Source organism: Mobula birostris, unplaced genomic scaffold (genome assembly GCF_030028105.1).
Source record: "Mobula birostris isolate sMobBir1 unplaced genomic scaffold, sMobBir1.hap1 scaffold_2300, whole genome shotgun sequence".
Lineage (NCBI taxonomy): Eukaryota > Metazoa > Chordata > Chondrichthyes > Myliobatiformes > Myliobatidae > Mobula > Mobula birostris.
The window spans coordinates 1-61,029 of record NW_027275348.1 but is presented as its reverse complement, the minus strand read 5'-3'; the positions used below and the strand labels follow the sequence as shown (position 1 = coordinate 61,029).

The following is a 61,029-nucleotide window of genomic DNA, read 5'->3' as shown; positions in this document are numbered from 1 at the left end:
ATCCCCCCACCACCACACACCAACACATTCCACATCACCCCACACACAACCGCCAGTCTGTTCCCCAAACACATCTATCCCCCACCACCACACACCAACACATTCCACACTCACCCCACACACCACCGCCAGTCTGTTCCCCAAACACATCTATCCCCCACCACCACACACCAACACATTCCACATCACCCCACACACACCGCCAGTCTGTTCCCCAAACACATCTATCCCCCACCACCACACACCAACACATTCCACATCCACCCCCACACACACCGCCAGTCTGTTCCCCAAACACATCTATCCCCCACCACCACACACCAACACATTCCACACCACCCCCACACACACCGCCAGTCTGTTCCCCAAACACATCTATCCCCCACCACCACACACCAACACATTCCACATCACCCCACACACACCGCCAGTCTGTTCCCCAAACACATCTATCCCCCACCACCACACACCAACACATTCCACATCACCCCACACACACCGCCAGTCTGTTCCCCAAACACATCTATCCCCCACCACCACACACCAACACATTCCACATCACCCCACACACACCGCCAGTCTGTTCCCCAAACACATCTATCCCCCACCACCACACACCAACACATTCCACATCACCCCACACACACCGCCAGTCTGTTCCCCAAACACATCTATCCCCCACCACCACACACCAACACATTCCACATCACCCCACACACACCGCCAGTCTGTTCCCCAAACACATCTATCCCCCACCACCACACACCAACACATTCCACACCACCCCACACACACCGCCAGTCTGTTCCCCAAACACATCTATCCCCCACCACCACACACCAACACATTCCACATCACCCCACACACACCGCCAGTCTGTTCCCCAAACACATCTATCCCCCACCACCACACACCAACACATTCCACATCACCCCACACACACCGCCAGTCTGTTCCCCAAACACATCTATCCCCCACCACCACACACCAACACATTCCACATCACCCCACACACACCGCCAGTCTGTTCCCCAAACACATCTATCCCCCACCACCACACACCAACACATTCCACATCACCCCACACACACCGCCAGTCTGTTCCCCAAACACATCTATCCCCCACCACCACACACCAACACATTCCACATCACCCCACACACACCGCCAGTCTGTTCCCCAAACACATCTATCCCCCACCACCACACACCAACACATTCCACACCACCCCACACACACCGCCAGTCTGTTCCCCAAACACATCTATCCCCCACCACCACACACCAACACATTCCATCACCACCCCACACACACCGCCAGTCTGTTCCCCAAACACATCTATCCCCCACCACCACACACCAACACATTCCACATCACCCCACACACACCGCCAGTCTGTTCCCCAAACACATCTATCCCCCACCACCACACACCAACACATTCCACATCACCCCACACACACCGCCAGTCTGTTCCCCAAACACATCTATCCCCCACCACCACACACCAACACATTCCACATCACCCCACACACACCGCCAGTCTGTTCCCCAAACACATCTATCCCCCACCACCACACACCAACACATTCCACATCACCCCACACACACCGCCAGTCTGTTCCCCAAACACATCTATCCCCCACCACCACACACCAACACATTCCACATCACCCCACACACACCGCCAGTCTGTTCCCCAAACACATCTATCCCCCACCACCACACACCAACACATTCCACATCACCCCACACACACCGCCAGTCTGTTCCCCAAACACATCTATCCCCCACCACCACACACCAACACATTCCACATCACCCCACACACACCGCCAGTCTGTTCCCCAAACACATCTATCCCCCACCACCACACACCAACACATTCCACATCACCCCACACACACCGCCAGTCTGTTCCCCAAACACATCTATCCCCCACCACCACACACCAACACATTCCACATCACCCCACACACACCGCCAGTCTGTTCCCCAAACACATCTATCCCCCACCACCACACACCAACACATTCCACATCACCCCCACACACACCGCCAGTCTGTTCCCCAAACACATCTATCCCCCACCACCACACACCAACACATTCCACATCACCCCACACACACCGCCAGTCTGTTCCCCCAAACACATCTATCCCCCCACCACCACACACCAACACATTCCACATCACCCCACACACACCGCCAGTCTGTTCCCCAAACACATCTATCCCCCACCACCACACACCAACACATTCCACATCACCCCACACACACCGCCAGTCTGTTCCCCAAACACATCTATCCCCCACCACCACACACCAACACATTCCACATCACCCCACACACACCGCCAGTCTGTTCCCCAAACACATCTATCCCCCACCACCACACACCAACACATTCCACATCACCCCACACACACCGCCAGTCTGTTCCCCAAACACATCTATCCCCCACCACCACACACCAACACATTCCACATCACCCCACACACACCGCCAGTCTGTTCCCCAAACACATCTATCCCCCACCACCCACACACCAACACATTCCACATCACCCCACACACAGCCAGTCTGTTCCCCAAACACATCTATCCCCCACCACCACACACCAACACATTCCACATCACCCCACACACACCGCCAGTCTGTTCCCCAAACACATCTATCCCCCACCACCACACACCAACACATTCCACATCACCCCACACACACCGCCAGTCTGTTCCCCAAACACATCTATCCCCCACCACCACACACCAACACATTCCACATCACCCCACACACACCGCCAGTCTGTTCCCCAAACACATCTATCCCCCACCACCACACACCAACACATTCCACATCACCCCACACACACCGCCAGTCTGTTCCCCAAACACATCTATCCCCCACCACCACACACCAACACATTCCACATCACCCCACACACACCGCCAGTCTGTTCCCCAAACACATCTATCCCCCACCACCACACACCAACACATTCCACATCACCCCACATCCACCACACACCAACACATTCCACATCACCCCACACACACCGCCAGTCTGTTCCCCAAACACATCTATCCCCCGCCACCACACACCAACACATTCCACACCACCCCACACACACCGCCAGTCTGTTCCCCAAACACATCTATCCCCCACCACCACACACCAACACATTCCACACCACCCCACACACACCGCCAGTCTGTTCCCCAAACACATCTATCCCCCACCACCACACACCAACACATTCCACATCACCCCACACACACCGCCAGTCTGTTCCCCAAACACATCTATCCCCCACCACCACACACCAACACATTCCACATCACCCCACACACACCGCCAGTCTGTTCCCCAAACACATCTATCCCCCACCACCACACACCAACACATTCCACATCACCCCACACACACCGCCAGTCTGTTCCCCAAACACATCTATCCCCCACCACCACACACCAACACATTCCACATCACCCCACACACACCGCCAGTCTGTTCCCCAAACACATCTATCCCCCACCACCACACACCAACACATTCCACATCACCCCACACACACCGCCAGTCTGTTCCCCAAACACATCTATCCCCCACCACCACACACCAACACATTCCACATCACCCCACACACACCGCCAGTCTGTTCCCCAAACACATCTATCCCCCACCACCACACACCAACACATTCCACATCACCCCACACACACCGCCAGTCTGTTCCCCAAACACATCTATCCCCCACCACCACACACCAACACATTCCACATCACCCCACACACACCGCCAGTCTGTTCCCCAAACACATCTATCCCCCACCACCACACACCAACACATTCCACACCACCCCACATACACTGCCAGTCTGTTCCCCAAACACATCTATCCCCCGCCACCACACACCAACACATTCCACACCACCCCACACACACCGCCAGTCTGTTCCCCAAACACATCTATCCCCCACCACCACACACCAACACATTCCACATCACCCCACACACACCGCCAGTCTGTTCCCCAAACACATCTATCCCCCACCACCACACACCAACACATTCCACATCACCCCACACACACCGCCAGTCTGTTCCCCAAACACATCTATCCCCCACCACCACACACCAACACATTCCACATCACCCCACACACACCGCCAGTCTGTTCCCCAAACACATCTATCCCCCACCACCACACACCAACACATTCCACATCACCCCACACACACCGCCAGTCTGTTCCCCAAACACATCTATCCCCCACCACCACACACCAACACATTCCACACCACCCCACATACACTGCCAGTCTGTTCCCCAAACACATCTATCCCCCGCCACCACACACCAACACATTCCACACCACCCCACACACACCGCCAGTCTGTTCCCCAAACACATCTATCCCCCACCACCACACACCAACACATTCCACATCACCCCACACACACCGCCAGTCTGTTCCCCAAACACATCTATCCCCCACCACCACACACCAACACATTCCACATCACCCCACACACACCGCCAGTCTGTTCCCCAAACACATCTATCCCCCACCACCACACACCAACACATTCCACATCACCCCACACACACCGCCAGTCTGTTCCCCAAACACATCTATCCCCCACCACCACACACCAACACATTCCACATCACCCCACACACACCGCCAGTCTGCTCCCCAAACACATCTATCCCCCGCCACCACACACCAACACATTCCACATCACCCCACACACACCGCCAGTCTGTTCCCCAAACACATCTATCCCCCACCACCACACACCAACACATTCCACATCACCCCACACACACCGCCAGTCTGTTCCCCAAACACATCTATCCCCCACCACCACACACCAACACATTCCACACCACCCCACACACACCGCCAGTCTGTTCCCCAAACACATCTATCCCCCGCCACCACACACCAACACATTCCACATCACCCCACACACACCGCCAGTCTGTTCCCCAAACACATCTATCCCCCACCACCACACACCAACACATTCCACATCACCCCACACACACCGCCAGTCTGTTCCCCAAACACATCTATCCCCCGCCACCACACACCAACACATTCCACATCACCCCACACACACCGCCAGTCTGTTCCCCAAACACATCTATCCCCCACCACCACACACCAACACATTCCACACCACCCCACACACACCGCCAGTCTGTTCCCCAAACACATCTATCCCCCACCACCACACACCAACACATTCCACATCACCCCACACACACCGCCAGTCTGTTCCCCAAACACATCTATCCCCCACCACCACACACCAACACATTCCACATCACCCCACACACACCGCCAGTCTGTTCCCCAAACACATCTATCCCCCACCACCACACACCAACACATTCCACATCACCCCACACACACCGCCAGTCTGTTCCCCAAACACATCTATCCCCCACCACCACACACCAACACATTCCACATCACCCCACACACACCGCCAGTCTGTTCCCCAAACACATCTATCCCCCGCCACCACACACCAACACATTCCACACCACCCCACACACACCGCCAGTCTGTTCCCCAAACACATCTATCCCCCACCACCACACACCAACACATTCCACACCACCCCACACACACCGCCAGTCTGTTCCCCAAACACATCTATCCCCCACCACCACACACCAACACATTCCACATCACCCCACACACACCGCCAGTCTGTTCCCCAAACACATCTATCCCCCACCACCACACACCAACACATTCCACACCACCCCACACACACCGCCAGTCTGTTCCCCAAACACATCTATCCCCCACCACCACACACCAACACATTCCACACCACCCCACACACACCGCCAGTCTGTTCCCCAAACACATCTATCCCCCACCACCACACACCAACACATTCCACATCACCCCACACACACCGCCAGTCTGTTCCCCAAACACATCTATCCCCCACCACCACACACCAACACCTTCCATACCACCCCACACACACCGCCAGTCTGTTCCCCAAACACATCTATCCCCCGCCACCACACACCAACACCTTCCATACCACCCCACACACACCGCCAGTCTGTTCCCCAAACACATCTATCCCCCGCCACCACACACCAACACATTCCACATCACCCCACACACACCGCCAGTCTGTTCCCCAAACACATCTGTCCCCCACCACCACACACCAACACATTCCATACCACCCCACACACACCGCCAGTCTGTTCCCCAAACACATCTATCCCCCGCCACCACACACCAACACATTCCACATCACCCCACACACACCGCCAGTCTGTTCCCCAAACACATCTATCCCCCACCACCACACACCAACACATTCCACATCACCCCACACACACCGCCAGTCTGTTCCCCAAACACATCTATCCCCCACCACCACACACCAACACATTCCACATCACCCCACACACACCGCCAGTCTGTTCCCCAAACACATCTATCCCCCACCACCACACACCAACACATTCCACACCACCCCACATACACCGCCAGTCTGTTCCCCAAACACATCTATCCCCCGCCACCACACACCAACACATTCCACACCACCCCACATACACTGCCAGTCTGTTCCCCAAACACATCTATCCCCCGCCACCACACACCAACACATTCCACACCACCCCCACACACACCGCCAGTCTGTTCCCCAAACACATCTATCCCCCCACCACCACACACCAACACATTCCACATCACCCCACACACACCGCCAGTCTGTTCCCCAAACACATCTATCCCCCGCCACCACACACCAACACATTCCACATCACCCCACACACACCGCCAGTCTGTTCCCCAAACACATCTATCCCCCGCCACCACACACCAACACATTCCACATCACCCCACACACACCGCCAGTCTGTTCCCCAAACACATCTATCCCCCACCACCACACACCAACACATTCCACATCACCCCACACACACCGCCAGTCTGTTCCCCAAACACATCTATCCCCCACCACCACACACCAACACATTCCACACCACCCCACACACACCGCCAGTCTGTTCCCCAAACACATCTATCCCCCGCCACCACACACCAACACATTCCACACCACCCCACACACACCGCCAGTCTGTTCCCCAAACACATCTATCCCCCGCCACCACACACCAACACATTCCACATCACCCCACATACACTGCCAGTCTGTTCCCCAAACACATCTATCCCCCACCACCACACACCAACACATTCCACACCACCCCACACACACCGCCAGTCTGTTCCCCAAACACATCTATCCCCCACCACCACACACCAACACATTCCACATCACCCCACATACACTGCCAGTCTGTTCCCCAAACACATCTATCCCCCGCCACCACACACCAACACATTCCACACCACCCCACACACACCGCCAGTCTGTTCCCCAAACACATCTATCCCCCACCACCACACACCAACACATTCCACATCACCCCACACACACCGCCAGTCTGTTCCCCAAACACATCTATCCCCCACCACCACACACCAACACATTCCACACCACCCCACACACACCGCCAGTCTGTTCCCCAAACACATCTATCCCCCACCACCACACACCAACACATTCCACACCACCCCACACACACCGCCAGTCTGTTCCCCAAACACATCTATCCCCCACCACCACACACCAACACATTCCATACCACCCCACACACACCGCCAGTCTGTTCCCCAAACACATCTATCCCCCACCACCACACACCAACACATTCCACATCACCCCACACACACCGCCAGTCTGTTCCCCAAACACATCTATCCCCCACCACCACACACCAACACATTCCACACCACCCCACACACACCGCCAGTCTGTTCCCCAAACACATCTATCCCCCACCACCACACACCAACACATTCCATACCACCCCACACACACCGCCAGTCTGTTCCCCAAACACATCTATCCCCCACCACCACACACCAACACATTCCACATCACCCCACACACACCGCCAGTCTGTTCCCCAAACACATCTATCCCCCGCCACCACACACCAACACATTCCACATCACCCCACACACACCGCCAGTCTGTTCCCCAAACACATCTATCCCCCGCCACCACACACCAACACATTCCACATCACCCCACACACACCGCCAGTCTGTTCCCCAAACACATCTATCCCCCGCCACCACACACCAACACATTCCACATCACCCCACACACACCGCCAGTCTGTTCCCCAAACACATCTATCCCCCGCCACCACACACCAACACATTCCACATCACCCCACACACACCGCCAGTCTGTTCCCCAAACACATCTATCCCCCGCCACCACACACCAACACATTCCACACCACCCCACACACACCGCCAGTCTGTTCCCCAAACACATCTATCCCCCGCCACCACACACCAACACATTCCACATCACCCCACACACACCGCCAGTCTGTTCCCCAAACACATCTATCCCCCACCACCACACACCAACACATTCCACATCACCCCACACACACCGCCAGTCTGCTCCCCAAACACAGTCACCAGTTTGGGGAACTTTTAAAGTCAGACAGAGTGGTGAAGAAGTCTTCATCAGTCAGGGCACTAAGTGTAAGAGTTGGGACATCATGTTAGATGGAGTGGATGTGGAGAGGATGCTTCCTACACTGGGGGGTCCAGAACCAGAGGGCACAGCCTCAGGACAGAAGGACTGAGATGATGATGAACTTTGTTAGTCAGACAGCGGTGAGTCTGTGGAATTCATTGCTACAGACGGCTGTGGAGGCCAAGTCATTGGGTATATTTAAAGTGGAGGTTGACAGGTCCTTGATTAGTGGGGGCTTCAGGGTTACAGGGAGAAGCAGGAGAATGGGGTTGAGATGGAAAATAAATCAGCCATGATGGAATGGCGGAGCAGACTTGATGGGCTGAATGGCCAACTCTGCAGAGAGAGGCCCACTGATCAAAAATCCACCTTTCCCAAGATTCTTTTGGAATACGTTTTATTAGTTGCGGTGATATCACTTTCTGTGTTGTGTGCGCGTCAGTTACAAGTGCCGCGTTGTGCGCTTCGCGTCAGTTACATGCGCCGCGTTGCGCGCTTCGCGACAGTTACATGCGCCGCGTTGTGCGCTTCGCGACAGTTACATGTGCCGTGTTGTGTGCGCGTGTTACATGTGCCACGTTGTGCGCGTGTTACATGTGCCGCGTTGCCGTGTTTTGTGTGTGTGTGTGAGAGAGAGAGAGAGTTGCACGCGCCCTGTTGTGCGTGCACCAATTATATCTGAACCCCACTACTTGGAGGCCTATATACAATTCCCACAATGGCTTTTTCACCCTCACAGTTTCTTAACTCCACCCACAAACATTCTACATTCTCTGAACCTATGTCACCTCTTTCTAAAGATGTAATTCTATCTCTTACCAATAAAGCCACACCACCGCCTATGCCTTCCTGCCTGTCCTTTTGATAGAAAGCATATCCTTCGATATTAAGCTCCCAACAATGGCCTTCTTTCAACCACAGCTCAGTGATACCCACAACGTCATTACCGACCAATTTCTAATTGAGTTCATCCACCTTAGTCCGAATGCTACGTACGTTTAAATACAGCACCTTCAGTCCTGCGTTCTACACCCTGTTGAATTTTGTCTCTGTGGTACAATTTGACTCTTTGCTCTGTCTGCATTTGTACTCAATCATTGGCTTGTCCTTCCTTACATTCATGTTACACCCATCATCTACTTGTAGACCTGCTGGCTCACCCTCAGCTCGATCATCCGGGCTCCCATCCCTGCCACATTAGTTTAAACCATTCCCAACAGCTCTGGTAAACCTGCCCGCAAGAATATTGGCCCCCCCTCGGATTCAAGTGCAACCCATTCCTTTTGTAACAGGCCATTGAAAGCTAACCCGTTAAATCATCTGCTCTTCCCACCCCTTTGGGAAAAGTTTCACAAATGTTGGAGTGAGGGAGGGTGGCACAATAGTGTAGCAGTTAGCGTGATGCTACCCCACGCCTGTAACACAGGTTCAATTTCTGTCACTGTCTGTAAAGGGATTACAGATTCTCCCTGGGTTTCCTCTGGGTGCTCTGGTTCCCTCCCTCGTACCAAAGATGTGCCGTTTAGTAAACTGTAGACATGCTATGTTGGCGCTGGAAGCTGTCCCCAGAACACCCTCAGACTTTCTTGGTTGTTGAGGTAAAACACTGAATTTCGTTGTGTGTTTCGATGATGTAGATGTCACAAAAAATGATAAATGATACCTTTATCCCCAGTGTTGGACCCACACCCACAAAATCCTGCACCGGGGATGGTCCGGCACCTACGTCACACCTAGAAACACCCTGCTGCAGGGCGCTGTCCCATCACCACCCGAACACTGGATCCCACCCATAGGAACACGGGAGCAGGACGAGGTAGAGGGTGGGAAGAGGGCCGAGGAAGGGAAGAGAGTTTAGACAACAAGGTGGTGATGAAGGGGGAGGAGACAAATGTAGGAAGGCTGAGAAAGTGGGGGGAGGGGTTGAAAGGGGAGACTGGTGAGGGGAGAGGTCAGAGGCTGGGGGAGACGAGATGGGAAGGGGAGAGTAGCGAGGGGAGAGGTCAGAGGCTGGGGGAGATGATGTTGTCCATCAGCACCCTCAGTATCCGTACCCGAGTGTAGGAGGGCTGAAGAGGTGGGGGGTTGGGGAAGGGGAGACTGGTGAGGGGAGAGGTGAGAGGCTGGGGGAGACGAGCTAGTCCATCAGCACCCTCAGTATCCGTACCTGAGTGTTGAGCATCATCATCTCCGTCTGGACCTTCTCCAGCTTCTGCCTCAGCTCCTCCTTCTCCTCACTCATCCGCTCTCGGTCACTCCGCTCCCTCAGGAAATCCTCCTCGAAGATCTTCACCTGGGAGGGGGTGAACAGTAAACAGACACTGAACACTGGTGACCAAGGCTGTCACTGTGGTCACTGGGAAATGGGCCAAGCTACACCCGTCACTTGGAGAGGCGCCAGAGAAAGCTGGTGGGACACCGCGGAACACCGTTTGGACCACTGGCATACTAGCTCTTTCAAAGCAAACTGGACAGCTCCATCCCACACCTCTGAGGAAATCCACTCCACACTCCTATCCTCTCTGAGAAACCTTTTTCTCTTCTCTCGGTTGTCCCTAACCAAGGAACCACAACCCCTTGCATTCATCACAACGACAGGCTGTCACCCGTCCATCCAGCACCTTCTTTGACTTTCTACCATCAGGCAGGAGACTCCGATGCATAAAGACAAGAACGGTCAGGATGGGAAACAGCTTCTTCCCTCAGGTCTTTGGGCTTCTGAGCTCCCTGATGCATCACATTCGAAGTGTCACCAGATAATCTGTTCTGTACCTTTAACTTATGCACTTTAGTTTATTGTCTTATGCGTAATTCATAATAATAAATACTTTATTGATCTCGAGTGGGAAATTCTTTCATCAGAGCAGCAACATTTAAAAACACATTTAGCAGTGTGCAGACTTGACTATTAATCAAGTACAGAATAATAATATACACAATAATAACGTACCTATGTGCAATAATAATGTACAAAATCATAAAACAGAGACTGTGTGTTCTGTCCCGCAGAGATGAACTGTTGTATATGCTTACTGTACTTGGTAGGACAGCTGTAAGTTTCATCGTCACTTTCCTAAGTTATTGTGTGTTATGTGTACTATACAGTGTTTTACACCCTGGTCTGGAGATACGTTGTTTCGTTTGACAGTATACACATATACAGTTAAATGACAATAAATTTGACTTGACTGGGTATCGAACATCATAGAGTTGAGGAGCATGGAAACAGGCCCATTGGCCCATCTCATCCATGCTAGCCCCATTTGCTTGCCTTTGGCGCACATACATCTCAACCTTTCCTATCCACGTACCTTTTAAGCATCGTAATTGTTCCCACACCTACCACTTCCTCTGGCAGCTCATTCCACACACTTACCACTCTCTCTACTAATACCTTGCACTTCAGGTGACCTTTGAAACTTTAGCCTCACACCTTAACCCTGTGGCCTGACCTCTAACTTCAGGCAAATTCCACCCTGGGGAAAATTAAAGAGTCCATTCAACTTAGTTACGTCCCTCTAGCCAAAGGTTCTAACCTGGGTCCATGGATCGCCCAGTTAAAGACACAAAAAAATAGTTTGGGAACCCCTGCTCTATAACATCACCTCTCAGCCTCCTACACCCCAGGAAAGAACATCTAGAGTAACACGCACAAAATTTCTTGGAGAACTCAGCATCTATGGAGGGGAATAAACAGTCGACATTTCAGGCTGCGACTCTTCATCAATCCTGACCTGTCCAATCTCTCCCTGTAACCCAGGCCCTCACATCCAGTCAATACTCTTGTGCAAATGCAAGGCTTCAAATCAAAACATCGACAGTTCTTTTCCTCCCACAGCTGCTATCGACCCACTGAGCTCTTCCAGCAGATTATTTGTTGCTTCAGATTCCAGCTTGAGCAGACTCTCGCATCAGCATTCTTATAAATCTTCCTTTCTGTGCCTTCTCTATCTTAATCACATCCTTCTATAACAGGGCGAGCAGAACTGCTCACAATATTTTACCTAGAGGTACAGCATGGAACGAGCGTGTTCGGCCCAATAAGCTCCAGCGCCCCACAACCCACCCATTTAACCCTAGCCTAATCACAGGACAATTTACAATGAACAATTAATCTTCTAACTGGTACGTCTTTGGACTGTAGGAGGAAACCAGAGCACCCGGAGGAAACCCATGCGGTCACGGGGAGAGGGTACAAACTCCTTACAGACGATGCTGGAACTGAACTGTGAACAGAACCCTGAGCTGCAATAGAACACACTAACCGCTGCTCCACGGCGGCTTCCCAGGAACCCCTGCAATGCTCTTGAACCACCACAGCAAGCACATTTCTGTTCTGTCACGGCACTCAAAACCGTTCGCCTTTAACCTGAACAGCTCACAGTTGACAAAGCGGTTGCTATTGTTGACCAACGCACACAAAGTGGTGGAGAACACTGTGAGTATTGTGTTCAATCCTGGTCACCTCATTACAGGAAGAATGCAGGAGCTTTCGAGAGGGCACAGAGGTTGACCAGGACGCTGCCTGGATTGGAGAGCATGCCTGCCGAGGATAGGCTGAGCGAGCTCAGGCCTTTCTCTTTGGAGTGAAGGAGGGTGAGAGGACAATGAGAGGAAGATGACAAGAGGCAAATAAAGAGTGGACAACCTTTTTTTTCCCCCAGGGCAACAATAGTCAATATGAGAGGGCATCCTTTTAAGGTGAGTGGAGCAAAGTTTAGGGGGCGATGTCAGAGGTAAGTTTTATTTTTATATACAGAGTGTGGTGGGTACCTAGAACACACTGCCAGGGGTGGTGGTAGAGGCAGACACATTAGGGACATTTTAGAAACTCTCAGGTAGGCACATGGATGAAAGAAAAATAGAGAGTTATGGGCTGTGTTGGAGGGAAGGGTTAGATTGACCTTGGAGTAGGTTTAGACAATAAGAAACAGGAGCAGAATTAGGCCATTCAGCCCATCGAGTCTCCTCCACCAGTTGATTTACTATCCCTCTCAAACCCATTCTCTTGTCTTCTCGTCTTAATTTTTGACACTGACTAATCAAGAACCTATCAACCTACACTTTAAACATACCCAATAACTTCACCACAGATTCATCACTCTTTGGCGAAAGAAATTCCTCCTCAACTCTGTTCTAAAGATCATTCTTCTATTCTGAGGTTGCGTTCTCTGGTCCTACACTCTCTGACTATAGAAGATATCCACTCCGTCTAGGTCTTTCAATATTTGAGAGGCTTCAATGAGATCCCCCCTCATTCGTCTAAACTGCAGTGAGTACAGGCCCAGCATCATCAAATGTTTCTCTTATGTTAACCCTTTCATTTTTGGGTTAATTCTCATGAACCTCCTCTGAACCCTCCCCAACACCAGCTCTCCTTTTCTTAGATAAAGAGGCCCAAAGCTGTTCACAATACTCCAATTACGGTCTGGCAGATTCCTTATAAAACCTCAGCAATACATCCTTGCTTTTATATTCTAGTCCTCTAGAAATAAATGCTAACATTACATTTGCCTTCCTTACCACTGGTTCAACCTGGAAATGAACCTTTGGGGAATCCTGCACAAGGACAGACAAGTCCTGCACCTCTGAGTTTTGAATTTTCTCCCCTTTTAGTAATTAGTCCACACCTTTATTCCTTCGACCAAAGTGCATGACCATACACTTCCCTACTCTGTATTCCATCTGCCACACCTTTGCCCATTCTCCTTACCTGTCTAAGTCCTTTTACAAACTCCCTGCTTCCTCAACACTACCTGCTCCTCTACTGTGTTTTATATGTCGGTACAATATTGTGGGCCGAAAGGCCTGTGCTGTTCTATGTCCGAATGCAGCAGGTCCGGCAGAACCTCCTGGCCCTGGCTGTCCACCCTACCCGTGCTTCTCATAACCGTATTGCAGTACGTCACCATAACCAACTAATTTCAAATACCCTAACCTCCCTCTTCCCACCACCAGCCCGCCAGGCCTTGGTCACTCCTCGCTCGATCCAGAACTGCACTGTGCACTCAGCGTCTGTCCGGTACGGCCACCGCACCTGGGAGAGCTCGGGCTGGGCACGTCTCCTCACCTGCTGTTTGAGGACCTCGATCTGCGTCAGCTGCTCATTGCGCCTGGTGTTGATGCAAGCGTCTCCAGTGCCAGTGAACATGGGTGCTGCTGACTGCAGTGACAGCACCTCCTCCAAAGCCTGTGGAGAGAACTTCCATCACTAAAGAGGCCGCGAGTATCAGAATGATTACCGACAAAGTTCTAGTTGAGAGGATTAGTAAAGGGGCTGGCCCACGCAGGCCAACTCTCTCAACAGGGCTGCTCTCCAGTGTTCGCTCCCTGGAAGACAAAGTGTGGAGTGGATCTGCCTTCATCTGTGACTCACCCTGAGTGAGATAAGGAACTGCTGCGTGCTTGTTCTTGCAGAAATGTGGCTACAGGACAACATTCCATGCACCATCAATTTACATGCCATGACACCCAGGGCCTATATATATCTTTTAAAAGAGATACAGGCCGTTCTGGCCCAACGAGCTACCCAGCATCCCACCAATTTAACCCTGGCCTGATCACAGGACAATTTACAATGACCAATTAACCTACAAACTGGTAAGTCTTTGGACTGTGGGAGAAAACTAGAGCACCGAAAGGAAACTCCTCACAGACAACAGCGGGAATTGAACTCCCAACTCTGATGCCCCAGTTGCAATAGTGTCACACTAAATGCTATGCAACCATGGCACCCGTAATATTATATTGTGACTGTGTGTGCTATTGTACCTACAGTATTTGTGCTGTGTGTGCTGTTGTACCTACAGTATATGTACTGTGTGTGACTGTGTGCTATTGTACCTACAGTATATGTGCTGTGTGACTGTGTGCTATTGTACCTACAGTATATGTGCTGTGTGTGACTGTGTGCTATTGTACCTACAGTATATGTGCTGTCTGACTGTGTACTATTGTACCTACAGTATATGTGCTGTGTGTGACTGTGTGCTTTTGTACCTACAGTATATGTGCTGTGTGTGACTGTGTGCTATTGTACCAACAGTATATGTGCTGTCTGACTGTGTACGCTATTGTACCTACAGTATATGTGCTGTGTGTGACTGTATGCTTTTGTACCTACAGTATATGTGCTGTGTGTGACTGTGTGCTATTGTACCTACAGTATATGTGCTGTGCCTGTGTGCTATTGTACCTACAGTATATGTGCTGTGTGTGCTATTGTACCTACAGTATTAGTGCTGTGTGTGCTATTGTACCTACAGTATTTGTGCTGTGTGACTGTGTGTGCTATTGTACCTACAGTATATGTGCTGTGTGTGCTATTGTACCTACAGTATTAGTGCTGTGTGTGCTATTGTACCTACAGTATTAGTGCTGTGTGTGCTATTGTACCTACAGTATTTGTGCTGTGTGTGCTATTGTACCTACAGTATTTGTGCTGTGTGACTGTGTGTGCTATTGTACCTACAGTATATGTGCTGTGTGTGCTATTGTACCTACAGTATATGAGCTGTGTGTGACTGTGTGTGCTGTGTTTAGCACCCTGGCTTCAGACCAGGTGTTCCCAACCTTTTTTATGCCACGGACCCCTGTCATTAACGGGTTCACGGACCCCGGGTTGGGAACCCCTGGTCTAGAGGAATGCTGTTTCGTTTACCCGTATGCCTGTACGGTTGAATGACAATTGAACGTGACCTTGATTTGGTGCAGATGGGTACTCGATGGCCAGCACAGCCATGACGGGCGGAAGGGTCTGATTGGTGTTCTGACTGTTCTGAGCATCACAGGCAGACTACACTGGCAATGGAATTTGCAGCAACACTTGCAGGCTGTCCCGCACACCCTTGGGAGTCCCTGCATGTAGATGACGATGCCTTCTCCCCAGCACGAGTGAGATGGGGAGGGAAGAGAGATCAGAGGCGAAGGGGGTCCTGAGACGGAGAGGTACGGATGGACAGGGTCCTGAAATGGGCTGGGGCAAAGGTGGAGCCCCTGACTCATGAGAGGGGCCGAGGTGGCCCCAGGTCAGTGGAGGGGGCTCAGAGAAGCCCCAAGGTGAGGAGAAGCACAGGAGGCCCGAGATGGAGAGATGTGGAGAAGAGACGCAGTTCAGGACATCCTATTGTAAAGCAGGGAAGCCGAGGCCACCTACCTTGTTGAGACGCTGGATCTCCTTCTCCTGACACTCCCGCTGCTTGGTCAGGGGGATCAGCTGCTCCCTCAGACACTGGTTCTCCTGCTTTAGCGTTTTAATCTCCGCTAAATACTTTTCCTTTTCAGTCTGAGGAGGTAAGACAGAGAGAGAGAGAGAGAGAAGGTGAAGGAGGTGAAACATTTTCTGTCTGTACAAGGTCCTGCTCCTGCTGCAGGCAAATCACACTCTTCACAGTGCCCCAAGAACAGGAGGGGATTAAAGGGATTAGTTTAATTTGTCACATCAAGACATATACAGGAAGTGTGTTGTTTGCATCAAATCAAATCAGTGTGGATTCTCCTAGGGCAGCCCACAACTGTCACCATGCTTCCAGTGCCAACGCAGCATACCCACAACTTACTAAAGCTAACCCACACAGCTTTGGACTGTGGGAGGAAACCAGAGGAAACTCCACAGTCACTGGGCGAACGTACGAACTCCGTACAGACAACGGCCGGATTTGAAACCTGGATCATTGGCCACAGTAAAGAGCTACGCTTCTGTGCTGCCCACTTCCTCAGAAGCCTTACGGAGATTTAGTACATCACCGAACACTCTTGACTGGTGTGGTAACACCTTACAGTGCCAGCTGTAGGATCAGGGGTTCAATTCCCACTGCTGTCTGTAAGGACTTTGTACGTTCTCCCAGTGACTGCATGGGTTTCCTCCGGGTGATCCGGTTTCCTCCCACATTCCAAAGGATGTATGGGTTAGGGTTAGTTAGTGTGGATATGCTATGTTCGAGAGGCAATGTTAGTCATTGTCTGCTTCTATCAGTTACTGTCACCAAGACCAGTATAATTAAGGCATAATAGCAATTTACATCAACAGAGTATGGCCATTATGAGAACATACCTCAGTCAATGACAACATATTGAAATATCAAAGTTTTACAGCCATATTTACTTAGAACAAAGAAGGTAGAACAGTACACACAGGAAAAGGCCCTTCGGCCCACAATGCTGTGCTGAACCAATTAGATTATTAATCAAATGGCCAACTAAATCCCTTCTGCCTACACAATGTCCATAGCCTTCCATTTCCCCCACATTCATGCACCTATCTAAACATCTCTTAAAGTGCCCATCTACCTCTGCCACCACCCCTGGCAGCGCATTCCAGCACCCACCACTCTCTCTCTCTCTCCGTTAAAAAGCTTTCCCCTCACACCTCCTTCACAAATTACCCCTCTCACTTTAATTACATGCCCTCTGGTATTAGACATTCCGACCCTGGGAAAAAGATACTGCCTGTCTGCTCTATCTACGCTTCTCTTAATCATATTGAATATATACACTTAATCAGATACTTGGAAGGAGAAGGGAAGGTTTCAAGACACAAACAACATATTTCACTGTATGTTTTGATGCATTTGTGACAAATAAAACTAATCTATCTTAAAACCTTATGGCAGTCCCAACACATGGAAACATCAGAGGCTGCCGAGAGAGGTGGGCACAGCCCGGTCCATCACAGGCACATCCCGCTCCACCTATCAAAGATCCCCACCATACGGACTATATCTTTTTCACACAGCTCCCTTTGGGAGGAGGGTACAGAAACATGAAATTCCACACCACCGGGTTCAGGAATGACTACCTCCCTTCAACTATTCAGTTGAACACTTTGAGAAACTTCTATAGGTATGTGGTGGAGAGTATGTTGACCGGACACATCACAGCCTGCTGTGGAAACACCAATGCCCTTGAATGGACAATCCTACAAGTAGTGGTGGATACAGGCCAGTCCATCACGGGTAAAGACTTCACCACCAGTGAGCACAACTACTGAAATGGTGCCGTAGGAAAGTAACATCCATCATCAGGGACCCCCACCACCCAGGACATGGCTCTCTTCTCGCTGCTGCCATTAGGCAGAGGTGAAGGAGTCTCAGGACTCACGGCACCAAGATCAGGGTGCAAAGTGCACAACTTCATTTCACTTCACTTGTGCTGACAACCTTCCTTTTCACCGCTGCTGTGAGCGGCCTATCGCCGTGGGGCTCACTGCGGCAGGCGAGTTGGCCTCTGTGCTCGCAGTGTCGCTCTCTTTCATTGGAGGAGCAGGATGGTACTGTGGTTCTGATTGGACTATTGTGTTCATGGACTGTGCACTTTGTCAGACTCATGGTTTTTATATTCTGTGTTCTTCACCGGTTCCTCTTCCATTTTGTTGTGAGGAAGTGGGATGGGGGGGTCAATGTTCTTGTGTTTTGTGAGGAAGTGGGATTGGGGATCGATGTTCTTGTGCTTTGTGTGAGGAAGGGGGGATTGGGGATCGATGTTCTTGTGTGTTTTGTGAGGAAGTGGGATGGGGGGGTCGATGTTCTTGTGTTTTGTGAGGAAGTGGGATGGGGGGGTCGATGTTCTTGTGTTTTGTGTGGGGAAAGGGGATTGGGGATCGATGTTCTTGTGTTTTGTGTGGGGAAAGGGGGATTGGGGGTTGATGTTCTTGTGTTTTTTGTGGGGAAGGGGGGATTGGGGGTTGATGTTCTTTTTTTTTGTGAGGAAGGGGGATTAGGGGTCGATGTTCTTGTGTTTTTTGTGGGGAAGGGGATTGGGGGTTGATGTTCTTGTGTGTTTTTTGTGGGGAAGGGAGATTATGGGTCGATGTTCTTGTGTTTTTTGTGGGGAAGGGAGATTGGGAGTTGATGTTCCTGTTGTTTTTTGTGAGGAAGGGGGATTGGGGTTGCTGTTCTTGTGTTTTTTGTGGAGAAGGGGGGGATTGGGGGTTGATATTCTTGTTTTTTTGTGAGGAAGAGGGATTGGGGGTCGATGTTCTTGTGTTTTTTGTGAGGAAGGGAATTGGGGTCGATGTTTGTGTTTTGTGAGGAAGGGGGATTGGGGGGTCAATGTTCTTGTGTTTTTTGTGGGGAAGGGGAATTGGGGGTCGATGTTGTGTTTTTTGTGGGGAAGGGGAATTGGGGGTCGATGTGTTGTGTGCAGGGGAGGGAGGTTTGGGGGGCTGATGTTCTTGTTGCATTTTGTGTGGGGAGAGGCCTTTGGGGTCAATGTTCTTGTGGTTTGTGTGTGGAAGGGGATTGGAGGTCAATGTTCTTGTTGCGTTGTGTGTGTGTGGGGGGGGGCAATGTTCCTGTTCAGTGTTGTGCAGGGTGAGGGGGTCTGTGTGCTGATGATTGGGATGCCATCCTTTTGTGTGTCGGCAGGGGTCTGATGTTTCTCTGCATGTGACTTTCATGTTCTTACTTTATTTCATGGCTATCTGGAGAAGATGAATCTCAGAGTTGTATATCGATACATACTCTGATAATAAATGAACCATTGAACTGTTCCCATCACTGAACTGTTCTCACAACCTACGGACTCTTCATATCATGTTCTCAATATTTATTGCTGATTTATTAATTATTTTTCTTTCTTCTTTTTGTATTTGCACAGTTTGTTGTCTTCTGCACTCTGGTTGAACACCCTAGTTGGTGTTTCTTTCACTGATTCTGTTATGATTTCACTCAGACCCCCATAGCACTGATTTGTTACAATGCAGTTATTCAATTCTTTATTGAAATCTTTGAAATTGACAAAAATTTATTGTAAATGGTTAGAACTTCTCAGGACTATTCCAGTAAATATTCAATCAGCCAATGAGAGCCCTTTACATCCGGCCTGAGCCACTCATAGACAATCAGGTATCAGTTCACGTCTGCCTGGGTGTGTGTGTGTGTGTGTACGTACTTGCTCCCTTGCTAATTTATTCCACTTTTTTCACCCACAATGCCCGGAAAACTGCCTGCAACCTGCAGCAAGGGTAACAGATCTAAGATATTTAGTGAGACTGCAAGTGGTTACGACGTCTGGAAGCTGGTGAGCGTCAGGTTGAAGTTGGTGCCTCTTTGAAATCTGCAGTGTTCACTGATAACGACCCTGACTGGGAGTGAAGAACTCAGGCAAAGAGAGGTGATCTCAACATGACTTCCTGCTACCGAGAACTGCTTCATGAGAAGAAACAAGAACAGGCAGTCAAATCTCGATCAACACACATAAAAGTTGCTGGTGAACGCAACAGGCCAGGCAGCATCCCTAGGAAGAGAGAGGTACAGTCGACGTTTCGGGCTGAGACCCTTCGTCAGGACTAACTGAAGGAAGAGATAGTAAGAGATTTGAAAGGGGGAGGGGGAGATCCGAAATGATCGGAGAAGACAGGAGGGGGAGGGATGGAGCCAAGAGCTGGACAGGTGATTGGCAAAAGGGATATGAGAGGATCATGGGACGGAGGCCCAGGGAGAAGGAAAAGGGGGGGAAGCCCAGAGGATGGGCAAGGGGTAGAGTTAGAGGGACAGAGGCAGAAAAAGGAGAGAGAGAGAGAGAGAGAGAAAAAGAACATATATATTAAATAAATAAATAAATAAATAAATAACGGCTGGGGTATGAGGGGGGAGGTGGGGCATTAACGGAAGTTAGAGATGTCAAATCTCGACACCTACTGGAAGAAGCAGCCAAAGTTAGAGGACCCACAGGCTGGTCCCTCCTCTGAGATGCAACCACTACCGGGTTCCCTCCGCTGCTGTTCTGCCCTGTGTTGCTGCCCCACGGATGTACAGGATAGGCCTCTTTGTGTGTCTGTTACTCCATGAGATATTGTACATACATAAAATAATATCCTGCATCTCCGGTTTGATTATTTTTTCAGGCACGCATGTTATAATGACCTGGCATAGCGCTGAGTTACACAGTGCTCCACCTGCGAGGAACGCATCCTCAGTGTTAATCAGGGTCTGAGTGTATTATTCTATAGGTTTATTGAGTATGCCCACAAGAAAATGAATCTCAGGGTTGGATATGGTGACATAAATGCACTTTGATAATAAATTTCCTTTGAACTTTTGAACCCACCTGCTCAACCCTAACCCTACCTCAGCAAAGGAACACTTCGATCGTGGGATTTTTTGCAGACGCCCTGTTGTGTAGTCTTTTTCTTCACCGGACAGCCCACGGAGATGCCATGTTCTGTGTGGTGTCTGTACCGACGTACCTGTGATGCTGTAAGTAAGTTTGTTGCTGAACCTGTACCTCACCTTAACTGCGCACACGGCAAAAAACCCGACCTGACTGCGATACCAACTCTATCGGCCGATAAGGAGTCGCGTGTAATCTTCACGATGCAAAACGCAGAGGGTGAGGGTGGGAAACAGGGTGGGAGGGTAAGGGGGGGTGAAAAGATTAGAGGGTTAGAGGGCTTTGGGCGGGGGAAGACTAGAGGGTGTGGAATGTGGGAGAGACCAGAGGTGAGTGGGGAGGGGGGGAGAGACCCAAGGGTTGGGGAGGGGAGGGAAGAACAAAGGGTGGGGGAGGTGGCACATGCCACGACCGCACCTCTCCGTTGTCGAGCTTGGATTTAGCCAACAGCAGCTTCCTGTCGAAGTCCCGCTGCTTCTCGTCACAGGCACTCTCCCTCTCGCTCAGCTCCCTCTGCGCCGAGGCCAGTCGCTGCCTCAGGTTCACGATCTGCGGGAAGACCAGAGTCAAACTGGATGGCCAGCCCCATAACACCACCCTGCGCCCCGCACCACGACTCTCGAAGCGACGCCTCAGCCCACCCAACAGAACCTAACCGATGCTCAGTTTAGAGCAGTGGGAAGTGGCTCGCTTGGAAGGGCAGAACACAGGCTCAATGGCAGATTCTTTCCAGTGTGGAGGAACAGACGGTAGGTCATGTTTGACCAATCTGTTGGAATTTTTCGAGGAGGTTACCAGGAAAGTGGATGAAGGGAAGGCAGTGGATATTGTCTACATGGACTTCAGTAGGGCCTTTGACAAAGTCCCGCATGGGAGGTTAGTTAGGAAAATTCAGTCGCTAGGTATACATGGAGAGTTGGTAAATTGGATTAGACATTGGCTCGATGGAAGAAGCCAGAGAGTGATGGTAGAGAATTGCTTCTCTGAGTGGAGGCCTGTGACTAGTGGTGTGCCACAGGGATCAGTGCTGGGTTCATTGTTATTTGTCATCTATATCAATGATCTGGATGATAATGTGGTAAATTGGATCAGCAAGTTTGCTGATGATACAAAGATTGGAGGTGTAGTAGACAGTGAGGAAGGTTTTCAGAGCCTGCAGAGGGACTTGGACCGGCTGGAAAAATGGGGCTGAAAAATGGCAGATGGAGTTTAATACTGACAAGTGTGAGGTATTGCACGTTGGAAGGACAAACCAACGTAGAACATACAGGGTTAATGGTAAGGCACTGAGGAGTGCAGTAGAACAGAGGGATCTGGGAATACAGATACAAAATTCCCTAAAAGTGGCGTCACAGGTAGATAGCATCGTAAAGAGAGCTTTTGGTACATTGGCCTTTATTAATCGAAGTATTGAGTATAAGAGCTGGAATGTTATGATGAGGTTGTATAAGGCATTGGTGAGGCCGAATCTGGAGTATTGTGTTCAGTTTTGGTCACCAAATTACAGGACGGATATAAATAAAGTTGAAAGAGTGCAGAGAAGGTTTACATGGATGTTGCCGGGACTTGAGAAACTCAGTTACAGAGAAAGGGTGAATAGGTTAGGACTTTATTCCCTGGAGCGTAGAAGAATGAGGGGAGATTTGATAGAGGTATATAAAATTATGATGGGTATAGATAGAGTGAATGCAAGCAGGCTTTTTCCACTGAGGCAAGGGGAGAAAAAAACCAGAGGACATGGGTTAAGGGTGAGGGGGGAAAAGTTTAAAGGGAACATTAGGGAGGGCTTCTTCACACAGAGAGTGGTGGGAGTATGGAATGAGCTGCCAGACGAGGTGGTAAATGTGGGTTCTTTTTTAACATTTAAGAATAAATTGGACAGATACATGGATGGGAGGTGTATGGAGGGATATGGTCCATGTGCAGGTCAGTGGGACTAGGCAGAAAATGGTTCAGCACAGCCAAGAAGGGCCAAAAGGCCTGTTTCTGTGCTGTAGTTTCTATGGTTCTAAGGTTCTAGGGGACCTGGGGGTCATGTTCATGGACTCTTCACAGTTGCCACACGAGTTGATAGGGTTGTTAAGAAAGTGTACAGTGTTTGACGTTCATTAGTCGGGCATTGAGTTCAAGAGCCATGAGGTAGTGTTGCAGCTCTATAAAACCCTGGCAGGACCACACTTGGAGTATTGTGTTCAGTTCTGGTCACCTCATTGCAGGAAGGATGTGGAAGCTTTCAAGAGGATGCAGAGGAGATTGACCAGGATGCTGCCTGGATTAGAGAGCATGTCTTATGAGAACAGGTTGAGTGAACTCGGGCTTTTCTCTTTGGAGAGAAGAAGAATGATAGGTGACTTGATAGAGGTGGACAAGATGACAGGAGGCCTAGATTGAGTGGACAGCCAGAGACTTTTTCCCAGGGTGGAAATGACTAATACAAGTGAGCATTATGTTAAGGTGACTGGAGGAAAGTATGGCGGGGGGGGGGGGGGGCGGGGAGTCAGAGGTGGGTTTTTACACAGCGTGGTGGGTGTGTGGAACACTCTGCCAGGGGTGGTGGTAGAGGCAGACGGATGATAGAAAAATGGAGGGTAACGTAGGAGGGAAGGGTTAGATTGATCTTGGAGCAGGTTAAAGGGTAGGCACAACATTGTGGGCCGAATGGCCTGTACTGTGCTGTCATCACCTTTTCCTATATTCTATCATCACCTTGTTTGGTGATATAGTCATAGTCACACTTTATTGATCCTGGGGGAAATTGGTTTTTGTTACAGTTGCACCATGAATAATTAAATAGTAATAAAACCATAAATAATTAAATAGTAATATGTAAATTATGCCAGGAAATAAATCCAGGATAATATGCTCAGTCTTCCAAGTGTCTCCAGTTTCACAGAAGAGTACAGGATCCTTAAGGTCGCCATAGCCGGGGGAGGTAGTGGGGACAAGCTCCCAATACCTATTAAATGCCCCCAATGGCGTGCATCTCAAATAGCCTCTGACAACCAAGTCCAGCTCCTGGCCTTCACATGTACTTTAGCTACTAAGCCCGGCAGAACCGTTTCTACTGACAGGAGAAGGGGCAAAAGTGGGTTACTGGCGCCTTAAAGCCAGTCATTTCAGGCAGGTGGGGCTCGTCAGCCGTGGTTGGCAGCTCAACTAGCAGAAGGAAAAGTCTGATCTCAAACCTCCGCAGCTTTGTGGCTATACCCACTCATGGGGAAGGCTTCAGGAGTAAACCCTGAGGGAAAAATCCGGAGCTGGCAGCCTTACATTGAGCTCAACGCTAAGTGGCATTACTGCTGTTAGAGTGACTTTTGGGTTCAGGTCATTTACATTTAGTAAATGTTTTTGGCTACCAGTCTCCTGTTCCTTAAAAATGTATTGTGGATTTAATTTGGAACAATGCATTCATAAAAAAGCTGTGAATCCCAGTCCAGACAATGCTGGCGTCAGAATCAGGTGTGAAGTTTGTATCTAGTTTCAAAAGAAAACATTGTACATACTTCCCAACCTCGCACTGCTATGGGCGGAAGTTCCCACTTGCTTCAAAAAGGCAACAATTATCCCAGTGCCTAAAAAGAATAATGTGGGCGGCCTTAATGACTATCGCCCGGTAGCACTCACATCGACAGTGATGAAATGCTTTGAGGGGTTGGTCATGACCAGACTGAATTCCTGCCTGAAGACCACAGTCTGTGCGGATTGGTGATAACATCTCCTCCTCGCTGACGATCAACACTGGTGCACCTCAGGGGTGTGTGCTCAGCCCACTGCTCTACTCTCTGTATACACATGCCTGTGTGGCTAGGCATAGCTTAAATACCATCTATAAATTTGCTGACAATACAACCATCGTTGGTAGAATCTCAGGTGGTGATGGGAGGGCGTACAGGAGTGAGATATGCCAACTAGTGGAGTGGTGCCACAGCAACAACCTGGCACTCAACGTCAGTAAGATGAAAGAGCTGATTGTGGACTTCAGGAAGGGTAAGACGAAGGAACACATACCAACCCTCATAGAGGGATCAGAAGTGGAGAGAGTGAACAGCTTCAAGTTCCTGGGAGTCAAGATCTCTGAGGATCTAACCTGGTCCCAACATATCGACGTAGTCATAAAGAAGGCAAGACAGCAACTATACTTTATTAGGAATTTGAAGAGATTTGGCATGTCAACAAATATACTTGAAAACTTCTATAGTTGTACAGTGGAGAGCATTCTGACAGGCTGCATCACTGTCTGGTATGGAGGGGCTACTGCACAGGACCGAAAGAAGCTGCAGAAGGTCGTAAATCTAGTCAGCTCCATCTTGGGCACTAGCCTACAAAGTACCCAGAACATCTTTAGGGAGCGGTGTTTCAGAAAGGCAGCATCCATTATTAAGGACCTCCAACACCCAGGGCATGCCCTTTTCTCACTGTTACCATCAGGGAGAAGATACAGAAGCCTGAAGGCACACACTCAGCGATTCAGGAACAGCTTCTTCCCCTCTGCCATCCGATTCCTAAATGGACATTGAAGCTTTGGACACTACCTCACTTTTTTTTAATATATAGTATTCCTGTTTTTGCACATTTTAAAAAATCTACTCAATATACGTAATTGATTTAGCTGTTTATTCATGATCATGTTTTATCTTATTTATTATTTTTTTCTCGCTCTGCTAGATTATGTATTGCATTGAGCTGCTGCTGCTAAGCTAACAAATTTCACGTCACATGCTGGTGATAATAAACCTGATTCTGATTCCTTTGATAAATATCGAGCTCCATGTGAGCCAGCAGACCTTTCCACCAAAAGTGTCTCCATATGATGCCTGCAGTATTTTGTTTTGTTGAATAAGGAAGTTGCTTTGTATCTACCAGTAATTTTCTCCGGCGATTTCATTCACGCAACAACACTTGCCATACCGCTGGTGCTGAACTATATTGGTCTCTGTTGTTCCTTTGGATTCATCAGCAGCGTGGAGAGGGGGAGCTTGCCACGTGGGAAACAGCTTGTTCTCTGTATCATACTGTCCAGAGTTGTATATCAGGTAGACAGTTGGGACGCAACATCCTGATCAACGGAGAGCCTCAAAGAACATTACAGCACAGTACAGGGTTTTCATTATGCCAATCTGTTAACCTACTCTACGATCAATCTAACCCTTCTCTCCAATGTCACCCTCCATTTTTCTACCATCCATGTGCGCAATCCCCTGACTAGTAAAGGCCAACACAACATTCGGCATCTTAACCACCCTACCAGCCTGAAGGGAGTGTGGGAGAAGACGATGGGATGTAACCGAGTGGCTGGTGTTTGGCATAAGGACACAAGAAATAAGGGCAGGAGTCAGCCATCTGGCTATCGAGCCTGCTACACCATTCAATAAGATCATAGCTAATCTGGCCATGGACTCATCTCCACAGCATGGGTTCTGCAGGCTACAGGTCTTGTTTATGTGCCTGTCCTCCCCACACCAGGCTGTTTCTCAGCTCACCCCTCACCATCATTTGGCCCACCCACCCACCCACTGGTGCTGCCTGGCCTGAGCTTACCTTCTGTTCATACAGATGTTTCATTCCCCGAAACTGCAGATCCCACTGCTTGTTCACGTCTAACAGCTGGAGACAGAAAACACAACATTATCACAGCTCGCAAAACGTGCCCGTTTGCATCGCCGAAGACAGGCCATGCATGGTAGCCATGGAAACCCCGGCCTGCTACCCCAGCGAGATCTGGTGCCCAGGAAGGATACCGCTGAAGATTTCTATGTCAGACCGCAAGCAATCTTGGGCCCCGTATCTAAAGAATCATTAAATTACACGACGGGGTCGCGTAGGGGGAGCGATGGGGGCAGTTCGTAAGGAGAGAAAACCTTGGGTCGAAAAATTGGAGGTGCAAAGGGACCTAGGGACGATAGCTCAGGGTTCCCTTAAGGATAACTTGTAGGTTCAGTTGGTGATAAAAGAGGCAAATGAAATGTTGGTGTCATTTCAAGAGGACTAGAATATAAAAGGAAGAATGTTCTTCTGAGGCCTTACAAAGCATTGATCTTACAAAGCAATGATCTTACAAAGCGATGATCTTACAGAGCATTGGAATGCTCGAGCAACTCAGCAGGTCAGGCAGCATTACAGGACTATGCAAATAGTGGACAGATGAAGGAAAGACACAGCTTTAGTGGGGAAAATATAAGCGTAGCTATTTTCTAAGTGGGGAGAGAACTCTAAAATCTGGCTTGGGAGTCCTCATGCAGGATTCCCCTAAGGTCAACGTGCAAGTTGAGTCTCTGGTGAGGAAGGAAAACGCAATGTTAGCATTCATTTAAGAGGACTAGAATATAAAAGCAAGGATACAATGCTACAGCTTTTTTTAAGACGTTGGTATGATTGTACTTGGAATATTTGCCATATCTAAGGTAAGATAAGACTATAAGACATAAGAAGAGAATTAGGCCATTTGAAGCGTGTATTAAGGTTCAAATTCCTTGGTGTCCACATTTCCAAGGATTTCACCTGGTCCCTGAACTCCTCCATCCTGATCAAAAGGGCGCAACAGCGCCTTTATTTCCTGCAGAGCATGAAGAAAACTCACCTCTGTCCCAGGATACTGACGGACATTTACCGCTGTACCATTGAGAGCATACTCACCAACTGCATCTCAGTGTGGTATGGCAATTGTCCCGTAGCGGACTGCAAAGCACTCCAGTATGTGGTGAAAACTGCCCAGTGAATTATCGGCACCCAATTGCCCACCATTGAGAACATCTACCGTAAACGCTGCCTGGGCATGGCGAAAAGCATTATCAAGGATGCATCTCACCCTAACCATGGACTTTTTACTCTCCTCCCATCCGGTAGGCACTACAGGAGCCTCCACTCCTGCACCAGCAGGCACAGGAAGAGCTTCTTCCCTGAGGCTGTGACCCTGCTGAACCTCACATCACAGCGCTAAGCAGTATTGCACCCATATTGTACTGTCTCAGTACTTTTATATTTATGTGCTGTAGCACTTACTTTTTATTCTCAGTTATTTTGTAAATAACACTATTCTTTGCATTTCTGGTTAGATTTTAACTGCATTTCATTGGCTTTGTGACTGTACTCAGCACAATGACACTAAAGTTGAATCTAATCTATTTATTATAAATTACTATAAATTGTACATTGCTCATTTAGATGGCGACGTAAAGATTTTTACTCATGTATATGAAGGATGTGAGTAATCAAGTCAATTCAATTAAACATTTCACCTTTCACTCTTAACCTATGAACTCTAGTTGTAGTCTCACCCGACCTCAGTGGAAAAAGCCTGATTGCATTTACCCTATCTGTACCCCCATAATTTTACAATACCTCAATTGCATAAACCTCTCAAAAAGTGACCCCTCAGCCTCCTAGGGGAGGGAATGAAGTCCTAACTCAAGCCCTCCAATCCCAGTGACATCTTCATGAAACTTTTCTTACCCTCTCCACCTTAATGACACCCTGGGCAACCAGAACCACACATAGTACATGGGCCATTCTCCTCTCCTATCAGATTCCTTCTTCTGCAGCAATTTACATTTTCCACCAATCACTTCCCACCTTCTTACTTCATTCCCCCCCCCCCACCTAGCTTGACCTATTGCTTTCTTGCTTGTTGTCAGTCCCCTCCCCCACCTTCTTATTCTGGCATCTTCCCCCTTCCTTTCCAGACTTGATGAAGAGCCTCTGCCCAAAATGTCGACTGTTCATTCCTCTCCATAGACGTTGCCTGACCTGCTGAGTTCCTCCAGCATTTTGTGCGTGTTACAGTTCTCCAAGTACAGTCTCACCAACGTCTTGCCCAGTTCCTGTACTCTGTGCCTCGACCAATGGAGTAGGAGGGGGAGAGCCATCAAGAGAATGGGTGGGTGGGGGGAATAAAGGGAGTGAGTTCACCCCTTTCCAAGCGTGGGTAAATCTTCATTTCACAACACTTGCCTCTTTCCTTTGAACTTCCAACGCTGCCACTTTCTTCTCCAAGATCTCCATTGAATTTCTGTCAGGTGGCCGCTCTCCCGCTTTGGCATTCTGGGGGGAAAGCATGACCCGGTGAGATTTACGTAGAACATACATCACGGAACAGAACAGGCCCTTTGGCCCGCAATGCCCTGCTGACCTCTTAATCGGCTCCATGTTCACTCAAACCCTTCCCTCCCGCACTGCCCTTCTATTCTCTGTCACCCCTGTTCAAAGTACATATACGTCACTATACACAACCTTGGATTCATTTTCTTGCAGGCGATCACAACAAATACAAAAAAACTCAATAGAATCAGTGAAAAGCCACACACAAGATAGACAAACACCTAATGTTCAAAAGACAACAAACTGCAAACAGGATAAACCCTGCTTTAATAAATAAATAAATAAATAAATAAGCAATAAATATCGAGGACACGAGATGAAGAGTCCTTGAAAGCGAGGCCATGGGCTGTGGGAACAGTTCAGTGATGAGGTGAGTTGAGTTATCCCCTCTAGTTCTATGTGCCTGTCTCAGAGACTCTTAAAAGTCCCTAATGTACCTGACTCCACCACCATCCCTGGCAGTGTGTTTCCCATGTCTGACATTCTCTGCATAAAGAAACTTGCCCTGCACATCAGATTTGAAATTACCCCCTCTCACCTTAAATACATGCCCTCTGGTATTAGACATTTCACTCCTGGGAAAAAGATACTGTCTGTCTACTCCATCAGTGCCTCTCAATTTGGTGGGGGGAATTGATTAAAAATGTGGGAGGAAAACAATGGGATTAATAAATGGCTGGTCGGCAGAGATTTGACGGGCCAAAAGGCCAGTTTCCATGATGTACAGGGGATAGTAGTAAGAATACACACAAAAGAGACCGGAGGGTGGGGAAGAAAACACAAACAGGAGCCTGTTTCCTGAGGCCCCTCGGTTCCGAGGCTGTATCCTCTGGTCTTTGACTCTCACACCATACGAAACATCCTCTCCACATCCACTCTACCAAGGCCTTTCACCATTCGATAGGTTTCAGTGAGGTCATCCCTCATTCTTCTGAATTCCAGAGCCATCAAACACTCTTCATATGACAAGCCATTCGATCCTGGAATCATTTTCGTGAACCCCCTTTGAACCCTCTCCAGTTTCAACACATCCTTTCTCAGATTAACCCAAAACTGCTCACAATAACTGCAAGTGAAGCCTCACCAGTGCTTTATATAGTCTCAACATTACATCCTTGCTTTTATATTCTAGTCCTCTTGAAATGAATGCTAACATTGCATTTGACTTCCTCATCATAGATTCAACCTGCAAATTAACCTTTAGGGAATCCTGCACAAGGACTCCCATGTCCCTTTGCACCTCAATTTTTTGTATTTTCTCTCCATTTAGAAAATAGCTAACCCTTCCATTTCTTCGACCAAAGTCCATGACCACACACTGTATTTCATCTGCCATTTCTTTGACGATTCTCCTAATCTGTCTGTCCTTCTGTAGCCTCTCTACTTCCTCAAAACTACCTGCCCCTCCACCTATCTTCATATCATCTGCAAACTTTGCCACAAGCCATCAATTTCATCATCCAAATCATTGATGTATAACGTAAAAAGAACTGGTCCCGAAACAGACTCCTGTGGAACACCAGCGGTCACCCGCAGCCAGTCAGAAAAGGCTCCCTTTATTCCCACTCTGCCTCTTGGAGTGACTTCCGCAATTTTCCAGTCTTCTGGAATCATTCCAGAATCTAGTGATTTTATTATCATTAACCTTGGAAGATCATTACCAATGCCTCCACGATCTCATCAGCCACATCTGGTCCAGGTGACTTATCTACTTTCAAACCTTTCAGTTTTCCCATGAACCTTCTCTCTAGTTAACCTCACACACTTCATGACTCCTGACACCTGGAACTTCCACCATACTGCTAGTGTCTTCACAGTGATGACTGACACAAAACGCTTAGGCAATTTGTCTGCCAGTTCATTGTCCCGTTACTTCCTCTCCAGTATCATTTTCCAGTGATCCAATATCCACTCTCACCTCCCTTTTACACTTAAGTATCTGAACAAACTTTTGGTATCCTCTTTAATAGTATTGGCTAGCTTACTTTCATATTCCATCTTTATCTTCTTAATGACTTTTTTTAAAGTTGCCTTCTGTTGGTTTTTAAAAGCTTCCCAATCCCCTAACCTCCCACTAATTTTTACTCTATTGTATGACCTCTCTCTGACTTTTATGTTGGCTTTCACTTCTCTTGTTAGACACAGTTGTGTCACCTTTCCTTCAGAATACTTTCTCTTTGGGATGTACACATGCTGTGACCTGCAAATTGCTTCCAGCCATTGCTGCTCTGACATCACCCCTGCCGGTGTTCTTTTCCAATCAATTCTGGCCAACTCCCCTCTCATGCCTCTGTGATTCCCCTTACTGATATATCTGACCTTGGCAGGAGCAGGAGTTGGCCATCTGGCCCGTTGAGCCTGCTCCTCTATTCAATAAGAATATGACTGACCTGGCCATGGACTCGGCTCCACCCACCCCTTAAGCCTTAATTCCCATTGAACTTTGAACTTTAATGAGGTAACCCGCACCTGCTTCTCAGGGCAGTGAACTGCACAAATTCACTACTTTCTGAGAAAAATCATTCTTTTAAAAAGATAAATATTTTTAAAGATTAGCTATATTTGTTACACGTGCATTGAAACATCAGTGAAATGTGCTCCTGTCCCATGATCTTCTCATATCCCTTTTCCCAATCACCTGTCCAGCTCTTGGCTCCATCCCTCCCCCTACTGTCTTCTCCTATCATTTTGGATCTCCCCCTCCCCATCCCATTTTCAAATCTCTTACTAGCTCTTTCTTCAGTTAGTCCCGACGAAGGGTCTCAGCCCGAAACGTCGATTGTACCTCTTCCTAGAGATGCTGACTGGCCTGCTGCGTTCACCAGCAACTTTGCTGTGCGTTGAGTGAAATGTGTTGTTGGCCTCAATGATCAAAGCAGTCCGAGGATGTGCTGGGGGCAGCCTGCAAGTGTCTCCACGCTTCCAGCACCAACATAGCACGTCCACAACTCACTAACCTTCACCCGCAAGTCTCTGGAATGTGGGAGGAAACCACGCGGTCACAGGGAAAACGTGCAAACTCCTTTCAGGCAGTGGCGGGGATTGAACCCTTCTTGCTGGCGTTGTAAAGCACTGAGCTAACTGCTATGCTACCGCGACAGCCCTCCGTTTCTCTTCATCTCCATCCTAAATCAATTCCCCTAAACCTTGAGGCTATGTCCCCGGATCTACTCTCACTCACCTGTGGAAACAACGTTCCTGCCTCCATCTCATCACTAACTTATATAATTTTATAAGTTTCTATAAGCTAACGTTTCATTCTTCTGAATTTCAGCGAGTATAGTCCCAGGCACAATCTCCCCTCATTGGCTAAACCCGTCATCTCTGAATCAACCTGGTGAACCTCCTCTGCACTGCCTCCAAAGCCAGTATATCTTTCATCAAGTATGGAGACCAGAACTGCACACAGTACTCCAGGTATGGCCCAACACCTTACATTCCATCTGGGTAGCCTCCAACCTGACAGTGTGAACATCAATTTCTTCAACTTTCGGTAATTGCCCCAACACTTCACCATTCCCACTCCCCTCGCTCACCTCATCTCATCTTCTTACCTGCCTATCACCTCCCTCTGATGCTCCGCCCCCTTCCCTTTCATCCATGGTCTTTTAACCTCTCCTGTCAGATTCCCCCTTCTCCAGTCCTTTATGTCTTTCACCAATCAACTTCCCAGCTCTTTACTTCACCCTTCCCTCACCTACCACTCTGTATTTCTTTCTCCCCTCCCCCACCTTCTCATCTTTTTTTCCAGCCCTGAAAACATTGTACGTTTACTCTTTTCCGCAGATGCTGCCTGACCCACTGAGTTCCTCCAGCATTTTGTCTGTGTTGCCAAGTGTGGCCTCACGTGTGCCCTGTAAAGCTGCAGCATAATCTCTCTGCTCTTAAATACAATCCCTCTAGCAATGAAGGCCAACATTTCATTTGCCTTTGTGATAGCCTGCTGCACCTGCAAGCCAGCCCCCTGTGATTCACACACAAGCACACCCAAGTCCCTCTCAACCACAGCACGCTCCAGTCTTCACCGATGCAGAAATATTACAGCTGGAAATGGCTAAAGGTTTCCGTTCCCAGGAAGCTACATTTCAGTGCCTGGCTTAGCTGAAAATGATGCTTGTTTGCTAAGCAAATTCTGTAGGTGCATTGTGCGGAGGAACTGTCCCGAGACTGTAAACAGAACCATCAGGCTTGGGAGAATTAGTTCTGCCTGACAGGATGCCAGCATCTGGTAGCTTCCGTGGATACTGTTCACAATGTCGGTCAGGTCACAAAAGGCCCTGCGCTGTCTGTGCGCGTAAGAGAGAGTCGATGAACAATCTCCCTCTGTTGGTCGGGTTGGGAATGGATACATCAGCAAGCTTCTCTGGCAGAAAGAGGCAAACAGACAAACACAAGGGATTCTGCAGATGCTGCACACGCAGAGTAACACATAGAAAATGCCAGAGGAGCTCAGCATCTACGGAAATGAATAAACAGTCATCATTTTTGGCCGAGACCCTTCATCAGGACTTCTTATACATTTCCCTCTGGAGCCAAATTTTGTATTCAAAAGATAAGTTTATTAGTGGCTCAATTCTCACGTGCACATCAAATCAGACAGTGAAACGTGTCACTTAGGGGAACATGGAAGTGCCGCCACCCTTCCCACACCAACGTAGCGTGCCCACAACTTACTAACCCTAACCCAATTATCTACAGAATGTGAGAGGAAACCAGGGCACCCGGTGGCATTTAAGAGTCGCTTAGGTAGGCATGGTAACTGCAAAGAATGGAGGGATATGAATACTGCGTAGGTAGAGGGAGTAGATTAATTAGATGTCATTACCTTGGTTAGTCTTACACAACATCGTATCTGAAAGGCCTGTTCCTGTGTTGTGCTGCTGTGTAGTTCAAGAACATGGCTCACTCCCACCTTCCCGGGGGGAATAAATGCGGGTCTCACTGGCAACATAGGGATCCTATCAGTGAAAACTAAGCCACATACACACACAGACAAAATGCTGGAGGAACTCAGCAAGTCATTCTTCTGACTTCCGATGAGTATAGTCCTAGGCCACTCAATCTCTCCTCATAGATTATCCCATAGCACTCAGGACATAAGACCATAAGACACAGGAGGCAGAATTAGGCCATCAGGCCCATCCAGTCTGCTCCGCCGTTCAATCATGGCTGATCCTTTTTTTCCTCCTCAACCCCAGTCTTCAAGAAGCGATGTGTCAAAAACAAGACATCCATCATGAAGGACCTCCATCACTAGAGTCGTGCCCTCTCTCATGCGGAAGGAGGTACAGGAGCCTGAAGGTGTGTGTCTGTGTGTATATAGTTTATATATACATTCCAATCATTGTCTCCAGTGGGGGTTACGACAGTACTCGCCACTGTAGCTCATTTTGTAGCCCAGCATTTCTAGGACTGCTGCTGCCAATGCATGTATCAGGTTATTATTGGTCACAGTTATGTTGGAGGTTGCAATTGTGAGTTGTGCTTCATTGGCTGCTTCAAATGAGCTGCCTGTTGGAATTTTATCACTTTCTGGGGAGCTGAGTTCATTGACAGACAGTCGCCAGTTTAGCTGTGATCTTCTCTCTGACTGCAGCAGCCGGCGTCGATATGCCCCGAGGTGAGGATCGGACTTGCATCTCCCGTGATACTATTACCTTTGCGCCATCTGTGAGTTGTGGAGGTGGGGTTTGAACTCGTGTTTCCTGATCCGATCGGTTCTGCAGTGATGTTGCTGTGGTGCATCGTGATTATCTGTCTTCCAATGCAAGATGCGACAGTAATCCTCTGTTGACAATGTTTGACCGCTGGGTAACCGGTTGTTTTTCCGTGAATGTGGATGGTGGTCTTCGTTGTTGCCAGAGTCCCACATGTGCTTGGAAGCCAAGATGAAAGCCACAAGGACGGAGGTCAGCAGACTAACTGAGCTGCAGAAGAGTGGGAAGACCAAAGATTCATACTGGCTGCTAAGGAAGGACAGAGTTATGTCCATAGCCGAAGCCCTGAAAACTGGCAAAGGACAGTTAACAGCTCTGGCTACCAGACTACAGAGGTACACCAAGGACGCAGAGCCCAAGCAAATAAATGCACTCTTCTCCAAAGAACCAGGAAAAGTATTTGCACAGTTCCTGAGCAACAACACACCAGTACCTGAACCAACCAAAACAGCAACTGAGGAATATGGGAAGAGTATTTGGGAGAAAGAAGCATCACATAATGCAGTGCCCAATGGCTGAAAGACCAACAAGTAAGCCTCTGGGATCTCCCGGAGGAAGAACCAGTCACCATCACAGCAGATGTCCAGCAATGGGCAGCAAGTATGAAGAACTGAACATCACCAGGGTCAGACATGATCCACACCTATCGGCTGAAGAAACTAACAGCAGTACACACACAGCTGGCAGCTCAAATGAAGCAGGCTCCCACCCTGACTGGATAACTGAAGGAAGGACAGTACTCATAATGAAGGATTCTCACAAACTACCAGCCTCCAACATGCCTGTCTATAACATGGAAGCTCCTATCAGGCATCATAGCCAGCAAGCTGAAGGAACATGTATGTAATTCCCTGAGCCCTGCTCAGAGGCAGATTGGTAATGCAACCAGAGACTCCAAGCGCCACCTACTGGTAGACAAAGCAATCATGCAAGGCTCCGAGTCCAGGCAAACCAACCTAAGCACAGCCTGGATCGATGACAGAAAGCATACCACTTAATGCTCATTACATGGATCCTGGAATGTCTATCTCTGTACAAGGTCAGCAAGACACTAGGAACCTTCATCAAGAACTTAGTGGGCCGTTGGAGGACAATGCTAGAAGTTAACCCAAAGTCAATAGCACAAGAAAACTCATCAAGGCTGAAGGAGTCGAGTTACCTGAAAGCCACATACCACATGTACAGGACAGCTACAAATTACCGGAGATCCTGCAGGTGCATGGAAGCCGCGATGAGAACACAAGGAAGGCTGTAACATCCAAGTACCTCCAAAGAATGAGACAACTCATAAAAAACCAGCTGAATGGGAAGAACCAGATCAGAGCCATCAACACATTCACCCTACCAGTCATCAGATACCCAGCTGCACTAGTGTGCTGGCCAAGGAACGAACTGGTAGCCACTGACATCAAGACCTGGAAACTACTAACAGTACCTGGAGGATTCCATCCAAAGTCCAATGTTGAGCAACTGTACACCCGCTGGAATAAGGGAGGACCGGGACTTGGAAGTGTCAAGCCCACAGTCCTGGAAGAAATGCGAAACATTCATGTCAGGAAGATGGCCTTTAAAGATGACCTACTAGAATACCTCAGACAGCAGGCAGGGGATATGGAAATGGGTGAAGCAGAGCCAGAGGACCAAAGGCCATAACAGGACAAGCCACTGCATGAGATGTTCCATCGCCAGATATGGCTGACACAAGAAAACCCTACCAACGGCAGGGCTGAGGGACAGCACAGAGGTGCTGCTCATGGCTGCACAGGAACAGGTGCTGAGCACGAAAACAATGGAAGCCAGGGTCTACCACACCAGACAAGACCCAAGATGCAGACTGTACAAGGAATCCGCTGAAACCATTCAGCACATAGTAGCAGGGTGCAAGATGCAGGCAGGGACAGTATACACTGAACGACACTACCAAGTTGCAGGAATCGCGTACAGGAACATCTGCACTGAGTATGGATTGGACACTCCCAAGTCCAAACGGGAAACATCCGAGAAGGTGGTGAAAAATAACAGAGCTAAGATCCTGTGGGACTTCCCAATACAGACTGATAAGCAGGTACTGGCCAACCAACCAGACACAGTAATACTGGACAAGGAACAGAAGAAAGCAATAGGAATAGATGTGGCAATCCTGAATGTCAGGAACATTGGGAAGAAAGAATATGAGAAGCTGGAGAAATATCAGGGCTTGAAAGAGCAGATAGAAAGGATGCAGAAGGTTAAAGCCAGAGTAATCCCAGTGGTAATGAGAGCACTTGGAACTGTGACAGCTGGACTGGGAAATGGTTCCAATAAATCCTGGGAACAGCATCTGGGATCTCGGTCCAGAAGAGTGCACTACTGGGAACAGCAAGGATACTGCGCAGAGCCCTCACTCCCAGGCCTCTGGTAGAGGACCCGAAATTGAGGGAGAAGTACATACATGCGCCGCCCATAAGCGGTGAGGAAAAAAATTGTGTGTGTGTCTCAAAGTCAGTGAATTTTTCATCAGGCCAGGAGATCAGAGGTATACGCACTGCGCCGTAATCCTGATGAAGGGACTCAACCGAAACATCTACTGTCCTTTCCGCTCCACAGAAGCTGCCTGACCTGCAGAGCTCCGCCAGCATTTTGTGCAGGCTGCTTTGTTTTCAATGATGGGATCTGTGTGTCGCACGTCAGACCATAAGACACAGGAGCAGAATTGGGCTATTTGGTCCATTCAGTCTGCTCCACCATTCCATCATATCTGATTTATTATCCCTCTCAACCCCATTCTCTTGCCATCTCCCCACAACCGTTGACACCCTAATCTGATCTTTGACTAATCAAGCATCTGTCAGCCTCTGCTTTACATATGCCCAATGACTTAGACTCCACAGCTGTCTGTGGCAATCAGTCCTGCAGATTCACCACTCTTTGGCCGAAGGGATTTCTGCCCACCTCTGTTCCAGATGGACATCCCTCTATTCTGAGGCTGTACAAAGTACACTTATTATCAAAGTATGTATGCAGTGTACAACCCTGAAATTTATCTTTCCCACAGACAGCCACAAAACAAAGAAACATCATGGAACCCATTCAAAGGAAACATCAAATACCCAACATGTAAAAAAAAAGAACAAATTGTGCAAACAGCATAAAATGAGCAAAAAACACAAGATAAAACACCAAAACTACAGAGTCATTGAAACAGTCTAGGATGTTCAGCTTAGTTCAGTTGTTTGTTTGGTGTGTTTGTGCGTACACACACACATCCTCCTTTTAGAATACCACTTCTCCTTTGGGATGTATCTATCCTGCGCCTTCCAAACTGCTCCCAGAAACTCCAGCTATTGCTACTCCACTGTCATCCCTGCTAGTGTTCCCTTCCAATCAATATTGGCCAACTCCTGTCTCATGCCTCTGTAATTCCCTTCATTGCACTGTAATATTGACACATCTGATTTTAGCTTCTCCTCAAACTGCATTCTAAAACTTCCCTCTCTTGGGATCCAGCATCAACTTGATTTTCCCAATCTACTTGTATATAGAAATCCCCCATGACTATCATAGCTCTTCACCTTTTCCACCGATCTGGCTTCACCTATCACCTTCTAGCTTTTCCATCTTCCCCGCCTCCCACCTTTTTATTCTTGCATCTTCCCCCTTCCTTTCCAGACCTGAAGAAGGGATTCAGCCCAAAACATCTACTGTTTATTCATTTCCATAGATGTTGCCTGACCTGTTAAGCTCCTCCAGAATTTTTCTGCATGTTGCAAGGATAATAAATCAACCCTGATGGAATGGTAGAATAGACTCAATGGGCCGAATGGTCTAATTCTGCTCCTGTGTCTTGTGGTCGTCTGTATTTCTGCTCTGCTGTCTGCTTGGAGCAAGGTGGACAGGAGGAAGGACATGGGGGCTTCGAGTCTCTGGTCACAAACCTGTGGGAACTCGCTCTGCTGCATCGACAGCTCAGTGGGGCTCGCCTTGGACACCTCCGCCTGCTGCATCTTCTCCTTCTCCACCATCAACTCCTTCAGCTTCAAATGTTCACATCTTCAAAGAACAAAGAAAAGGACAACCTTATTGTGCCTCACATTCTCCCTATTCTACACACTTCATTCTGCATTGTCATAATTCTACGTCAATGCACGGTGTAATGATCTGATCTGTATGAACAGTATGCAAAACAAGTTTTTCACTGTATCTCAATAATAAACTGATTACAATTCCCTCCAATCCCAGCAAGGACAAAACACAGATAAACACCCAGTCACCCAAATCCCAACATATCTATTTCTTCATAAGGATATCCAAAACAGGAGCAGGAGTCGGCCATCCGGCCTGTTGAGCTTGCTTCCCCATTCAATAAGGACTAGGAGCAGGAGTCGGCCATTCAGCCCATTGAGCTTGCTTCCCCATTCAGTAAGGACTAGGAGCAGGAGCCAGCCATCCAGTCCGTTGAGCCTGTTCCACCATTCAATATGAACCTAAAGACTAGGAACAGGAGTCGGCCATTCAGCCCGTCAAGCAAGGAGAAGGGGGCATGTACTCATGTCCTGGGTGACAGGTGTCCTTAATGACGGATGCTGCTTTGCTAAGGCATCACCTCTTGGAGATGTCTTGGATACTGCGGAGGCTAGTACCCAGAATGGAGCTGACTAATTTACAATTCCCTGCAGCTTTCTATGATCCTGCGCAGTAGCCCCACCCCCTAAACCAGACAGTGATGGAAGCAGTTCAAATGCTCTCCACAGTACGTCAGTCAGTTTCAAGTGACAAAGCAAATCTCCTTAAACTCCTGACGAAATGTAGCTGCTGTCTTGCCTTCTCTACAACTGCATCAATATGTTGGGACAGGTTAGATCCTCAGAGATATTGACACCCATGAACTTGAAATCTCAATCTCTCTAAGAGGATTGGCTTGTGTTCCCTCATCTTACCCTTTCTGATCTTATTGAACGGTGGAGCATACTTGTTGGGCCGGACGGTGACTCCTGCTCCTAGTCCTTATGATCTTATTGAACAGTGTAACAGGCTCAATGGGCCGGATGGCCACTCCTGCTCCCACTCCTTTGTTTCTCAAAGACACTTCCCCCACCCCATTCTTCTGAATTCCAGGCAACTCAATCCCTTCTCATAGGCTAACCCCTTCATCTCTGGAATCAACTTCGTGACCCTTTTCTGCACCACCTCCAAGACCAGAATATGTAAGGAGACCAGATCAGTGAATTCTTTATTCCCTAGAATGTGCAGAATGAGGTATACAAAATTATGAAGGGTATAGATAGGGTAAATGCAAGCAGTCTTTTTCCATTGAGGTTGGGTGAGACTAGAACTAGAGGTCATGGGTTAAGGGTGAAAGGTGAAATGTTTAAGGGGAACCTGAGGGGGAACCTCTTCACTCAGAGGGTGGTGAGAGTGTGGAACGAGCGGCCAGTGGAAGTGGTGGATGCAGGTTTGATTTCAATGTTTAAGAGAAGACCGGATAGGAGGGGTATGGAGGACTTTGATCTGGGTGCGGGTCAATGGGACTAGACAGAAAATCAGTTCTGCATGGACTAGATGGGCTGAAGGGCCTGTTCTGTATCACACCGTTCTATAAGATCAGCAGAGTTCTGGGCTCAGATGCCAGGTCCATCCACAGTGCGGCATCATCAAACTTGGCATCACTCAGATGAGATGTTAAACCAAGGCTTCAGGTGGTGACACGAGCCAAGGAACGGGAAATGGGAAGAAAAGAGGGAGAAAATTCAAAAAAATCAGAGTTACAAGGCAACTTGGGAGTCCTCGTGCAGTGATATCAGTGTCGGTGATGAGGAAGGCAAATGCAATGTTAGCATTCATTTCAAGAGGACTAGAATATAACCTTGGGCTCAGCAGTTTTCGACCCCCTAAAACTGGGGAGGGTCCCAAGGAGGTTCACGAAAATGACCTCATGAATAAAAGGATTAATATATGAGGAGCGTTTGATGACTCTGGGCCTGTACTCACTGGAGTTTAGAAGAATGAGAGAGGATCTCGTTGAAACTATTGACAGGCCTTGACAGAATGGATTTGGAGAGGATGTTTCCTACAGTGGGGGAGTATAGGACCACAGGGCACAGCCTCAGAATAGAGAGATGTCCATTTAGAAAAGAGATAAGGAGGAATTTCTTTAGCCAGAGACTGGTGAATCTGTAGAATTCACTGCCACAGATGGTAGTGGAGTCCAAGTCATTGGGTTTATTTAAAATGGAGGTTGACAGGTTTTTGATTCATCATGATGACAAAGGTTACAGGGTGAAGGCAGGAGAATGGGGTTGAGAAAAAATAACATATCAGCCATGATGGAATGGTGGAGCAGACTCGATGGGTTGAACGGCTTAATTCCGCTCCTATGCCTTAGGGTTTTAAGTACATGGCTCTCTGAAAGTGGGCTCACAGGTGGGCGTGGTGCTGTCAGGGCATTGTATAGAGGAAATTGTTCCAGATGTTGGTGATGTTACATATGGAGTATTGTGATCAGTTTTGGTCACCCTGCTATAAGAAAGATGCCATTATGCTGGAAAGAGTACGGAAAAGATTTGTAAAGAAATTGCCAGGACTTGAGGGACTGAGTTATGGAGAGAAGATGACGAGAGTGGGACTTTTCTTGAAGGACTGAGTTATGGAGAGAGGTTTTCCAAACTGAGACTTTTCTTGAGGGACTGAGTTATGGAGAGAGGTTGTCCAGGATGGATTTTTTTTCCCTTTGGAGTGTATGAGAACAAGGGGTGACCTTATAGAGGTGTATGATAGGGTGACTGCACATAGTCTTTCTCTCGGTGTTGGGGAAATTAAGATCTAGAGGGCACACACACACAAAATGCTGGAGGAACTTAGTAGGTCAGGCAGCTTCTAAAGAAAAGAATAAAGAATAGGTTTGAGGTGAGAGATTTAATAGGGACCTGAGAAGCAACTTTTTCACCCAGAGAGGGTTGTCAGTATATGGAACGAGCTGCCTGAAAAAGTGGTTGAGGAAGAGGCAATTGGACAGATGGGAAAGGTCTAGACCAGGGGGTCCCAACCTGGGGTACACGGATCCCTCAGTTAATGGTAGCGGCCCATGGCATAAAAAAGGTTGGGAACTTTAGAGGAATATGGGTCAAATGCAAGCAAATGGGAGTAGCTTAGATGGGGATCTTGGTTTGTATAGATTAGATGGGCTGAAAGGCCTGTTTTTGTACTGAAAAGTCACAGCCATTCAGTAGACATGGAAGACCTGCAGATGCAACTTCTAATGAATTTCAGTGGTGACATCTCAGCTAACATCGATCCCAAATGATCTACAACAACCACAAGAAGTGGTCTTGTCATGGCCACCTGCCTCTCTGTGGAAGTCTCCAATGTGTAGGCTGGCCACAGCTTTCCCTACGTTATACGGGTTGAGACACTTCCGGAGGCCCAGGGTGGGGAAGCAACCCTCCCAAATGCAAGTGCAGACTCACTTCATCTTGGCCAACATCTGGTTCTTGCGCTCGAGATCACTGTCCAGTTTCCTTCGGAGGTCTTCATTTTCTGTCTGTAGCTGCTTACACAGAGTCTGGAGCACACAGATAGACACAGGCACAGAGACACACACGTACACACAGACACACAGATAGAGACAGGCACAGACAGACACACAGATAGACACAGGCACAGACACACATACACAACACAAAGGAACAGAGACACACACACACACACACACACACACAGGAACAGAGACACAGACACACACACACACGCAGGAACAGAGACACAGACACACACCCACACAACAGAGGAACAGAGACACACACAGACACATATACACAACACAAAGGAACAGAGACAGACAGACATACACACACACACACACACAGGCACAGACACAAGCACAGACACACATACATAACACAAAGAAACAGAGACATACACGCAGACACACACAGAGACAGTCACAGACACGTGTGCACACACACACACACACACACAGGAACAGAGACACACAGATACACACCCACACACACAACACAGAGGAACACAGACACACACAGACACAGGAACAGAGACACACACACCCGGCCACAGAGGCACATATGGACACAGGGAGCCAGGAACATGCGAGAGAGAGAGAGAGAGAACACAGCATGAGTGAAGGAACTTCACCTTGATGGAAACAGCTGTTGGAGTTATACAGCAGGGAAAGAGGCCCTTCGGCCCAACTCGCCTGTGCTGACCCAGCTGTCTATCTACACATCCTATTTCCCCATATTTGGCCCACCACCCAGGACGTGCTCTCCCCTCATCGCCACCGTCAGGGAGGACGTACACGCACACAATGTTTTAGGAACAGCTTCTTTCCTCCACCATCACATTTCTGAACAGTCCTCATGACGTCTTTTGCAATATTTATTTATTTTGATAACTTATAGCATGTTTTTTGTATCGCACTGTCTTTTGTTGCCACAAAACATCAAATTTCATGACATACGTCAGTTATCAGTGATTCTGATTTCTGAACATCCCATGAACACTAATTTCAAAGGAGATGACCTGTGCTGGAGAGGATTACTGCCCCCTACCTGCAGGATGGCCGTCTTATACTCATTCTTCTGCACTTTGGAAGAGAGTCGATTGAAGTCGACGGCCATTCGGCCCAGGTGGGCGAGCAGGTGCTTCTTGTTGGTCTCCTCGGCAAACATGCTGAGGGAGCTCTCCAGTCGCTGCAGGTGAACTGACAGGTTTCCGTCCTCGTTCGCCAGCTGCTGAAGAACATCCTGTACGGAGAAGGGAAGACATGCAGGTCAGTCCCAGTCCCTCAATCAAACGGTTACAGATCGGGGTTCATGGTCGGGTAGCGGTTAGTGCAATCGCTTTACGGAGCCGGCCATCACCGATCACAGTTCGATTCCTGCCGCTGTCTGTCAGGAGTTTGCATGCTCACGCCGTGACCGCGTGGGTCTCCATCAGGTGATCCGGGTTTCCTCCCCTATTCCAAAAAAGCGTATGGGGTAGGGCTAACGAGTTGTGGGCATGCTACATTAAGCACACCGTTTTTCATATCTGCAGGTGCTACACCTCACTTTCTGGTTGCATTTAAGTACCGCCATACTTACCTGGGGCAAAGTGGGGTGAGGATGTCCTACTGAACTTGGTGCTGGGGCTGGCAAAGATATCTATGCGTGGGACCCTGGAAGTGGGCAGTAGAGGGTTCCACCTGGGCGGAGTGCCTGGCGGTGCTCCAGGAGTATATCTGTGTCCCGGTTACCATGGATAGGGAACGCACGGCGTCCATGGATGCATTGTGGGAACTTTGAGCGCCACAGGGGATAACCGTCATCGTTGACAGAGATGGGAACATTTTAATTTCACTTAGTACACGTTAGTCACAATGAGAGAGCTGATACCATCAATCAGGAAGTGGTAGTTGGAATTTCTGGGACACACTCTGAGGATAGAGAAGCACAAACAACTTGCAGCGACTGGAAGAATTGATGGAAGAAAAAGTCACGGTTGACAGCACAGGACAGTCATGAGTTACACAAGGGATAGGCAGGCAAAAGTTTCAAAGAGCTTATTAGAACTTCTCAGATTAAAGGCAGATGGAAAACCATGATCACCCACGTCATTACACACGGCACGTAATGGTGATGATGTATGTTAGTAATTGTGTTAGTCTTTATTACTGTTGTGGTATTGTAGAACATAATTGTAATAAACATACTTCTGTCAAAAACAAAACCGTGCAGTCATCCAAAGGCCCCAGCAGCTCATCGCTGGACCCTCGTGACACAGGTCCCAGGGACCCCTGACAGCAGTTAAGGTGACGCAGGGTCCAATGCCAACCGCTTGGCCAAAATCAGCCCTGTTGGGCAACACTCAACCCAGTGGTGGACACTGAACCATGGTCAGATGGTAGAGTAGCGGTTACTGTAACGCTTTACAGCAACAGCAATAGGAGTTCGATTCCCACCGCTGTCTGTCTCCCCGTGAACATGTGGACCTTCTGCGGGAGCTCGGGTTCCTGCCACGTTCCGAAGTTCTACAGTACAGGTCAGGGTTAGTGAGTTGTGGGCGTGCTATGTTGGTGCCTGAAACTTGGTGACACTTGCAGGCTTCCCCTCGGACTGCGTAGGTAGTTGATGTAAGCGATGTATTTCACTGTGTGGGTCAAAGTGAGAAATAAAGCTAACCTTATTAACAACGTCTCACTCAACGTCAGTAAAACCAACTGATCATTGACCTCAGGAAGGGGAAGGAGGAAGAACATGCCGAACAATGCAAGATGTGCAAGACATCCCCAGGGTTATGATCACCTGTACACTCAAGCGAGTGTTTGGGAGGTCATAAGATATAGGAGCAGAATTAGTCCAATCAGCCCATCAAGTCCGCTCTGTCATTCCATCATGGCAGATTTACTATCCCTCTCCACCCCGCTCGCCTGCCTTCTTCCATAACCTGTCATGCCCTAATATCACTTTAAATACACCCAGCCTTTACAACCGTCTGTGGGTAATTAATTCCAGGTTCACCATCCTCTGGCTAAAGAAATTCCTAACCTCATCTCTGTTCTAAAGAGATACCCCTCTATTCTGCGACTGTGCCCTCTATATCGGAAACATCCTCTCCTCACCCACTCTATCTAGGCCTTTCAATATTCAATAGGTTTCAGTGACATCCCCCCCTCATTTTTCTAAATTCCAGTGAGTACAGGCCCAGAGCAATCAAATGCTCCTCATACATTAACTCTTTCATTCTCAGAATCATTCTCATGAACCTCCCCTGGACCCATGGGACGGATTTGCTGACCATTGTAGGTATTTTTTGCCGGTGCAAACTCTATAAGCAGCCACGTTTTCTGAATTGTTACTAGCAGTCCTCAGGAAGGGAACCCGGCTGTAACCTGGGACAATGGGTGCCAACCTTCCCCTCCCTCCAAAACTTCCATCAAATCAGTTCCTTCTTTGGCAGCTTTCGATTCTTGCTTCCTCTATTCAGGCCCTTGTTCGTTGCTGTTGCTTAAACCGACTGCGATTAAACTTCCCGATCTGACATCTGCATTACCAGCTGACGCAAAACAGATGTTCTTGGCTACTGTTTCAAGTGGTCAAGTTTATTGTCATTTTCCACCATAAGCTGCTGGTACAGTACACAGTAAAAACGAAACAATGTTCCTCCAGGGCCATGGTGCTACATGAAACAACACAAAACTACACTCGACTAAGCGAGACAACACAAGGTGATGGTGTTGGAGATGCTGCTTCCAATCCGGACTGACTGAGGTCTCCCAGTCAGGAAGTCTAGAATCCAGTTGCAGAGGGAGGTGTTCAGGCCCAGTGGGCTCAGCTTTCCAATCAGTTCCTGAGGAATGATTGTGTTGAATGCTGAACTGAAGTCTATGAACAGCATTCGAATGTCCAGGTGGGTTAAGGCCAGGTGGAGGGTGATGGCAATGTCGTCGAATGTTGAACGGTTGGGACGGTACGCGAACTACAGGGGGTCCAGTGAGGGGGGCAGCAGGGTCTTGATGTGCCTCATGACGAGCCTCTCGAAACACTTCATGATGATGGATGTCAGTGCAACGGGACGGTAGTCGTTGAGGCAGGACATTGAAGACTTCTTCGGCACAGGGATGATGGTGCCGCCCTTGAAGCACGTAGGAACGACTGTGCTGCTCAGGGAGATATTGAAGATGTCAGTGAGAATCTCTGTTAGCTGGTCTGCACATCCTCTAAGCACTCTGCCTGGAACATTGTCTGGTCCAGCAGCCTTCCGTGGGTTGACCCTGCACAGGGTTCTCCTCACATCGGCCACGGTAAGACACAGCACCTGGTCATTTGGAGGAGGAGAGGTCTTCCCCGCCGCCACGTCATTATCCGCCTCAAAACCAGCGTAGACGTTGTTGAACACATCTGGGAGGGAGGCATCACCAGCACAGGCTGGTGATGTTGTCTTGTAGTTGGCGATGTCCTGAATGCCCTTCCACATGCGCCGTGTGTCACCGCTGTCCTGGAAGTGGCTGTGGGTTCGCTGGGCGTGTGCACGCTTTGCCTCTCTGATGACCCGGGACAGTTTGGCCCTCACTGTTGTTAGGGCTGCCTTGTCGCCTGCTCTGAAGGCGGAGTCACGGGCCCTCAGCAGTGCATGCACCTCTATGGTAATTCATGGCTTCTGGTTAGAGCATGTAGTGATCGTCTTGGACACAGTGCACGTGGCAACTGTTTAATTCTTAGATTAGACTGTTACCTGATACTTGCTTTGCATTTTAACAACTAATTGTCTGCTGCTATCTTGTACATGTTTATTTAGAAAATAGACCCTTCTAGTCCTGCAAGCTGTACCATCGCAGCAACCCCTGACAGATTCTGTGAATACACGGCTCCTCAGTAGAGGGGGGTCACTGAACCAAACTCCAGGGCATTTAGATCACAGATAACTTCACCTGGTTCCTGAATATCACCTCCCTGACAAGGCCGCACACCAGCACCTCCACTTCCTCAGGAGACTGAGGCAAGCGAGGCCGCTCCCCACCATCTTAACTGCGTTTTATAGCAGTACCATTGACAGCGTCCTGACAAGTTGCATCTCCATCTGGTATGGGAACAGCCGTGCATTAGACCTGAAGTCCCGACAAAGGACTCTGGGAATGGCTGAGGGGAACATAAGACCGTAAGGTTCAAGTGCCAAATTAGGCCACTTGGTCCATCGAGTCTGCTCCGCCATTCTATCATGCCTGATCCACGTTTCCTCTCGGCCCCACATCTCCTGCCTTCCCCCTGTGTCCCTTCATACCCCGACCAATCAAGAACCTATCAATCTCTGCCTTAAATATACATACAGAGTTGGTCTCCACAGCCGTCTGTGGCAATGAATTCCACAGATTCACCACTCTCTGGCCAAAGGACTTCTTCCTCTCCATTCTAAAAGGCTGCCCCTCTATTCTGAGGCTGTGTCCTCTGGTCTTAAGAGTCCCTCACCACAGGAAACATCCTCTCCACATCCACTCTATCAAGGCCTTTCACCATTCGATAGGTTTCAGTGAGGTCACCCCTCATTCTTCTGAATTCCAGTGAATACAGGCCCAGAGCCATCAAACGCTCTTCATATGACAAACCATTCAACCCTGGAATCATTTTTGTGAACCTCCTTTGAACCCTCTCCAACGTCAGCACATCCTTTCTGAGATAAGAGACCCAAAACTGCTCACAATACTCTGTGAAGCCTCACCAGTGCTTTATAAAGCCTCAACATTACATCCTTGCTTCTATATTCTAGTCCTCTTGAAATGAATGCTAACATTGCATTTGCCTTCCCCACCACAGACTCAACCTGCAAATTAACCTTTAGGGAATCCTGCACAAGGGCTCTGTGCCTCAGGTTTTTGTGAGACACAACACATGTGTCTCCCTACCTACCACCCATCAGGAACACTTATCAGGAGTGTTGAATACGGAGGGCCCTTAGTATTATTAAGGATCTCACCCATCCATCCAGCATTCTGTTTGATTTTCTACCATCAGGCAGGAGACTACAATGCATAAGAAACACCAATGGTCAGGATGAGAAATAGTTTCTTCCCTCTAGCCATTAGGCTTCTGAACTCCCTGCCTCATCGTATTCAAAGTGTCACTGGTTAACCTGCTCGAAGTGACTGGTTTTAAGGCATCAGTAACTTGCCTTTCCCCCTTCTCCTGTCAGCAGAAACGGTTCCACCGGGCTTACAGATCAGATCATTACACAGTGCATGGAGGCAGAACAAGGTAAAACAATAGCAGAACGCAGAATAAAGTGTAAAAAGTATTACATAGGCACGTGGTTGAAATAAAGATGAGGGGCTGTGTGGAAGGGTTAGATTAACCTTGGAGCAGATTACAAGTTTGGTACAACATTGTGGGCTGAAGGGCCTATACAGTACTGTGTTGTTCTACATTCTCTGCTCTACAGAGAAAGCGCAGTGAGGTAAACGATAAGTGCAAGATCATAACAAGTTTAATTGTAAGGGCAAGAGTCCATCTCATCATACTAGGGAACTATTCAGTAGTCTGATAACAGTGGGGTAGAAGCTGTCCTTGGGCCTGGTGGGACAAGCTTTCAGGCTTTTGTATCTTCAGCCCAATGGGAGCGGGGAGAAGAGAGAATGTCTGGGGTGCATGAGTCTACCTGCACTATGCTCTGAAACTGCAACGAGCACTATAATTGCCGTTCCCTTCTTGTTCTGTACTACCTCAATGTACCAATAGAGTCATAGGAGCAATACAGTGTGGATGCAGGCCATTTGGCCCAACCAGGCCATGCTGGCCAGGGTGCCCACCCAGACACTGGCAGTTTCCTGTCTTCAGCCAGATCCCTCCAAGCCCCACGTACCTACCAGTGATTCTTAAGCAATACTGTTGGGCCGTTCTCAACCATTCCCTCCGCCAGCTCGTTCCACAGACTCACCACCCTCAGCGTGAGGAAGCTGTCCCACACAGGTCTCTTTTAATTTTCCCCCCCACCCTAGATCTATGTCCCTGATTCTGGACTTGCATATAGAACAATCTGTCTGGATGGCATCCAAACAGAGCTTTTCACTCCACCTCAGAGCACGTTGACAATCAAGGTTTCAAGATTAGCTTTACTTGCCACACGTGCATCAAAGCATACAGTGAAATGTGGTGGCTCGCTTCGAATCAACGTGACCAGGATTGTGCTGGAGCAGCCCGCAAGTGTCACCACATTTCCGGCACCAACGTAGCGTGCTCACGCTCATGTACGTCTTTGGAACGTGGCAGGAGACTGGAGCACTCGGAGGAAAGCCACGCGATTAAGGGAAGAACGTATAACCTCCTTACAGATAGCAGTGGGAATTGAACCCCAATCGTTGGTGCTGTAAAGTGTTACACCAACCACTATGCTAACGTACTGTCCTTCACATCCGTGTCCACCTCAGGTTTGACCACGGCCACGCAGGCCTGATTTTGGCCAAACTCCTCCCAGGCCGCGATGGGAAGTGAACCCTGATTACTGGTGTTAACCGTTACCCTACATGTGCTAGGCATGTGCCCAGTGTGAACATCACCAACAGCCTGTCCTGCTCCAGGCACATTAACGTCACGGTCAAGAGAGCTCAACAGCATTTCTACTTCCTCAGGAGGCTAGAAAAAGCTGGCATGACCCCTTGACCCTTGATGTGCCATAGAAAGCATCCTGTCTGGATACGACACACACACAAAATGCTGGGGGTAGTAAGTAGGTCAGGAGACTACAATGCATATCTATGCCCCCCTCGAAGTCAATAACAAATTAATCCAAAATATTAACTCTCATTTCACAATGCCTGACCGGTTAAGTATTTGATACTTTGCTTGAGGTTCCTTTAAAGAGTTTGGTCAACGCCATCTGTGCAGTTGCTTCATCTTGGGATTTCTGTTTTATTTAGAGTGGAACATACTTGCACACAGCCAGCGAGTACTATGACTCACACATTGCGTAAGATACTAACGACCAGGGTTGCATTGCGCACATCCAGGCACTAACCTGCATCCCCAAGGCTAATAAAGTCAAACTTTAATTGTCATTCAAACATACATAAATACACATGAAACAAAACAGAGTTCCTCTGGGACCAAGGTGCAAGACCCCACCCACCCCGAACGTTCTCTCTTCTTCCCTCTCCCATCGGGCAGAAGATACAAAGCCTGAAAGCTCGTCCCACCAGGCTCAAGGGCAGCTTCTGTCCCGCAGTGTCGATACTCAAGCAAGGACAGTATGATACGAAGAGCGAGCCATTTGGCCCGTCAAATCTGTTCTGCTAATTCATCATGGCTGATCCATTTTGCTTCTCAGCTCCAAGCTCCTGTCTTTCCGCCCCCCACCCCGCCCCCCCGTATCCCTTCGTGCCTTGACCAAACAAGAAATCTATCAACCTCTGCCTTCAATTCTGGAATCATTTTCATGAACCTCCGCTAAACTCTCTCCAATTTCAGCACATTCGTTCTAAGAGAGGCCCAAAACTGCTCACAATATTCCAAGTGAGGCCTCACTAGTGCATTATAAAGTTTCAACATTATATCCTTTCTTTTATATTCTAGTGGCGCGTGGCCAAGTGGTTTAGAAAATTTTCTAAATTTTCTCTCCATTTAGAAAATAGAAAATATCCTTTTATTTCTTCTACCAAAGTGCATGACACTGTATTCCATCTGCCACTTCTTTGCCCATTCTCCTAATCTGTCCAAGTCCTTCTGTAGCCTCTCTACTTCCTCTAAACTACTATCCCCTCCACCTATATTTGCATCATCTGCAAACTTTGCAACAAAGCTATCAATTCTGTCATAAAAGTCATTGACATATAACATAAAAAGAATGGGTCCCAACACAGACCCCTGTGGAACACCACTAGTCACCGGCAGCCAACCAGAAAAGGCTCCCTTTATTCCCACTCTTTGCTTCCTGCCAATCAGCCACTGCTTTACCCATGCTAGAATCTTTCCTGTAATACCATGGGCTCATAGCTTGTTAAGCAGCCTCACGTCTGGCACCTTGTCAAAGGCCTTCTGAAAGTCCAAGTACACATCAACCGATTTTCCTTTGCCTATCCTGCTTGTTATTTCTTCAAAGAATTCCAACAGCTTTGTCAGGCAAGATTCAAGATATATTTTATGTTAACTTTGACCGCCAGTGTGCCAGCTGCCTGTGTTGCTGCATCCAAGGATCTCTGTATCTTTAGCCCGCTTAAGAGAAAGCTAGCTTGTTTAAATCTTGTGTAATTGATCTTTTAAACGTCTTGAGGTGGTGTAGTGGGGCATCCATGCTGGGCTGAGGGCTGGCCTGTTCCATCGGTGCTGCCATCTAGTGGAAGGCGAGCTTGACTGCACGCACGTGTGCATTTGCAGTCTACTGAGAACTGCTTGCTCTTGCCAGTAACAGCCACGCACCATCAGTTGACAGGACATGTCACTCAGGGGCTTGGGCTTGCCCTGTGATGGACTGAGCTGTATCCACCACTTTCTGTAGACTTTTCACTGGTCAGTGGACGGGGCAGTGAGTACAGCGGCAGGGATGTCATGTTAGAAACTTACAAGTCAATGGGACCACACTTGGGGCAGGTAGTGTGTGCAGTTCTGCTCATCCTATGGGAAGGATGTCATTAAGCTGAAGAGGGTGCAGAAAAAATTAACACGGACGTGCCTGGGACTGCAGGACTGAATAGAGTGAGACTCTTTTCCCCAGGAGTGAAGGAGCCCAAGAGGTGTAATTGGGATTGGTTTATTATTGTCACATGTACTGAGATACAGTGAAAAGCTTGTCTTGCACACTGTACATACAGATCAGATCATTACACCGTGCATTGAGGTGGAACAAGATAAAACAATGACATAATGCAGAATAAAGTGTTATGGTTACAGAGAGAGTGCGGTGCAGGTAGACAATAAGGTGCGAGGTCATAGCATGATAGATTGCGAGGACACAACTCAGCACATCATGAAACCCGCCTCTCCTCCATCAACTCTGTCTACACTTCTCGGTCTCAGTAAAGTAGCCAGCGTAATCAAAGACCCCACCCACCCCAGACATTGTTCTCCCCTCTCTCATCAGGCAGAAGACACAAAAGCCTGAAAGCACGTCCCACCAGGCTCAAGGACAGCCTCTACCCCACTGTTATCAGACTCTTGTACAATAAGACGGACTCTTGACCTCACAATCTAACACATTATGATCTTGCACTTTATCATTTACCTGCACTACACTCTTCTGCCGTCTTTTACACTACTTTATTTAGAGATGCATCCCAAAGAGTCCACACAGAACAAGTACATCCGTGTGACCAATCGCACTGCTATCCCGCTCATCTCTGTACTGAGGGAGGAGACCCCGAGAAAGCCCACGTGATCATGGGGAGAACATGCAAAGTGCTTACAGACTGCAGGAGGAATTGAACCCTGGTCGCTGGTACTGTAAAAGCGTTATGCTAACCTCGACACGACCAACCCCACAGGAAGACTACACAGCTGCCGTCTGCCCACTCTATCTGTGCCTCTCATTATCTTATAAACCTCTATCAGATCTCTCTCAGCCTCTGCCGCTCCAGAGGAAAGAGTCCAAGTTTGTCCAGCCCCTCATTATAGTTCATGTCCCCTAATCCAGGCAGCATCCTGGACCCAGCCATGGTTGGTACTGACACCGTGACCCAAAGGGAATCAAGGGGGAACCAGAACCCCAAGGAGATTAAAGATATAGAGGGAATCAGGGACCAGATGAGGAGATTTAGAGCAAGCCAAGCATCACCCACCTTTCAGACACAAGAAATTCTGCAGACACTGGAAAACTTGAGCAACACACACAAAATGCTGGAGGATTTCAGTAGGTCAGGCAGCATCTGTGCAGGTGAATAAACAGTTCACACTGTGGCCTGGGAAGGTCTTTGCACAAAATGACGACTGTTCATTCCCTTCCAGTGCTGCTGCTGCTCGACCTGCTGGGATCCCCCAGCATCCTGTGCCTGTCGATCACCCACCTCATTATTCCTGTACGTTGCAGTAAGATGATTCACGTACGCTGAAACACAGTGAAGTGTGCTGTTTGCATCAACGACCAGCACAGTCCGAGGATGTGCTGGGGGCAGCCCGCAAGTGTCACCACGCTTCCACTACCAACACAGCATGCCCACAACTCACGAACGCTAACCCATACGTCTTTGGACTGTGGGAGGAAACCAGAGCACCTGGAGGAAACCGACGCGGTCACGGGGAGAACGTACAAACTCCTTACAGTCAGTGGCGGGAACTGATTTCTGATCCCTGGTGCTGAAGTAACGTTCCGCTATTCGCTATGCTCTGGTGTTGCCCCATTAATTCTCAGTACTTTTTATGCCTTGCAGCTGTAAAACAACAAACTTCACAGTGAGTCTGATACCCAACCGTGGGCGTAGCACCACGGTAGCGTAGCGGTTAGCGCCACACTTTATCACTTGGGCCATCAGACTTTGGAGTTCAATCCTAGCGTCCTCTGTGAGTCGACCTCACAGAATGCCTGGATTTTCACTGGGTGCTCCAGTTTCCTCCTACAGTCCAAAGACGTACCGGGTAGGTTACTTCGTCATTGCAATTCGTCCCTTGATTAGGTGAGGGCTAAATCATGGTTGACTGGACACCACATGAGCTGTAAGACTCCTCCCCCTCACTCCTGACACAGGTCGCTCTCACCTGGTGATCCTGCACCTGGGCTTCACTCTTGTCGATGGAGTTCACCACCTCAAACTCGGACGAGGAGCCCTGTGGGAGCACAAAGGTCACAGGTCACAAGGCGCGGGGGCCACAGTGGCTCAGCGGAACGCGGTCGAGTGCAGTCATTGCCCAGCGTTTCCGGGCGCTCTCCGTTAACGGTGGTGGGTGGTGGGGTGAAGGGCGGTATTAGAGGTACTGGGGTGGAAACGAGGAAGAGCGGATAGCTCTAGGCTGCTTGGCACCAGCTCCCCAGCAGATAGACGACCCAACGTGGGTTTCCCCTGAGCGTTCCAGTTGACTCCCACATCCAGGGAACGTCTGGGGTTGGTGAATCAGCTGCTGTCAGCCAGTCCACGCGGCTGAAGACTCACGTGTGAGAAAGGACAAGTTAAGAATTTTGACATGTCCCCAAAAATCAGTCTTTACAGATGCACCCTGGAAAGCATCCTATCCTGATGTATCACAGCTTGGTTCGGCAACTGCAGAAAGTTGTGGACACAGCTCAGCACATCACAGAAACCAGCCTCCCCTCCATGGACTCTGTCTACACCTCACTGTCTCAGTAAAGCAGCCAGCAGAATCAAAGACCCCACCCACCCCAGACATTCTCTCTTCCCCCCTATCCCATCGGGCAGAAGATACAAAAGCTTGAAAGCTCGTCCCACCAGGCCCAGGGACAGCTTCTACCCCACTGTTATCAGACTGTTTAACGGACCTTTTGTATGATAAGGTAGACTCTTGACCTCACAATCTACCTTGCTCTGACCGTGTACTTTATTGTCTGCATTCTGTTATTGTTTTCCCTTGTTCTACCACAATGCACTGTGTAATGATCTGATCTCTATGAACAGTATGTAAGACAAGCTTTTCACTCTATCTCGGTACACGTGACAATAATAAACCAATTCCAAATGGGAAATGATTGCATTGCTTCCCTAAGGGGCTGGCATGAAGCTGATGGGTTGGATAGGCTTCCACTGGGTTGTTATAAATGCCAGACACAGCGAGGAACAGTCTCTTCTGACCTACTGAGCTGCACCACCCAGCAACCCACCCTCCCGTTCCCACTACAATTCAGATGAATGACGTAGGTCGAGGGGTGAAAGGCTTGATAGAGTGGATGTGGAGAGGATGTTTCCTATGCTGGGGGTGCCTAGGACCAGAGGACACAGCCTCAGAATAGACAGACATCCTTTTAGAATGGAGGTGAGGAAGAATTTCTTTAGTCGGAGCTCCATCGCACTGAGCACTGGATCCCCACAAGGCTGTGTGCTTAGCCCATTGCCGTTTACATTGCTAACACATGACTGTGCAGCCAGATTCAAGGAGAACCTGATCATCAAATTTGCTGATGATACCACAGTGGTGGGGCTCATCATTACGGTACATCATTAAAGACCCCTCACACCCTCTCCATGAACTGTTTGTTCTTCTGCCATCAGACAAACGTTACAGGAGCATCAAAACTAAAACCACAAGGCTACTAAACAGCTTCCTCCCACAGGCAGTCAGACTGCTAAATAGCTGCTCTACCTGACTCTGCTTTGGACACTTTTAACTTGCACTGGACAGATACAACTTGATTTTAACTGACATGTGGCTGTTGTGGTTTACTATTTATTGTTATGTTTATTATTTAGTGTTGCATTTGTTATGTTATGGTTACATTGCTCCTGAGAAACGCTGTCTCATTCTGCCCTGCAGAGCTGATGTATGGTTAGAAATGACAATAAAGTTTTTTGATTTGATTTGATTTGAATTGGTGAAACTGTGGAATTCATTGGCACAGTTGGTTGTGAAGGCCAAACGGGTACACTGGGTACATTTGTGGCAGAGGTTCTCGATTTGTGAGGGCATGAAGGAATACGGGAGTTGTAGGGGTGGGGGGGGAGAGGCAGGAAATTGGGGCTGAGGGGGAAAATGGATCAGCCATGATGAAATGTGAGAGCGGATTTAATGGGCCAAATGGCCTAATTCTGCCCCTATACCTTATGGTTTTAACCCTGGTCTAATCACAGGACAATTGACAATGACCAATTAACCCATTAACCAGTTTGTCTGTGGACTGTGGGAGGAAACCAGAGCACCCGGAGGAAACCCGTGCGCCTACAGGAAGGACATACAAACTTCACCGAAGTGTCTGAACTGATACCCCAAGCTGTAATAGCATAGTACCAACTGCAAGAATACTGTGGGACTGCTAGGTTCTATGCTCTAACACAGGGGTTGGCAAACCTTTTGCCTTTGTGGGCCGGATCGTGTATTAATGAGCGGATGGTGGGCCAGATAAATGCCATAAAAAACTTGAAATATGGGAATTATCCATTTAAATACATCTAGTTACGTTTTGCCTCAAATTAATGAATAACGCATGCTAGAAAATCATTTGTGCTTAAGGTTGCCTACCCCTGCTCTAACAGATCAATCCTCCTGTGTGTGAGGCCGGGGATTTCAGCTTGCACAAACATCAGGACAGGAAAGAGCTGAAGTATACACACAGCTGCCTCACCAGAACACGAGGTAGTCTCTCCCATAAGAAGTGCTAGATGTTTGCTGAGTGAATCACTTCCAGTCAAATTGGGCTTTCAGAAAAATATCCTGTAGAAACCATCCTAACTGGATCTATCACGGCTCAGTACGGCAACTGCTCTGCCCACAAGACCGTAAGACGCAGGAGCAGGATTATGCCATTCGGTCCATCGAATCCGCTCTGCTATTCCATCAGGGCTGATTTAATTTCCCCCGCAAGCCCATTCTTCTGCTTCTCCCCGTAACCTTTGACACCCTGACTAATCAAGAAACTATCAACCTCCTCTCTAAATATACCCAATGACTTGGCCTCCACACCCATCTGAGGCAATGAATTCCACAGAGTCACCACCCTCTGGGTAAAGAAACGCCTCCTCATCTCTCTAAAGGGACATTCTTCTATTCAGAGGTTATTGTGTCTGGTGCAAGACTCACCTACTATAGGAAATTTCCTCTCCACATCCACTCTACCTAGGCCTTTTAATAGCTTACCACAACACCACAAGAAATTGCAGGGTTGTGAACACAGCTCAGCACTTCATGAAAGCCAGCCTCCCCTCTGCAGTCACCGTCTACACTTGTCACTGCCTCAGCCCAATGGAAAAGTGAAAGGCCAAGGTTCAGTGCCAAAGATCGGAGTGGAAGGGTGAGAGGACAAGGATTACCCAAAGATATCTCAAGCCTCAAGGCTTGGGACATAGAACACAAAAGATGTGTAGCACAGGACCAGCCCCTGCGGCCCACAATGCTGTCTCAAACTAATTAAATCAGCAATCAAGCTAAACTAACCCTTTTGTCTACACAATGCCCATACCCTTCCATTTTAAACATCTCTATCGTATTTACCTCCACTACCCCTCTCAGTACATTCCAGGATCCACCTCTCTCTGTGTAAAAAAACCTGCCACACACATCTCCATCGAACTTTCGCCCTCTCACCTCAAGTGCAAGCCTCTGGTATTCGACATTTCGACCCCGGGAAAAAATACTGGCTGTCTGTTTTATCCAAATCGCCCATAATCTTATAAACCGTTATCAGGTCTCCACTCAGCCTCCACAGCTCCAGAGAAAACATCCCAAGTTTATCTGACCTCTAACCCATCTAACCGAGGGAACATCCTCAAAACCCCTCCCATAATGAGGCAACCAGAATTGAAATTCAGTGCTGAAACTGAAAGCAACCAGATGTGTTTTATAAAGCTGCAACCTAACTTCTTGACCTTTAACTCAATGCTTCAACTAATAGAGGCAAGCGTACCATTGCCTTCTCAGCCACCGTAGCAACCTGTGTAGCCACTTTCAGAGGGCTACGAACTTGGGCCCCAAGCTCATCAACACTCTTAAGGGCCTTGCCCTCGACAGTGTACTGTCTCTTTACATTTAAAGCAAAAGATTCTCCTCCTCCTGATTTCTCTCTCAGAGATGTAAAGTGCTACAAGATAAACACAGGCCCTTCAGCCCTTCTATACGGCCTCAGTACAGTAGGAGGATAGAGCATGGAAGGAAGGTGAGCCAAAGGGAGTAGAAAGGCAGGTGAGGGGCCAGGACGGGTAAGAGGGGAGCCAGAGTGGGGAACGGAGAAAGGGAGAAATTACTCATGCTGTCAGGTTGGAGGCTTCGTGAACCTGGCCAGATAACTTTTAAATATAGTCAACATGCCTATCCCAAACACTTGCACCTTGCCACTGAGGTTGGGGGAGACCAGACTAGAGGTCATAGGTTGAGGGTGAAAGGTGAAATATTTAAGGGGGCACCACGGTAGCGCGACACTATTACAGCTCAGGGCGTTGGAGTTCAGAGTTCAATTCCGACATCGTCTGTAAGGAGTCCCCGTGGAATGCATGGCCTTTCTCTGGGTACTCCAGTGTCCTCCCACAGACCAGAGCCATAGCAGGTCAGCTAACTTGTCATTGTAGATTGCTCTGTGACTAGATCATAAGCCCATAAGACATAGCAGAATTAGGCCATTCAGCCCATCGAGTCTGCTCCATCATTTCTGATCCATTTCTCTCTCAACCCCATTCTTCTGCCTGCTCCCCATAACACTTCACGCCCTGTCTAATCAAGAACCTATCAAGCTCCACCTTAAATACACCCAGTGAGCTGGCCTCCACAGCCGCCCATGGCAACAAACTCCACAGATTTCCCATTGTCTGCCGATAGAAATTCTACCACCTCCTCTCTAAATGGATGTCCCTCTATTCTGAGGCTGTCCCCTTTGGTCCTAGACTTTCCCACTATAGGAAACATCCCCCTTCCATATCCACTCTATTGAAGCCTTTCAATATTTGATAGATTTGAATGAGCTTCCCCCACATTCTTCTAAACTCCAGCAAGTACAGGCTTAGAGCCATCAATTGAAGCCCAAATGTTAACCCTTTCATTCCTAGAACCATTTCTGTGAACCTCCTCTGGACCCTTTCCAAAGTCAGCACATCTTTTCCTAGATATGGAGCCCAAAACTGCTCACAATACTCCAAGGTTGGGATTAAATTAGGGGTTGCTGGGCATGTGGCTCGAAGGATAGGATTGGCCTATTCCATGCCAGACCTCAAAATAAACAAACACGATGAGGAACATCTTCACTCGGAGGGTAGTGCGAGTGTGGAACGAGCTGCCAGCACAAGTGATGGGTGTCAGTTTGATTGCAACATTTAAGAGAATCTTGGGTAACTACGTTGGAGGCAATATGGAGGGTTATAGTCCAGTTGTGGGTCAATGGGACTAGGCAGATTAATAGATCAGAATGGACTAGATGGGCCGAAGGACCTGTTTCTGTGCAGTACTTCTCTATGACTCTCAGACCAGACAAGAGCTGGGCCCTACAGGGTGGGTGGGTCGTTGAGAAGAACAGGGAGAGGCCACGGGAGGGATAGGGCACAGGACCTTACGAGGACTCTACACTCACACTGGACGCAGGCTTCTCTTCTGTCTTGACCTCTGCTGATTTCCCAGGCTGGTCCGATCCTCGAGACGGTGGCTGTGGGCATGTCTGCACAAAATCTACAAAAGTCGCGACAGTTCATTGAATTGAATTGACTTTATTTCTTACATCCTTCACATACATGAGTAGAAATTTTTACGTTGCACCTCCATCTAAATGTGCAATGTGCAATCATAGTAATTTATAATAATTTATAATAAACAGAACAGTCAATGTAATATAGAGTACACTCGTCAGTGTGAGTTAATCAGTCTGATGGCCTGGTGGAAGAAGCTGTCCCGGAGCCTGTTGGTCCTGGCTTTTATGCTGTGGTACCATTTTTCAGATGGTAGCAGCTGGAATAGACTGTGGTTGGGTTCAAGTTCAATGTTCATACTATAATTATCAAAATAAGTATATGTCACCATATACCACCCTCAGATTCATTTTCTTGCAGCCATTTACATATAAATAAATACAATAGAATTCCTACTCTCATCTATAATCAGTGATCTGCATGATAATGCGGTTAACCGGATCAGCAAATTTGCGGATGACACCAAGGTTGGGGCGTAGTGGCCAGTGAGAAAGGCTCTCATGGCTTGCAGAGTGATCTGGACCCACTGGAAAAATGGGCTGAAAAGTGGCAGATGAAATTTAACGCAGGCAAGTACGAGGGCACTAAGGAGTGTGGTGAATACAGGTCCATAATTCATTGAAAGTGGTGTCACAGGTAGTTAGGGTCATAAAGAAAGGTTTTGGCACACTGGCCTTCATAAGTCAATGTACTGAGTACAGGAGATGGAATGTTAATGTTGAAGTTGTATAAGATGTTGGTGTGTTGCGTGCAGGTTCGGTCTCCTACCTACAGG

The 61,029-nt window shown here is 48.5% G+C and overlaps 1 protein-coding gene across 1 annotated transcript; it reads right to left on the bottom strand.

Moving 5' to 3' along the window:
* Window positions 1-10,732: 10,732 nt before the first annotated feature.
* tnip1 (TNFAIP3 interacting protein 1) lies at window positions 10,733-60,237 on the bottom strand (the record flags this gene model as incomplete). The annotated part of the gene is made up of 11 exons (XM_072250228.1): window positions 10,733-10,914; window positions 14,692-14,811; window positions 16,777-16,905; window positions 22,149-22,280; window positions 27,270-27,335; window positions 29,679-29,768; window positions 39,457-39,571; window positions 42,985-43,079; window positions 44,086-44,280; window positions 54,685-54,753; window positions 60,143-60,237. Coding segments are annotated over 11 exons (1,262 nt in total), but the record flags the coding sequence as incomplete, so codon positions are not given.
* Window positions 60,238-61,029: the final 792 nt, after the last annotated feature.